The sequence below is a fragment of the Ictidomys tridecemlineatus genome, chromosome 4 (assembly GCF_052094955.1).
Source record: "Ictidomys tridecemlineatus isolate mIctTri1 chromosome 4, mIctTri1.hap1, whole genome shotgun sequence".
Lineage (NCBI taxonomy): Eukaryota > Metazoa > Chordata > Mammalia > Rodentia > Sciuridae > Ictidomys > Ictidomys tridecemlineatus.
Window position 1 is genome coordinate 6558088 of NC_135480.1, and position 60948 is coordinate 6619035.

Here is a 60948-nt window from a genome sequence, read left to right on the forward strand (position 1 = left end):
AGGAGATTTCTTTCTGCATCTGGATACCATTTATTGCTATGTCAGCATTCCACTGCAGAAACTACTATTACGGTTTTTAGCACTAAGGGATTCTTTAAGGGATTTAGTGTTAATAAAATAATTGAAAGAGCCAAAGAAATAAGCTCTCACTTGGGCTTTTAGAAATGACATTTGAGACTGGGGTTGTAGCTCAGTGGTAAAGCGCTTGCCTAGTATGTGTGAGGCACTGGGTTCAATTCTCAGCACCACATATAAATAAATAAAAGGTTCATTGACAAATTTAAAAAATATTTAAAAAAAAAAAAGAAGAATGACATTCAAAACAACCCTGCAGAACTGGCCAGCCCAGGATACTGCTAAATCCACTAAATTCGGGAGAATCCTGTGTCCCAGCTGCTGGCTCTGAAATAACACCACTTTGGCCAAGCTGGGGAGGCTGCCATTGAGACGGTGGGATCTAGGAAGGCACTGGCTTGGCTGGCATCAGTGGGATGAGTCTTCCACATCAGAACAGTTGGCTCTGGATACCATGCCTGATACGGGGCCTAGACAGACAGATGCCTCCTGAGCTCATGCCCACCTCGTGACCCGGGACTCAGTCAGGTCTCACACAAGTGGAGCTAACTTGCACCCAGAACCCTCACTGTGAGCAGGTCTGGGAATGGAGTGTGTCTGAAGTCTCTGAAGAACGAGAAATCACACCAGAAAGAGGTCGGGAAAAATGACGTGGGGACCAACTTGCCAGGTCTGTCCGACTCCACCCCTCGGTCACTCCTCAGTCTTATTCTCCAACATCAGCAACGTCAACCAGCATGTGGCCCCAATATCAGAGAACTCTCTAAGCACAAACTCTTTCCCTAAAAAAGGGAACACAGTTGTTTCTATATTCCATTGGTCATCACGCCCATTCCTGGGGTTGTTCATCCTCCTTGGGTTCAATCCCAATTCCATTTAAAAAAAATATATATTTTTTAGTTGTAGATGGACACAATACTTTTATTTTATTTGTTTATTTTTTTTATGTGGTGCCGGGGATCGAACCCAGTGCCTCACACATGCTAAGCAAGTGCTCAACCACTAAGCCACAACCCCAGCCCCCCAATTCCATTTTGATACCCTGTAATTTATGGATTAAAATATGGACCACAACCCTTTTCGTGTTCTCCTTGCCCTCAGCAAACACCACGGCTGAGTCTTTCCCTGATTGGGTGACTGAGGTTTTCAATACTAACAAGGTCTGAACAACAGAATCACTAACAAGTGATTCTGCCAGAACTTTTGGTTGTGGCTCTGCAGTCCTGTCCCTTCCAAATCCCTGACTGCCGGACCTCATCATCATTATCACCACCACCACCATCATCACCATCTCCTCACAGTAGATAAATCGACAGAGAGCTCATTGTGTTCCAGGCACTAACCTAAGTGCTTTACCTGTGCAGTGGTCAGCACAACAACTCTATGAGGTGCATACCATTATTGATCCATTTAAAAGAAATAAAAAGGGTACAGAAAGTTTAATAACTTGCTTAAGGTCACATGGGCAGTAAGTAACAAAAACAGGATTTTATTATTACCTTAAATCTTAAGGTAATAATACCTCTCATAATAGTTAACTTGTCATCCACGGCCCTCAGATAGAGCTGTGGTTAAGGGCTGGACGTGGTGACACACCTGTAATCCCAGCAACTTGAGAGGCTGAGGCAAGAGGATTACAAATTTGAGGCAAGACTCAGGAAATTAGTGAGGTCCGCAGCAACTTAGCAAGATGCAGACCCTGTATCAAATAAAAAACGGAAAGGGCCAGGCATGGTAGCACATGCCGGTAGCACAGCCTCCAGTGGCTCTGGAGGCTGAGGCAGGAGGACCACGAGTTCAAAGCTCACCTCAGCAACTCAGCAGGACCCTGTCTCTTAAAAAAAATATATAAAAAAGGGGGTTGTCCACATGGCTCAGTAGTTGAGTGTCCCTGTATTCCATCAATAAATAATAATAATAATAATAATAGAAAATAAAAAGTGACAGGAATGTGGCTCAGTGGTAGAGGGCCCTGTGCTCAATCTTCAGTTCGGGGGGTGCGGGGAGTGCTATAGTAAAGACCATCTCTCTTTCCAAACCAAACGGACTGGACATGTCCCTCAAAATTACCCTCTTGGAGCTGTCCCTTCCCACTGTGGTTTAGTGACACCGTGGCCTGGCAGTAAGGCCACAGTGGTTCCTTTCCAGCTAGTGCAGCATGTCATGCAGAACCCTCTGTTGGCCAGGCTCAGAATGCTCCATCTGCCGCCTGGGTGGGGCTGAGGGATCTGTGGCCATGCAGGGAATGTTCAGGGACACTGAAAGTGTGAACTCCCCGCTCATTAGACTGAGAGGTGCTCAGGCTGCCTTCTGAGTGTGATCTCACAGACACAACTTGCACTTGATGACGGAGAACGGCTTTGTATGCCCGAGCTTGGCTTGGTGGATCCGTCGGACCCCGGTTCTTCTGGGCATCCCAATTTGGGTGGTCACTGATGTCATATCATCAGGTTTTTGGTCTGGTCCTGGGGTCAAGAGCAAGCCAGAAATGGTTTCTTAACAGAACATGAATTGTTTTCTGAAGAGGTCATGGTGACCACAGACCAGGTGGATTAAACATCTGAAATGTATTTCTCTCAGTTCTGGAGGCAGAAGCCCAAGGTCAAGGTGTTGGCAAGGTGGGTTCTGAGGGCCTCCTTCTCCCTAAGTCTTTATACCATTTTTCCACTGTGTTTCTGTGTCCAAATTTTTTCTTCTTATAAGGATATTATTCACAAAATATTCGGGACCAGCCTAATAGCCTCATTTTTATTACTTCTTTAAAGTTGTATCTTAAAATATGGATACATTCTGGTGTTAGGACTTCAACACATGAATTTCAGTTGGGGGGAGCACAATTCATCCCATAATACAGACTAAAAAAAATTACATGATCATATCAATTGAAAAAGTATTTGGCAAAATTCAATGCTCATTCACAATAAAGATTGAGGAAAATAGGAACAGAGGGAAATTCCCTCAATTCAATAAAGAACATCCCCCCCCCCAACAATCCTATAGTGAACATTACACTTAATGGGAAAAAGCTGAATGGCTTCTAAGATTGGAAACAAGACAGGATTTTAGGTCCTGTTTTAGTTAGTTTCTTTTTTCTTTTTTTTTTTTTTTGCTGCTGCAATTAAAAGAACAATTAGAGAAAGAAAAGTTTATTTGGGGGCTCACAGTTTCAGAGGTCTCAGTCCATAGAAGGTCAACTCTATTCCTTGGGGCTCAAGATCAGGCAGAACATCATGGCGGAAGAGTGTGGTGGAGGAAAACAACTCAGGACATGATCAGGAAGCAGAGAGAGATTCCACTTGCCAGGGATAAAATATATACCCCAAAGGCACGCCCCCAGTGACCCACCTCCTCCAGCCACACGTACCTGCTGCCTGCAGTCGCCGCTCAGTTAATCCTTATCAGGAGATTAATGCACTGATCAGGTTAAAGCTCCCATAACCCAACCATTTCATCTCTAAACCTTCTTGCATTGTCTCACACATGAGCTTTTTGGGGGACACTCCACATCTAAGCCATACCAGGTCTACCATTTATTCAACTCAGTGCTGCGAGTTCTGGTCACTGCAATAAAGGAAGAAAAGGAAATAAAAGACATGTCGATTGGAAAGGAAGGAATACAACTGTCCCTATTTGCATGTTTATTTACATAGAAAAATCCCAAGAAATCTATAAAACAGAACTCCTATAAGTAGAAAGAAACAAATTTCAGGAGCTAAGCTCAATATGAAAATTCAATTATATTTTCATATTCTGTCAGTGAGCACATAGACACAGACTTTAAAATATAATCTCATTTGTAATTGTTCAAAACAAAAAGAAAATGGATATGAATCTTGCCATAACCAGCACAGCAACAACAAAGTTTCTCAAAGAAAAACACAGAGACAGAAAAGCAGAGACATTAAGAAGAAAGCTGGGGCCAGGTGGGACACTGTGCTCGGATGGAGGAACAGTGACCCAGAACTAGCTCAGCATGTATATTATATAGGGTCTGATTATCAGGAAGTTAAACGACAGAAGCTCTGTGTTTTCTTTAAGGTTTCAAGAGGCTTCTTTGGGCACTAAGAAGTTACAGAGTTAGAAACATCTTGTGGCTCTCCTGCTGTTAGTGTTGGGAACATCCTGCAGCTGTCCTGCTGTACCCAGAAAACCCATTGTACTGGAACGTCAGATGACTATTGATGTCAGAGGGGAGTGTCAAAGCTGTGCACGCATCCCACCCTTGGCAAGGAATGTTTTCCCAGGTTTGGCTTTTGCCTCCAATGACCAAGACTCATTCGCTCTTGATAAAATCTAACAAAACATGTAAAGGAATTATAGTCTGAAGACTACAAAAATCTTGTGAAAGAAATTACAGATTTAAATAAATGAAGAGAGGGCTGAGAGCAGAGCTCACTGGTAGAGCATTTGTTTAGCTTGTGTGAGGCCCTGGTGAGGGGTCAGCACTCAAAAAAATAAAAACAAGCAAAAGAGACGGAGAAGGAGGAAGGAGGAAGGGGGAAGGGGGAAGGGGAAAAAGAAAAACTTGCCAAATATATGATGAGCTGTATTCAAGGACTGGAAGATGACATAGCAACATAGCAAAGATATCTGTTCTCTCCAAATTGATACATAGATTAATACAATTCCTACTAAAGCCCTACAAGATGTTTTTTCAGCTATAGTTGAGATTATTAAATTTATATGAAAAGGAAAAAAAGCCAGAATAGCTGAAATCATTTTGAAAAAAAAAATTAGTGGAGGAGAGTCATTTTAAGAATTCAAGTCTTGGGGCTGGGGCTCAGCAGTAGAGCGCTTGCCTAGCATGTGCAAGGTGCTGGGTTAGATCCTCAGCACCACATAAAAATAAATGAAATAAAGGCATGTGTCCAACAACAACTGAAAAAATTGAAAAAAAAAAAAAAGAATTCAAGTCTTATTCCATAGCTATAATAGAGAAGACTGCAATATCAGCAGAGGGGGAGATACGTGAATCAACGGAATAGAATAGAAAACCTGGAAACAGACCCATACAAATGCACCCGATAATTTCAGACAAAGTTCAAAAGCTATTCAATGGAAGAAAGGCAGCCTTTTCCACCAGTGGTGCAGCAACCAAACACGCATAGACAAAAACTGAGCCACAGCCTAAGTTTCATGCCTTAGGCACAAATGAACTCAAAATGGATCACAGGCAATACGAAATACTGACAATGACACAGAGAAACTGGGTCACTGGTCCATGCTGGTAGGAACGTAAAATGGTGCAGCCACTCTGGAAAAGGGAGGTGGCGACTTCTTGACAAAGCTAAACTTGCAGCTGGCACGCAAAGCCCAGCAATCGCCCTCCTGGGAATTAATGAAAACAGTCCACACAAAGCCTGTGCACAGTGTTCCTAGCATATTTTTCAGAATAGCCTCAAGCTAAAAACAGCCCAGATGTCATTCAGTGGGTGATGAGAACCAATCTGTTAAATGGTAAATACCATGGGATAGTACTAGGTAGTGAAAATGAATGAACTTCTGGTGCATCGGCCATCTGGGTGAAAATGCTAGTCCCCAAAGGCTTCAGACTGTATGATTCCATTTATATCATATCCAGAAGATGACAAATTTACAGAAAGGGCAGCAGGTTTCCAGGGGTTAAGGATGCTGGGAAAGTGGATTGGCAAAGGGAAGTGGGTATGGTTACAAAAGGGCAGCCTGGGGTGTCTCAATATGATGGAAAGTTCTGTGCCTTAACCATGTGCAATGGTGATGTCTGTAGTCCCAAAGACTTGGGAGGCTGAGGCAGGAGAATCTCAAGCTCAAAGCCAGCCACAGCAATGATATCAACAACAGAGAGCATGCTGCAATTCTCTTACTCAGTCTTGTCACAGGCTCCAGACAGTTTCTCCACCTGGCCCCTCAGGATCCACGGAGGCCCAGGGCTGGGAAGCAGAGTGCTCACTCCATAGCCTTGGTTCGGGCCCTGCTGGAAACCCAGAAAGCTGAGCATAACGAAAGATCACAGAGGAAGTGACTTAAGGCAGATGATCTGACAGTTCTGGAGGTCAGAAGTCTGAGCGAGTGTCTCTTAAGGGGTTGTTAGGGCTGTGTGCCTTCTGAGTGATCCAGAGGGCCATCTGTGTCCCTCCTTTTTCTAGAGGACCTGCATCCCTTGGGTTGTGGCCCTTTATCTGTCTTCTAATCCACAGAGGAATGTCTCTCAGATTCTCTGACTCTGGTCCCTTATAAGAACCCTGGGGATTAGTTTGGATCTGCCCAAATAATCCAGCATCATCTCCCCATCTCCAGAACCCTAAATTAATCCTATCTTAAAAGTCCCTTTTGTCACATAAGAGAACATATTCACAGGCTCTGGGGATTACGATGTGGGTTCTTTTGGGGAGGAGGATGGGTTCTCCTGCCTGTCCTGGCAAACGGTGCAGAGGCTCACACTTATTTTGGCAGTTGTTGCCTTTAAAACTCAAAGAGCTTATTGGTGAGAGATTCAAGTTTCAGTAATTTGAGTACATGATGTTGACATGGTTGATTACTGGTGATTTTAACCTTTATTGCTTGATTAAGGCTGTGTCTCCTGAGCTTTTCCACTGCAGAGTGATGGCTTTTCTCCTTGTAATTAATCAGTGTCTTGTGAGAAGTCAAATGCTTTTAACTTCTCTGCACAGCTTAAAGAAAATGAAAAGCTCAGGGCTTTAAATTCCTGGTTCAGGACACAGAACAGTAACTCCTAACCAGTCCTACAAGAATTTTTTTCCTACCCCTGTGGCTACTGGGGCAGCTGAAAATTAGAAACATAATATAATTAGAATGATACAATTTCCAGGTATTTCATGTGGAATTTAGGGCATTGATTGAGAAAGCTTGAAAGAATCAAGAACTGCAGTAAAAACATTTAGAAAGAATCAGGTAACTCCAAGCATCCTGAATCTGCAAATTCCATACCAAGGAAGCAAGTAACAACTCCATCCCTACCTTTCCTTATTGACACCAGGCTTTCAAACTAGAGTTCTATCCCCAAGCCTCAAAGGTACAGGTGCATAGTCTGACCCAAGAGAAAAAACCTAGATTGGCTAATTACCCTAATTTGATCACTCCACAGTGTACACATGTGTCAGAACATCACATTGTTCTCCATAAATAAAAATGATTTTTTGTCAATTAAAGATAAAACTAAGAGGGGTTGGAGGTGGAGCTCAGTGGCAAAGCACTTGCCTAGTATATGAAGTCCCTAGGTTCCATCTCTAGCACTGCAAAAGCTAATTAAAAATTAATAAAATTTAAAAAATCATTATGATGTAACTTTAAATATATTGGATGATTTTCCATCTTTTATAATAGTTTTTTTCTTATTTAAGCTTGAATTATCCCATATTTGGCTGTAGGGGTTGTCGATTCCTAATAACAAAAACACTCAGGGTCACTCCAGGGGAACTGGGCTGTGCAAAATAACCACACAAGAGACAGAGATACCTTTTCATTTGGGGGGTCCTTTGATGGCTCCTCTGACCTTAAGGATCTGCAGAGAGAGTGCTGACCCCTTTTATTGGGGAGAAGCCATTCAAATGAAGCCGGGGTCAGGTTTCAGGGGGCTGAGTCTAACTTCAGGATGTCTGCTGTCAGCAGGTTGACTGACATCTAGGAAGGCCACACCCAAAGGCAGAACAAGAGAAGGGGACACACAAAGGGCGTTTCCATGGAACATTCTATCCCAAACAGGGCAAAGGGGTAATATCACAAAGGAACAGGTGAGCGTAGCTTGATCCACGGGGCTGCAGGAAGGCACGCCTAGGCATGAAGACACATTCTCTACTTCAAGGATTGAGGCACTTGTCTGGGGCCACTTTGAATGTGGCCAGATCACTGGAAGTGACCAACAGAGCCTCAACTGATCAGGGAAGGAAAATGCTGGTCACTCAGTGTGACGGCCCCCCACAGGGGTTCTGTGTTTGGGTCCCTGATGACTTCAGGGCTGTGGCATGCTTGGTGCCTGGGAAAGTTTCTGTGCAAAGGCATAGGATGCCCAGTTGCTATGGTAATGCCCTCCATGCTAGAGTCTTATCAACTTTCACCTTAATCTTAGGACATAACTCCTGAGAATAAAGGAATTTGCTTGCTTGATAACTACAATGTTTCACCAAACTCTGGTGCTCCTGGGTTTGCCCACCTAACAGACAATGGACTTTCTTGAGAACTGCACAAGACTCCCAACATTACATATTATAACTATAAAATGTAAGTACAAAATAAACAGCCTTACTAATACTCTAAACAATAATGTGGTTACGGTACTAATGACCTAATGTAACCTACTGGTATAAATAAACGTGGCCACTTGGACAAGGAACCACTCTGCCATTTTCCCTGCCTCTGCACCTTGTCTCTATGTCTCCTCTTCATTATTATTATTATTATTATTATTCCTTACACCTGGCGCCCAACATGGGGCATGAGAAGAGTTCTCTCCCCAAAAGCTTCCCAGTCCACAGAGAGTTTGGGACAACAAAATCTGCCTTAATAGAGACCCTTCTGGATGTTGGCAGGTGTTGGGGAACTTCTGCCTGGAACAGGCTTTTGATGCGTGTCTTTTTCATGGGCTGGTACCCTAATCAGTAGGCTTTGGGTAATTCTCTACCTGACGCTCAACGACGTCATCAGGCCGAGCTTTCTCTCCTGTGTAGTAAGGCTGGACATACCGTAAATAATGCTGATCTTACTGCCTTGCCAGCTTGAGATAAGCTCTTGTTGTCCTTTTTATCCAGAAAGTGGCCCACTAAATTTGAAAGGCTGGGAGAAAAATAGGTGAAACACTACATGAGAAGCCACAAACTTCTATTCCTGTGCTTCAAACTTGTTTTTTGTAGAGATACAATTGATAAAAACTTGTATTTATCAACCTGCCTGCTTTTCTCCTTCTGTGCCTGGCTAGGTGCCCCCTTTAAATCCCCTGTTGTCCCCCCTCCACAGCAGTGGCACAGCCCTGGCAACAACACTCTGCCCTGAGCTGTCCTGGAGCCTCCACGCATGTGACCCCTCTAACTAACTCACTGCCATCGCCTCCGTGGCCAGCTGTGGCAGCCGCCCCGCCCCCAGCTAGGTCCCAGTTAAGTGTTTGGGACAAGCTGTGAAGGAGGGGGAGTCTCATAACTTACCTACCTGTCCTATTAAAATAAATTCTGCTAACCAACCAAAATATGAACAGTTACCTTTTGCTGTATTTAAAGAGTTACAACCTTTAAATGAAAGGGGGAAATACAGGTTTGACTCTACTGTCATTAAAACATGCTTATCAGTTACTGTAAGTACCGAAATTAATTCTTTGTTTAAATGAACAGTCAATTACAGAATTATCAGACACAAATACTAATATCAGGTAATAAATACTTTTATGGTATGGCTTTAAGCATGGTCTCAAGAGGCCATCCTGGTCTAGGGCAAAGGAAACAAAAATAAACAAGTGTCCAAAGGCTCCCTGTGGCTACCATGCTCTGTCCTTTCCAATCCACAACAAATCATTAGGTATATTCAACCATACGTGGAAACTGTTACGAGATTTGCAAGATTTAAAACAAAAAGAAAAAAGAACTCTACACAAAAAAATGTAAACTATAGCACCATACTTTAAGAGAATTATCTTATTAAAAAAATGGTTACAACAGTTTTACTTATTTTAACTTCTGTTAGATCTCCAACTTTCCTAGCCTTATATTTAAAATATAGATTATAAGACCTACCAGTTTTACTAGGTTTATGAAAAATCAGTTAAGGCAAAAAAAAAAAAGTATCTCTTTTAGATGGAAACTGCTTGGCTGGCTGTCTTATCTTGTGTTCAGCTGGCTTTCTTGACCAGTTCCTCCCTAATGTTACAGAAAGAAAAAAGTAAAAACATTCTAAATGTACAAAGCTTTCTTTTTTTAAAAAAAAAAAAAGTTTTTTCTTAAAAATTTCACAGTCTTCCAACTTACTCTTATCTAAGTCAAAAGTACACTCTGACCTGATTTAAAAAAAAAAAAAAGTATTACGACAATGTAAGTTTTTAAGTATTCTATGTAAGTTGATAATTTTTCTGATCAGTCTGATTTTATCTAAGTATAAAGGTTTTTACATTCTGTCTTTATCCAAATGCCAATTTTCCCAGAGTTGACTCTCAAATACATTCAAAATTTCTTTTAATAAATCCTTAAAAAGATATAAATGTGGTTATGTTGGTGATGAGTCTGATAAATATCAAGGACAAAAATGCCAGCTAACCAGAAACTCTTAATTTCAGTGTCCATGATACCCATTAAGATTTCTATACCTGGCATTTCCAATTATACAGGCCTGTTTTATATCTATATATCATGTACCTGATATCAAAATTGACATTTAAGCAAATGAGCACTCATAAATAAAAATTTAAATTAAAAAAGATGCAAATAACCTAATTCATACAAAGTAATCAAAAATATAAATGTTTTTAAGGTTCTTCTAACTTATGGGTTTTTCTATGTGACCAAACAATAAAGTCTTAATTTCTAAAAAAATATCTAAAATATAAATATCCATTACTTCTAAATTTTTTCTTAAACAAAACAGGGATGATTAATAGTATTAATTATGCTTTTCTTATGTCTTTATATTACAATTAAAATAAGTAAATTAAAATTAACATAAAAATTAATCTTCATATAGTTTCTTAAATACATAAATTAAAAATTACAACTGATGCCAAACTGATCTCTCATTTTTTCCAGTTGTTAAAGAAACAGAACGGGGACTGGGGATGTGGCTCAAGTGGTATCGCCCTTACCTGGCATGCGTGTGGCCCGGGTTCCATCCTCAGCACCACATACAAACAAAGATGTTGTGTCCGCCGAGAACTGAAAAATAAAAAATAAATATTAAAAAAATTCTCTCTCTCTCCCCCTCTCTCTCTCACTCTCTCTTTAAAAAAAAAAAGAAACAGAAAGCTGCCTCCTTTTTTATTTAATTCCTTCTTTAAAAGAGACTTTACAAAAAATTTATAAGGATTATCAACAATAATGGTGGATCAACATTCAATATCTAATGTGCCATTGTCTTTGATAGTTTTTGTTAAAACACACTATGATTTTACAACAGTAGTTACTATTATAACCAAAAATTATATGTGTGTGTGTGTGTGTGTGTGTGTGTGTGTGTGTGTATATATAATATATATGTTAAAATACTTATACTGTCCTCATTTTTCAGGCTGTGATATTTTACCTCTTACTGTTATCCTTAATAGGATAACAGTAGTAATTTATCCTTAATTGGCATGGACATTCATACATTCATGTTTTATACCTTATAAAAAAATTTGTATCTCCAATATTTACAGTTCTTCCTTTACTATCAAGTCTTATTAACAATTTTTTTTAGCACTAATTGATTTTCACGTGCCTCATGATGAACAATTCTCTTTGTTATATCAGGTTATACATTTCCCTTCTTCCTTAATTTCTACCATTCCTTTTATAAATGGATTAAAGATATATACAAATAGAGGTAAATAAAGAGGAATAATATCTGTTCTTATTAACGATAAATGGACTAACTATCATGCCCTACCTCAAATCTCTCCACAACAAGCTGAGGTACCTGCTGTTGTCCTGGTGCTAAGACTTTTTTCTACTACTTTAAACATTATCACAGATTCTCAATATATCACTAAACTTGTTCCTCATATTTTTGTATCTGTGTAATGTCCTTGTTTAAATTCCAACTTATTATTATTTTTTAACCTTCAAACTCTTTTACTGTGCCATAGTCTCCCATCTTCTTTACTCATATATGCAGCCACACCAAGATTCCTGGACCTTTGATGGAAGGTAACACTCATCCTGATAAAGCTGTGAAATCCCTTTGTCCTTTATTTTCAGATGCTGTGAAATCCCATGGATTTTTTTCATCAAAATGCTCAATCACTAATAAAACTGTTTTCCACCTCTTCTCCACAGATTCATGCCATAGTCAACAACTGTTCTCACCTTTCAGGGCCCTCTGTGAAAATCGGTAAATCCACGAGGCCCACATTCTAATACACGTCCACAAATGGATGTTACCCATTTCCCTCCTTTTCGTCCCTACTCCTTTCTTTATGTTTTTATTGATACTCATTTTGGGTTCATTTGGGCTAGTGGCCAAAGTCTAATAAGGATCTACTTACATTTTTTCATTTATTACTTTGTTTTGCCACATGGATAAGCCTATTCATTTACAAAGAAGTAATGCCCCTACATATACATCTCATTCTTTTACACAATTTTATAATCAATAAAATATAATTTTAAATCATAAAATTTCTCATAATCCTACTGAACAGACTTTGGTTAAACAAACATATTATACTCTTAAATCCTGCCTTTTTAAAAAAATTTTTTAGGTGTAGATGGACACAACACAAGGCCTTTATTTTTATGTGGTGCTGGGGATGGAACCCGGGTCCCGCCCGTGCTAGGGGAGCGCTCTACTGCTGAGCCAAAGTCCCAGCCCATTAAATCTTGCCTTTTAAAATTAAAACAAAAAAGGGGAACTAGCCTCTCTCATATAAATAATGCTTTAAGTATTGTTTTATTTACAGTTTATGCCCTCAACATATAATACAAAGTTAATACTCACAATTGGTCATCTGCTTTGGATAGCCATTTTATTCCCAAACAGACCCAGGGTGACAGGACCCTGTGCCTCTGGTTCCCTGGGGAAAAGGATAGACGGCTCTGCTCACACCAGCAGGTCCAGTTTGGACTCCAGCATGGAGTGTGGGACCTGTCCGTTATGAATGGACGTCAGGGACTTCACAGCCTGACCCCCAAGTTTCATTTGATTATAGACGAGGAGAAACCCACCAAACAGGGCTGGGGATGTGGCTCAAGCGGTAGTGCGCTCGCCTGGCGTGCCTGCTGCCCGGGTTCAATCCTCAGCACCACATACAAACAAAGATGTTGTGTCCACCAATAACTGAAAAATAAATATTAAAATTCTCTCTCTCTTCTCTCTCCCTCTCTCTTAAAAAAAAAAAAACTACAAGATTTAAAAAAAAAAAAAAAAGAAACCCACCAAACAAAAGGACAATGCTTACTCTCCTCAAGAGGGAAGATAGGCTAAAAGAGGATCCCAAGATATCAGACTTCCAGTGACTGGAGGGGAGAGAAAATCAAAACAACACCAGCTCAATGGCTGTCGGCTCAAATGAGGTGAAGAGGAACTACGAAAAACTTAGTTACTGCTTTACTGTCACACTCACACAAAACTCTGTAAACACTTTGACCTTAATAATACGGTTGTTCTGTTGTTGTACCCCAGCAGTGGGAAATGCAGTACAGTCAGACTCCTTGACTTCTAAAACCCATTATAGTATCTGGGTTCACTTGACTAAAATTGTTATTATACCTACAAAAATGCCTCATAGTACCCATTGTTGTCTTAGCAGACTGACTGTGTTCTTACCATCCCCACAGGATTCAATAGGCCACCATCCTGCACAACGTATTCCTAAAGGTCTACTCCCCTTGGTGAAAACTGTGATGATTCAGTAAACCTCTCTCTAAGACAAAATTTAAAGCTTTGGCATTTTCCTTAGTGGGTATGCCTGGACTAGTTGTTGGGGCTCATAAAACAACTATAAAACTGTCCTGTGCTATGGTAAAAAATATTCATCATACCTCTATGACTATCAATATACTTAATAAAGAACAAAAACAACATCGTCAAGCCATACTTGAAAATTGGGCTGCAATTAATTATTTGTTATTATTATATCATAAAAGATTGTCAGGAGCTCAATAATATGTGTTGCTTTAACTTAAGTGATAATAGTAATTCTATTTCAAAGAAGTTAGATTACTTTAAAGATATCATTGAGGGCTGGGGATGTGGCTCAAGCGGTAGTGTGCTCGCCTGGCATGCGTGCAGCCCGGGTTCGATCCTCAGCACCACATACAAACAAAGATGTTGTGTCTGCGGAGAACTAAAAAATAAACATTAAAAATTCTCTCTCTCTCACTCTCTCTTTAAAAAAAAAAAAAAGATATCATTGATAAGGTCCTATAAGATGATGGAGGTTTAGACTTATTGGATTGGCTAACTTTGTGGTTACCCAACTTTACAGGTGTCAAACAATTATTTATAGGTGGATGCTTATTAATGTTGGAATTATTATGTTGTGCTTGCTGTTGCCAATGTTTAACCCTATTTTTTGCCTCCACCAACATTAAATATATGTAATTTATCCAAAAGGCCTTAAAAAAAAAAAAAACAAGAAAAGGGAGCTGTGTTTGGGATTAGGGTCCCTGATGACTTCAGGGCTGTGGCATGCTTGGTGCCTGGGAAAGTTTCTGTGCAAAGGCATAGGATGCCCGGTTGCTATGGTAATGCCCTCCATGCAACTCCTGGGAATAAAGAACTTGTTTGTTAGATAACTTCAAGGTTTTACCAAGCTCTAGTGCTCCTGGATCTGCCCGCCTACAGACAATGGACTTTCTTGAGAACTGCACAGAACTCCTAACATTACATATTATAACTATAAAAATCTAACTACATATAAACAATAATGTGGTTATGGTACTAATAACCTAATTTAACCTATTGATATAGATAAACATGGTCACTTAAACAAGGAGCTACTCTGCCACCTTCCCTGCCTCTACACCTTGTCTCTCTGTCTCCTCTTTATTACTATTATTCCTTATATTTGGCTGCTTCAGATTGGCACCTGAGGTCTCTGAACATGACCTTAGCAGCTTCTGATATCTTCCCGCCATCTGTGTCCCACGAGGGAACAGATTCCAGGGGCTTCTGAATCAAAGATCATATACCTTCTATAGTTTGTCCAATTACTTTCTTCCCAAATGTGACAAATTACTAAACTTTTTTTTTAAGTTGTTGATGGATCTTTATTTTTTATTTATTCATTTATACGCAGTGCTGAGAATCGAACCCAGTGCCTCACACATGCTAGGCAAGGGCTCTACCACTGAGTTACAACCCAAATTACTAAACTTTTAATGACATACCTCATTATCCTTTAATCTCTAACACATTATGCTAAGTGAAAGAAGTCAAACCCCAAAGACTCCATGCTGTTGGTCCCATTTATATGACATTCTGGAAAAGGCAAAACTTTAGAGAACAGACATGTTCTTGGAGAGGTCTTGGGGAGAGGGGCTGGCTACAATGTGACAGCAGGAGGCAAATTTTTAGGGTGAGGGGGCTCTTCTGAGTTGTGGTAGTGCTTCCAAGAGTCTATGTATTGGTTTAAAAAATGATAAAACTACATCCAAAATGCATTTGAGGGGCTGGATTGTGGCTCAGTGGTAGAGTGCTTGCCTAGCACGTGTGAGGCACTGTGTTTGATTCTCAGTACCATATATAAATAAATTAATTAAATAAAGGTCCATCAACAACTAAAAAAAATATTTTTTTAAAAAAAGTGCATTTGACTATATGTAAAAGTCCTAGCCACACTTAGATCTGTTTTGGGATTTGTAATCTCTTCAATTAATTTGTTGTCAATTACTACTTTGTATCAGTGGTTCATTACTTTTAAATTGCAAGAAGTATGGCCAGGAGCAGTGGTGCACACCTGTCATTTCAGCAGTTTGGAAGGCTGTGGCAGGAGGATCACAAGTTCAAAGCCGGCCTTAGCAATTTAGTGAGGCCCTAAGCAATTTAGAGAGACCCTGTCTCAAAATAAAAAATTTAAAAAGGGCTGAGGATGTGACTTAGTGATTAAGCACCCCTGGGTTCAATTCCTGGCACCAAAAGAAAAAAAAATTGTGAGACGTATTCTTCTGTATCCATACACCACAATTTGTTTATCCAGCCACCAGTTGATGGGCATTTAGGTTGTCTCCACTGTTGTGCTCTTACACATAAAGCCACTATGAATATTTGTGAGCAAATCCTTGTTTGGACATCTGTCCTCATTTCTCTTGAATCAATATCTAGAAGTGGAATGGCTGAATTGTGTGTTTAACTTTTTAAGAAACTGCCATATTGCTTTTCCAAAATCATTGTACCATTTTAAATTCTTATCTTTAGTGTATGAGAATTCCAACTGCTCTTTTATACCAACACTCAATATGATCAATTTTAAAAACTGTTCTGGAGATGGAACCCAGAGCATCGGGCATGTTCATGCCTAACAAGTTCTACCACCAAGCTGTGTCCCCAGCCCTGGAGCACATTTTATTTGTTAATTTATGATCTGTATATCTTCTTTGATAAGGTATCATTTCAAAGCATCTCCATTTTTATGTGGTGTTGTTTGACTTATTATTACAGAGTTATGAGTTCTTTATATACTCTGGATCCAAACTTTTTTTTTTTTGCTTTGCAAATATGCCCTCTCAGTCTGTGTCTTTTTTTATGTTCATAACTGAATATTTTGAAGAGCAAAGTTTTTAATTTTGAAGTGCAGTTTATCATTTTTTATGGGTCATGCTTTTTGTGGAATACCTAAGAAAATTATCCTCAATCTAAGATCCCAAATATTTTCTTTTAGGTTTTCTTTGAGAAGTTGTATAGTTTACATGGCACTTACAATTAAGTTTGCTGTTTCATATCCACTCTTTTGATTAATGTATGTTTATAGACTAGATTAGTTTAGTTTTAATTAAAAATGCAAGAATATTATTTTTTTCTGATTTTAAAAATAGAAAAAGTCTTCTTGATTTTCTTTGTTTATTGGCGTGCATGTGTGTAGCTGGGGATCAAACCTGGAGCCTGAAGCTGGGCAAGCACTGAGCTTTGCCCCACCACAACATGTTTTCAAGATTCCTTAGTCCACGTACCAAAAAATGCTGTATGCTGCTGACATGACAGTATGGTGATAATTGTGCCATTTTCCATAGCTGCTTACTCCAAAGATGATAACATAGTCTTTGGTGTCATGATGAAAACTTTGTGCATGCAAATTTAAGTTTGAAACCTAACTCCGAAGGCTCTGATGACAGAAGAAATCCCTGTGAGCCATCACTATGTCTCCCTATGTCCTGGGACTAATGTGAGAACGCTTTCAGTTTGTGCTAATATCTCTCAGAAAGAAAACTCCAAAAAGAAAACTGAGCCAGGAGCCTCCTCACTGCAACCGACCCCACCTCCCAGGGGTCATGTAAGCGTTCAGCAGTTGTTGCTGTTTCCTAACTTGAGCTGTCAATCACTAGGGCCCAGATTCTCTACTTTTCCCAGTGACCTCGGCCTGGAAACAGCAAGAGACACAGAGAGGCTTTATTTGACATGAAGTCCAGGAAAGAGCCACTAGCATCTCCAAGTGAGTCTCCAACCTTGGCCTCATCCAAAGGCTGCAGGGACGTTCCTGCTCTGCTTCAACTGGAAAATGATCTTGACACGATCCCATCTGCCACTGGGTCCCGCTAGTCATCCGCCACTTTCTTACTGTAACTCTGACGTCGCTCACAAATCCCTGCGGTCTGATCTCTGTGGGCAAAACAGATCAGACGAGTCATCGACTATTGAGTCTGCACTGAAAGAACAGTACTTACAATTAAAAATGCAACTTTATTTCCTCAGCCTCTTCGAAGCCTCCAGTAGAAGACCAACGAGCAACTCAACTGCTCCAGGAGCGGATTCCCCCCCTGAGCTGGGGCTCTGACTCTGGCTTCAGGCTCCCCTGCCTTGATTCCCCCCCTGGGCTGGGGATCTCACTCTTGCTTCAGGCTCCCCTGCCTTGATTCCCCCCCTGGGCTGGGGATCTCACTCTGGCTTCAGGCTCCCCTGCCTTGATTCCCCCCCTGGGCTGGGGATCTCACTCTGGCTTCAGGCTCCCCTGCCTTCGGAAGCCCGTTTCCTGAAAACCCTGCGCCGCGCCTGCCAACAGGGGGCGCCGAAGGGACGCCTCGGGAGGAAGGTTTTCCTCGGGCAGAGCCTGCAAAGCCCAGCTCCAGGCAGGAAGTTTTCCACACCAGGCTCCTGGGGGCACAGGTTCAGAAGCTTCTGGCCCTGAGAAAAAGTTTCTCCACTGCCAACTTCCTGAGCCCACGGGGGCCAGTCGTGCCCAGCAGCCAGCGGCTGCCCCTGGAATATCCAGAGTGGCTTTGCGGTGTCGCAGGAGATGAGGTGCTTAGCGCTGTCTCCTTGGCCTTGCCCGCTGCCACCAGCTCAGGGTCGCGTCTTGGGGGAGGCTTCTCCTTGTATGCTTTATCTTTGCCCTCAGCGTAGTGGCTGCTTCCTGTAGGTGCTAGTTCTTCGTCTTTAGAGTTCTCTTTAACTTTTCTTTTTTTTTGGTTGTAGATGGACACAATAACTTTATTTATTTCTCTATGTGGTGCTGAGGATGGAACCCAGGGCCTCACACATAGGAGGCAAGCGCTGGACCACGGAGCCACAGCCCCAGTCCTCTCTGTAGCTTTTACTAGTCGACTCCCCATTATTCCAATCCCCTGGTGATAGTGCTGTGTATTAAACTTTCTGAAAGGCCAAGGCTCGTCGTCGGAGACCAAAACGCACACACAGATAGCAGTGACAAAGGTGAAGCGCTTTATTGCCAACTGCTGCTAGCTTATGTAGACAGTGAAAGTCAGTTATCTTAGACCAGGAAGCTCCGGGGACCAATCATAGTCATCACAGGTCATCACCTGTGGTGGACGCCTGTCTGCCCTGCATAAGATTCATGGAGATCACCAACTGTTCAGGAGGGTGGAAGACGGGAGGACCAGTTAGTGAATTTTCAAAACTACTTGTTATCCGCCCACTGGCAATCTGCCGGCTGCCATATGGCATTAGAGGCTTCTTATCTGAAAGGCCCGGGGCGTTGTCAGGGAGACTCCCAACACTTTCCATGTTCAAACTACTGTGTGGATTCTATCTCCTGATTGGCCCCTGATGGACACAGTACTGTCACAGCATTGAACATTTTCATTCTCTACAACAAGTCTTGCTTCACTGTTCCTTTTCAATCTGTCCTTATTTGTTCTCTCTCATTTTTATTTGAAGAGGAAATTAGCACATAGTATTCCAACACTAAACAACCAGTAAGGGGGGGCTGGGGTTGTGGCTCAGCGGTAGAGCAATCGCCTCACACACGAGAGGCCCTGGGTTCGACCCTCAGCACCACATAAACAAATAAAATAGAGAGATTGTGTTCAAATACAACTAAAAAACAAATATTAAAAAAATAATAACCGGTAAGGTTTTAACAAGGTAACATTGAAATAATATTAAATTGCTGAAAAGGACAATGTCACAAGTCCATTTTGTGTTGCTATAACAGAATACCCAATGCTAGGTAATAAATAAAGAAAAGAGGCTTATTTATTTTGTCTTAGGAATTTGCTAAGTGGAATGTCCAAACAGCATGGTGCTGGTGGTGTCTGTTGAGGGCCTCCTGACTCTGTCACAACATGGTGGAGAAGCAGAAAGGCAATCCGCTGCAAGCAGAAAGCACCAAGCACCTGGGGTGGGGTGGCCTCACTTTCTAACAGTCTTCTCTTGAGAGAACAAATTCAATCACATGAGACTTAACCCTCTCCCATGAGAGGGGCATGAATCCCATCAAAAGGTCCTATGACCTAATCATCTCCTGCTAGGCCCCACCCTAAAGTTTCCACCACCCCAATACTGTTACCTTGGGGATTGAAACTTGGGGGGATAAATCCAAAACATAATGTTATCAGGAAAAAAACAAAACTAAATAAACCCTCTAGTTTCCTTGAATGAAATTGACTTAGAAGTCACTCATTTTGGAGGTTACAGAGCAGGGCAATATGTATTAATGTCCCAACTAGCTCTGCCATGGATCACACGGCATGTGACATATGGGTTATGACGACTAACAGTGACCTTGGTTACTTTTCAAGGACTCAACTTGCACAGACTCTTCACTTGGGCTGCAGATGCCCCAGTGGGTGACTGGCACCGGAGGAACAGGCCTGGCGTCTCCGTCTTCATATTGTGTCCCTCACTTTTGCTGCCTTAACCTTGGGTCACATTCGACTCAGCAGAACTGTAATACAGGTTTACTCCCTCTAGACGTGCTCAGCCTCTTTCCTCCCCCTTCAAGACTAAAGACGCCACCAGCCGCCATGACCAGAAACACAGGGAGCAGTAAGTGGTGACACCTGAGCCACGAGATTGCTGCCTGTTCCCAGAATTCAGATGGGACATCCTTCCCTTTGTTATCCTGGCCCTCCCCGCCCCATTCTTCCTACCTGTGTCTGCCCCCAGAGCACAGAGGCTGATCTGAGAGCAGAGCCCCCACTTCTCCATTCCATGGCCTCTGAATAAGCCTCCTCCCCACTTGGTTTATCGGACACTGGTTTATGGGTGGATTAGCTTCTGGACCTGGGTTTGGTAACAACAGAAGGGATGTTCTTGAGGTGCGAGCCTTTCTGGCTCACGGGATGCACCTGTCTTAATTTGTTCGGGCTGCAGTAACAAAATCCCGAAGACTGGGTAGCTTATGAATAACAGGAATTCATGCCTCACAGTCTGGAGGCAGGGAAGTCCACCATCGAGGTGAGAGCAGATTCGGTATCTGGCAATAATCCACTTTTTGGTCGACAGGTGGCATCTTCTTGGTGGAAGGAGCAAAGCGTTCTCTGAGGCCTCTTTTGTGAGGGCGCTGCCATGATTTGCAGGAGGAATCCCCACTGGGAGGTCTTTAAGAGAGGATTCAGTCATGTGGGCTCTGACTTCATGAATGGATTGATTCATTCATGGATTAACAGATTAGTGGATTAATGGTTATCATGGGAGCGACTTTGCCGTGAAACTGGTTTCTCCTGATTTGCCCTGTATTTCTATGTGATGTCTTCCACCATGTCATGACCCAGCAAGAGGGCCCTCTGATAATAAGCAGATATCCACATAATGCTCTTGGCTTCCCAAACTGTGAACTCGATAAGCCTGTTTTCTCTATAAGTTACTCAATCTGTGGCATTCAGTGATAGCAACAGAAAACAGACTTGTGACAGGTCTCACCCTACCCTTGAGGTCTCCACCCTGTGTTCTAATCACCTCCCAAATGCCATGCCCCCAACACATCCCAATAGTGATTACGTTTCAACAAATGGATTTGGAGAGGCACCAACACTCAGACTGTAGCAGCACCCAAAGCAGAGAGACAGCCTGGGATTGATTTCTATGATACTTTCTCAGCTTGAGTTTCCCACGTAATGGGCTGATTTAGGCTCCTGGCTGTGTGCCTGGAGATCAAGGAATCTTGTTTCTTCCAGCCACAGCCACCGCTGAGTCAAGCTTCCTACTTACCTCCTGGAACCAGGGGGACGTTTATTGGTCTTTCTTATAAAGTGATCACAGCCCTTCAAGGGCCCTAGTTTTGTGCCAGGGCCTCATTTCTAACTTATCCCCTGGCAAAGCCCAGATTGAAAACCAAGGCTTTCACCCTTGGGAAGCCTGGAAGCAAGTCTGTGACTGCCCCCTTGTGGAGATTCAAGGCACAGGTGACCTTTTAGGCAACAAGCAGAGGTAAGAAATTATAGTCCTCCTCCTTTATCCATGGGGTTTGTTCCAAAACCCCCCAGTGGACACCTGAGGCCTCAGATTGTGCCAAACCACAATATATACGTAATGTTTTTTCCTATGTGCCCTGCAGCATGGCCTCGTGACACCATGGCGGATCTGTCCCTCCATGTTTTATGCTCTAGTGCCTCCTCAGCATCCCCACTCCTGCACGTTGGTGGCCATTATTAAGTGAAATAATAAGCACTTGAACACAAGTGCTGCAATGCTGTGACAGTCCATCTGGTAACCAAGATTGCTACCAAGTGGCCAAACCTGTGAGTTCACCTCTACAGAGTGGACAAGCTGGACAGGGGATGACTCACGTCCAGGGAGGGATGGAGCAGAGCAGGGCAAGATTTCATCACATGATTCAGAACAGCACACAATTTAAAGTGTGAATTTTTACTTCTGGAATGTTCCATCTGATATTTTCAGACCATGGTTAATCTCAGGTAATGAAACTATGGAAAGCAATACCTTTGATAAGCGGGGACACTGTAGAATTCTTTTACTGCCATCTTTCTGTAATCTGAGGGCTCTCTCCTATGTTTGTGGGGGAATACTATATTTCACCACATAATTGTTGCACATTTTGTGAGTTTTTGAAATTCTTTTTAAAAACTGTGCTAGTATTACTTAAAAATTGTTTATTAGTAAACTGTCATTGGTGCAAGGTTAGGATGCACAGAATACTCATGAATATACATTAAAATAGAATAGTCCAGGGCTGGGGATATAGCTCAGTTGGTAGAGTGCTTGTCTTGCATGCCACAAGGCCCTGAGTTTGATCCCTAGTACCACACAAAAAAAATAAATTAATTAAATAAATAATGATAGAATTGTCCAAATCCACATGTATCATTTCTTCCTGACAGTTGAGGGAACATTTTTCCTGTCTGAAAAAAAAAAAAAAGTTAACACATTAGTTGTAACTTATTTGTTATAGTAGAAATATTACTATATTTCTTGAGAAAATTTACTACAGTGTTACAAATTTTAGACTTACAAAATGTAATCTTCCATATCCCAAGGTTCTGCACCACAGTTCTTGGTATCACGAGGTCCTCATGAGCGGCACATGTCAGATGTATTCACCATTAGTTCTGAGGTACTCTAAACAAGGCTGGTGAGTTGGCTTTTGGAAATATACTCCATCACAGAGCAAGAGAACAGAAACATGCACCTATATGTTCCTGGCAAATGAAATCATACCATGCAACAATTAACAATAAAAGATTATAAACCAATTTTTGGATCCAAAAAAAAAAAACAGGGCACAATGATTATGTGGTGGTGATGATTATGCTGTGATATATGGCACTTCTGCACAGAATGACACAAGTATGATGCGTGTCTGGAGGATCCCAAGGACATGAAATATGGGTTACATCTACCTTATCCAAAATGCTTGGGACCAGAAATGTCTTGGATTTGGGAATTTTCCCATTTTGGAATATTTGTATATACATAATGAGACATTGGGCTGAGACCTGATCCTAAGCAGGAAATTCATTTATGTTTCATATATGATTTATTCAGAGTCTAAAGGTACCTTAATAAAATATCTCACGTAATTTTATGCATGAAGCAATGTTTTATGATGTGGAATTTTCCGCTTGTGGCAATATGTCAGCGCTCAAAAAGTCTCGGATTTTAAAACATTTGGGATTTGAGATTTTGGGATTAGGGATGCTCCACCTGTAATGTAGGGTTCCTGATCCCTGTTCCTCTCTGCCTATACCCAACTGTAGCTCCAGAAAGGGAAATCTGAACTTATTTCTAATAGTAGCTCATGTGGCCAATTCCCACACGAAAGCACTACCCTGCTGATTCCCAGGAGGCTTCCCAGGATAGGTGGAGCACAGCGGGCTGTAGTGCTGTCTCCTTGGGCAGAGCCTGGTAGTAATATTACAAGGCCCAGGTCTTCAGAAGGGAAGAACGTAGTGAGTAAGAAGAATTTAAACCTCCTCCCCCACAGACCTGAACTGGCAGGGCTACTGACAGCTTGGAAAGCAGAAGGAATAGTGCTATAGTTTGGATGTGTCCCTGGAATTCAGGTTTTGGAAACAACTCCCTAAATCATCTATTAATGGTATGGTGGGGGCTTGGGGAATTAATCCATTATTCATAACACAAATAATGTTATGAGCTCTCTCTGATGCACCTTGCTATCTCACCATAGGATGCCTCTGTCATTCCGATGTGATAAGAAGCCCTGACCAGAGACCAAAACCAGGTTCTTGGACTTCCCAGCTTCCAGAACTGTGAGCTAAATAAATCTCTAATCTTTATAAATCACCTGGTCTTGAGTATTTTGTTATAGCACCAGAAAATGAATTAAGGTGATCAGAGTTCTGTTCTCTGGTTTAATGCAGGGGTCCTGCTGGGACACAGGATGTGTGGATTTTGATGGAGGCATGTGGGACCATCACTCCCAAGGTAAAAGCTGGTCCTGTTTTTACTCATCTTTCTACTTATGACCCTGGCATACTGTAGTGACTTATGGTGCCTTAAGAACACTGACTCAGAAAGCCATGTGTCCTGGGTTCAGTCTCAACTCTAATCTCTTTCCAGCCTGAGATCAAAGACAAGTAACTTAATTTCTCTATGCTTTGGGCTCCTCATAAAGTAACGACATTAACAGCACCTCCCTCCTAAGGAGGTGATAATTAAATGAGCAGGTGCCAGTCAAGAGCTCTGCAGAGTGACTAGCAGACGACAGTCAATGCTCATTTTGTGGTGCTGGGGATTGAACTCAAGGCCTTGTGCATGTGGGGCAAGCATTCTACCAATGAGCTGTATCCCGGCCCCCACTGAATGCTACTTTGAAGTCACTAACAGAACAACAACAACAACAACAAAAAACCAAGCTTCTACCCATCACCAGCCCCTGGGGCTGCCAACCTCCCGGCTCACAGCTGCTCCTCTGGAGCTCAGGCTTCTCTTTGCTTCTGGTACTTGCTTCTTGCAAGCTTGGGAAAGTTCCTGGCACTGCATTTGTGAGGGTGGATATTTTATTCCACATCTCTAGGGTTGTCATTGAAATATACAAAATGCATAATAAACCTACTCTTCCATTCAGACTCAAAGCCTTCCCCTTTACTCCTTCAGCCTTTTGCTGCTCGCCCCTGAACACATGTGAACTGAACTAGAAGGTTTACATTGGCATAGGCTAAGCTGCAGGAACAAATAGGCCCCAGAGTTGTGATTCTCCCTCCTAGAGCAGTTTAGACCAGGGGTCCAGGTTGGTGGGGCTGCCTGCCCAATGCTGTCATCGAAGCACCCTAGTAGCACCCATTTGCATGCCACTCCCATGATCATCTGTAGTAGTCTGGGGTTTTTTGTTGTTATTTTTATTTATTTATTTATTTGGTCATTGTTATGAAACTATCAGCAAGAACAATTTAAAGGAGGAAAAATTTATTTGGGGTTTACAGTTTCAGAGGTTCAGTCCATGGTCGGCTAACTCCAATGCTCTGGACCCACGGAAAGGCAGAACACCATGACAGAAGAGCAAGGCAGAGGAAAGTTTCACTGCAGCCAAGAAGTAGAGGGACAGGGAGGACGAAGCCCTCCAGTGTACATGCATCCTCAAAAACCCAGCTTCTCTAGCTCACCCCACCTGCCTCCAAGTTGTCACCAAATTAGTCCAATCAAACTAGGATGGACTGATTAGGTTACCATTCTCATACCCTGATTATTTCACCTCTGAATGTTAACAGCAGCTTTTGTGGGGACACCTTATATCCTAACCATAACAGGGTCATTCCTGCCCTCGGGATGGAGGGCATGCATAGGAATGTCTATGGGCCACTCCAGAGAATGGCACACATCATCCCAAGTCAAACTCCGCTGAAGAGAACTTGTCACATGGTCCAACCAACTTCAAGGGAGGGTTGAAATGAAGTGTAGATGGGTATCACATGTCCAGTGGCAAGTTCATTACTACAAAAGAAGAAGAGAAAGGCTTTGAGTGACCACCAGGTACTATTTGCCACATGAGGAAAAATACTGGGTCTTCACAGGGAGGTCTATGAGATTTGGGATTGGGAGGACTTTTCTGGAGAAGGAGCATTTCGGGAGGAGTCAGAGTTGCTCAAAGGGCTGCATTCTCAGACCCTTTGACTTTTCAATTTGAGACAGAGTCTTGCTAAATTGCCCAGGCTGGCCTCAAACTTGCCAACCTCCTGCCCCAGGCAAGATCTCTCAGGCCAGGCACAGACTCACCTCTCACTCTGCGCACAGTGGGCAGCCATCCAAAAGCACAAGCAGGAAATTTGATAAAATCCAGCTTTCATCATTAAAAGGTCACACAGGGGGCTGGGGTTATGGCTCAGTGGTAGAGCGCTCACCTAGCACGTGTGAGGCCCTGGGTTCGATCCTCAGCACCACATAAAAATAAATAAATAAAATAAAGACATTGTGTCCAGTTACAACTAAAAAAATAATTTAAAAAAATGAGTGTGTGAGGCACTGGGTTCAATCCTCAGCACCACATAAAGGTCCATCAATTAAAAAATATTTTTTTAAAAAAACTACCATTGGCAAAGTTAAGTGCCCATTCTCCAATGAGAGGAAACAGGTTCCTGAGGAGATGGCGGGTCAGGGCTCGGGTAGAGGAAATCCAAGAGGAGACTAGAGCACTTGGTAGTCCAGAAACACAGAAAACACTCAAATGAACAAACATGATACAGGGACAGGTGAGCCCACTAGAAAGAACTCCCAGCAGCCAATGATGGGACAATTTGAGCAACAAAGTAAATAACATAGCATAGGATTATAACTCAAGGTATGTAGATATTCACATGCACACACAAAAAAATTCCACGGCCATATAAATAAGTAATTGAATAAATAGACAAATAGGGAAGAGAAGACTAATCTCCCTTCCTTATAGAAGAATCGCAAATAGTACCTGTAGTTCTTTCCTCTCCAGGAGGTATAGGCTAGTCCCACCCTCCTGTGAGATGGATGTAGCCACTGGCTTCCAAAGAATAGAGCATGGAAAGTGTGTGGGGGTAACTTTATTGTGGATAAATCTAGCAATTGTGACCTTAATCAAGTGACAAAGTTAACATCAAAAAATATCTACATATAGGGCTGAGGTTGTAGCTCAGTGGTAGAGCACTTGCCTAGCACATGTGAGGCGCTGGGTTCAATCCTCAAAACCACATAAAAATAAATAAATAAAATAAAGGTATTGTGTCCATCTACAAGTAAAAATATTTTTTAAAATTTACACACAAATACTACCATTGGTGGACTGGGGCTGTAGCTCAGTGGCAGAGTGTTTGCCTAGCATGTGTGAGGCACTGGGTTCAATCCTCAGCACCACAGAAAGATAAATAGAGGTCCATCAATTAAAAAATATCTTTTAAAAAAACTACCATTGGCAAAATTAAATGACAAACTAGAAAAATTCACAATTCAAATGACACACAGAAGTTTAATTTGCATAAAATATAAATATCTCCTACTATTCGTTATTAAGAAGAAGAAAGAAAAAAGACCAACAACCTGGTAGAAAAATAAGCAAAGAACAAAAACTTCTCTGAGTAAAGCGGCTCTTAAATATACTAATGTTTTTGGTTTTTGTGGTGCTGGAGATCAAACTCAGGCCTCAATCATTCTGGGCAAGCTCTCTCCCACTGAGCTACCTCCTCAGCCCTTTTGATTTTTATTTGAGACAGGGTCTACTACTCAGGCTGGCCTCAAACTTGCCATCTTCCTGCCTCAGCCTCCTGAGTAGCTGAGATTACAGTTGTGCACCAGTACTAACAAATATGTTACTTTGAACTATACAAAATTGTCAATTTTGACTTATAAAAATGACAACTTTATATACTTTAACCTATTAAAAGTTGCTTAACCACAACAAAAGATAAATGCCAATTAAAACTACACTAAGATATCATATTTCAGTTACAGTTTGGTTAAGAACAAAAAGTTAGATAATATCCTGCTGCCTGGGATGGGGGTGTTCTATGTTCATGATTGGAAGACTCGGCATTGTTAGTACAACCCTTCTTCTCAACTTGTTCTACAGATCCAATGAAATGCTGATAAAAATTCCAGGATATTATTCTGGGATAGCATCAGACTAGTTCTTAAGTTTAGATAGAGAGGCAAAAGACCTGGAACAGTCAATACAATATTGAAGAACAAAGGCAGAGAACTGACATGACCCAGGTTCATAACCTAATATAGCTTCAGTAACCACAGGTGGTATTGATGAAAGAACAAATACATCAATGTAATACAATAGGGGGATAGCTCAGTGGTAGAGGGAGTGGTTGCCTAGCATGCAGGAGGCCCTGGGTTCAGTCCCCAGCATGAAAACCAGAAACAAAAAAATAGGAGGGATGGGGTGTGGCTCACTTGCCTACCATGCATGAGGCACTGGGTTTGATCCTCAGCACCACATAAAAATAAAGATATTGTGCCCACCTATATAACTAAAAAATTTAAAAAATTAAAGAAACAAAAGATAAACCTCATAGAATGTACACCACCAAGAGTGAACTCTAATATAAACTATAGACTTTGAGTGATAATTATGTGTCTGTGTAGGTTCATGGACTGTAATAATGTACCAGTCTTGCACACTGTTTAATTGTACAGGATGTCAGTAATGGGAGAGGTGGTACACGAGCCAGGCAGAGGTACATGGGAATTCTCTGTACTTTTCAATTTTGTGTTGAACCCAAAATTGCTCTAAAAAATAAAGCTTGTTTACTTAAAAAAAAAAAAAAAAGCAAATAAAAACTAACCCGCTAAAATAGGAGGCCAATCCCACTTTATAGTGTCATGTTTGTAGAGAACTTCCAGTTTCCATTTTTGTAGGAATTTAAGAGTTTCTATTTTGGACACAATTTTAAAAGACACAAAGACCAGATTTAAGGATCAGAATGAAATTGCAGCACTGGTTGGGGTGATGAATCCCTCTAGAATTAATACAGACAGCTAAACAAGTAGAGTTAAATGCAGTGACATATGCCTGTAGTCCCAGCGACTGCTGAGACTGAGGCAGGAGGATCACTTGAACCCAGGATTCAGAGCCAACACAGGCAACAGTGTTGGCTCATTAAAAAGCAAATGCATACATACGCATCAAGTGACCTGAAGAGAACATTTAAACTCCAAACGTGATTTTATCATCTTCTTCAGAAAGGTCTGTGATCCAACTATGACTCTTCTCTTCTTTCACAAGAACTAAACCATGTGCCAGAGCATTTTTAGCAAATGCTTCTTTCAAATTCTCTTACAGGTGCGTGGTTGCTGCAAAAGCAACAGAGCCAGTGGTGAATATATATTGGAGGAAATCTGAGGGAATTTCATTTTAACAGACTTGGGACAAAATATTATTAATTAGTAGCAATAAGTGAAATGTTGGGATGTCATTGTTTAATTGACAAAGGTTACTTTAAAAATACTCCATATTATTAAAGTTGTGGTTTAACATATTTGAAACCCAATGGTAAGACTCTACCTTAAGGAGACTCATAGGAGAGAAGGCCACATGAAGACAGGGCCATGGTTGGAGTGATGTGGCCGTCAGCCAAGGACTGCCCTCAGTCACCAGCAGCACAGGACAGAGACTCCAGAAGGAATCGGCCCTGTCTATGCCTCGGATTTTGGACTTCTGGCTGCCAGAACTTGGGTGCTGTTATTCTGATTGAAACTGGGTCAGAGAAGTGGAGTGTCTTGCCCAGGATCACATAGCTGGGATTTTCCATCCCATCATTGGGCCTGTTCAGAAAAAGCTTTCTGGCTGAGGTCTGCAGCACAACATCAGAAAATACAGCAGGGTGTCTAGCACAGCCAAGCCATCACTCCCTGGGCACTGGGTGCTGGGCGATGCCCTAATGTCATGGCCCCTGGTCCCCACCACACATCTGGTCAGAACAGGGCACACAGTGGACTTGCAGAGTGGCTCTTTATTAGTTACCCAATAACCAAGAAGAGTCTCCCTGTTGTGAATTAGAATTAAGAGACCCCAGGGATGGAACTCCACACACAAGAATGGAGTCCTAATTAGAATAAGATATAGCCTATGTTTGTATAATTTTATCAAATGAATTCTACTGTCATATATAACTAAAAAGAATAGAGAGAGACCCTTCCCCCACCCCCCACCCCCCCCCAGGAATGGGTCTTACCATTCCTCCTCTGTGCTTGAACTGAGCGTCTACTTGGACTGCTGCTAGTGCAGTGGTCTTGTGCCAGCTGCCTCTTAAGAAATCAGGAAAGGAAGGCCTGAGGCAAGAGGCCAAGCCTGCATGTGTGCACGCTCGCTCGAGCTGCAAGGGGAAGGAACCTCGGTTTCCTCCCAGTGGTGTCCCTGCTATGGTGAGATTGCAATAACTAGTGGAGGGGATCTTAAAGTAGGAGAGGAAACCATCTTTATTTACCAGCTGGAGGGGGCACAGGCTGGTGGGGCGAGAGCAAGCTGCAAGGCTCCTCAACCACCCCCCCAGGAGTTGGGGCACACCTTTTAAAGCATGCCAGTACATTAGTCATAAGTGGCTGTTGCTATGATTTAAAACTACACACAAACATCATGAGGTCTAAAGTTATAAGCAGGAGAAGTAGGTCAAAATGACCCTAGTTGAGTACAGTTTAAAGAATGGTTACTGGGCTGGGGATGTGGCTCAAGCGGTAGCGCGCTCGCCTGGCATGCGTGCGGCCCGGGTTCGAGCCTCAGCACCACATACCAACAAAGATGTTGTGTCCGCCGAGAACTACAAATAAATATTGGAAAAAAAAAAAAAAAAACCTCTCTCTCAAAGATTACAGGCTTGTGCCATGGTGCCCAGGAGTAGACAGATTCTTTAAAAAATTAAAGAAAGAAAGAATGGTTACTAAGGTCTAGACAAACATTCTCTGACAGGGTACACTGCCCAAGAAAAATGGGAACCAAAAAAAAAAAAAAGAGAGAGAGAGAGAGAGAGCAATTTTACATTGTATAAGAAGAATAGAAACATTTGCGTTTCTAAGCAGGATGTGCTAAGTAGGATTGGGACAGCAGAGGCAGAGTTTTCTCATGGGAGAAGCATTTCTTACATGACACGGAGTCTCAGGGTCAGAAGGAGTCTGTTTGCTTATGGCCCACATAGCCTGGCCCATAACATCCCCATTTGATATGAGCTCACTGAGTGGCTTTATGATTCCAGCCACCAATATCCAGAAACTATGTTTACTGCATTAAGTGATCCCTGAATAAAACAGAAACCGACCATTCCAGAGCCTCAGACTCAGGGCTCAGAGAGCCTGAGCCATATGCCTTCTATGGTCTGCATGGCGGGGAGGCGGGGAGGCAGGGAGGCAGGGAGGCGGGGAGGCAGGGCGGTGCTCCTCTGAGTGGCTTAGGAGGAAAGCAACTCAAAGCTTCCCGGGGTCACATCTAACTGGGGCTTCCACACACTTCTGGAAACCACTTTGCAGTAGGATTGACCCCCAGCTTCTGCACACAAGACTTAGCAGCATTCAGAATAAAGCAGAATATCTGAACAGGTAGGGACCAAGGACACCCTCCAGCCCATACTCTTCCCTTACTGACGGCAGCTGCCTTCCCCAGTCCTGACCTGCAATGTGGATGAGTTGGTGGAACTGTGCTAAGGGCGTGGGAGGCACAGAGTGAAGGACCGCCCTGGTGTCAGTAAGCTCCAGCCTCAGCCTCAGGCTCAGATCCTGGCTATGTCACAGCAGCACCCTAGGGGTGCCTTCAGTACGCACTTGTTTATGATTTGGCAATAGCTCCTTTCCCGTGGCATGTGGCAAATTCAGCTGTCCAGAACACAGCTAAAACCACTTAGTAAACCAGGCATGGTGTGTAGGCCTGTAATCCCAGCAGCTAGGGAGGCTGAGGCAGAAAGATCACAAGTTCAAAGCCAACCTCAGCAATTTAGCAAAGCCTTAAGCAACTCAGTGAAACTGGGTCTCTAAATAAAGTACAAAAAAGGTCTAGGGAATGTGGCTCAGTGGATAAGCACGCCTGGGTTCAGTGTCCAGTACCAAATAAATAAATAAATAAATAAAACCACTTAGTATTTTCTTAACCTTGAAAAATCAAAAGAGACAGACAATCTAGAGCATATATATTTCACACTTTGAAACTTCCTTGCTTTTAACCTCGTTATTTTTATTTTACCCCTAATTATAACAAGTTGGTAATTAATTGTCCCTACCTAGAATAGATTAGAAGGTAGCCACTGAGGGTAGGTGCTCTGAATCTGGTAAGAAACTAACAAATCTAGTAAAAAAGAAAGATTAAACTCAGTCCTAAGCCTTGAAAAAGACCCAAAATTTGGACCCTTCACCATAGGAAATCATTCAACTCAGTTTATAGTCCCCAGGAGCATAACTGAATTAAAGCACAATGTAATAAGCAATAGGAAAAAGAAAGAATGATCTACAATATGAAAAATACATAATAAAATATTTACTTATTTGAGAGTACCTGGAGTTTAAAAAAGAAATCTTAAATACTAGTCCCAGAAATCTATCTAACCAACTCTACATCTTCATATATGAATGCTTGGTTTTCTGACCCCTCTATTCTTTATGTACCAAAAGACATAACAGTCTCCAAGTTTTTACATACCATAGATATGCAAAACATGAGATTTCAAAACAGGAGACAGAGCCAGGCACATGGCCAGCTTTGTAGTCCCAACTGCTCAGGAGGCTGAGGCAGCAGAATCATTTGAGCCCATGAGTTGAAGACCAGCCTAGACAACATAGTGAGACCCTATCTCAAAACAATCAAACAAAAACAGGAAATAGAGGCTGGAGAAAGAGCTTAGTGCAGTAGCAGAGTGCTTGCTTAGCATGCAAGAGACCCTGGGTTCAATCTGCAACACTGCAAAAGAAAACAAAAAAATCCCAATGGTCACATCTGAGATATTTCATCACTATCCCAAATTCCTATCATCACTTAGGAAGGGTTTTGTCACTCAACTTATAAATTAATCTCAAGTTATTTACAAAATACCACAGTTTCTCATTTTCTCTACTTTGACAGCTTACAATTTACTTTGCCACAATATTCAGAGTTTGGCTAAAGTTACTTTTTTAGTACCAGGGGTTGAACTTAACTAAGCCACATCCCCAGCCCTATTTTGTATTTTTTACAGACAGGGTGTCACTGAGTTGCTCAGTGTCTCGCTTTTGCTGAAGGTGGCTTTGAACTTGCAATCCTCCTGCCTCAGCCTCCCGAGCCACTGGGATTACAGGCGTGTGCAAGAGCAAGCTGTGGCCTTTTTACTCTGCAGTCCACCTGGGTCATTGCACTGTCCTCTTCCTTTTGTCCTTCTGTCAATTTGACTTCTGATCTTCCAAATTCTATTACCCATAACTGCATTTATGAGAAACAGATGGAAGCATCAAATCTTCATTTTAGAATAGTAGTGCCCAAAGATTTGCATACTAAAATATTATTTTAGTATAAATTCCTTTTCTCTATTTTTTTTCCTTTGTGTCACACTTACGGAATTTGTTTTAAAAATTGTGTGGATAGGTTACATTACCTGCTAATCTCTTTTGGGACCATGAAAATGGTGTTACAAAATGTGTTCTCAGGGCTGGGGTGTAGCTCAGTGTAGCGCATTCGCCCGGCATGCTTGAGGTTCTAGCATCATATAAACAACAATAATAGCAACAATAAAAACACTTCTACAAAATGTCCTAAAAAGAGAATTTTGAGTCTTAGGAGCAATTTTGTCCTCAAAGGATACTTAGTAATGTATGGAGATATTGTTGATTGCCATAATTGGATGCAGATGACACTGGCATCTAGTCTGCATGGTCCGGGGTACTCTACATTTCACAGTACAATCCTCACAACAAAGAATTACCCGGCCCAAAAGTCTATAGTGCTGCTGTTGAGAGACCCTGTACATAGACAATTCTGTACAGGTGCAGGGTAGATATGTCAAGGGCACCATGTCATTCAGAGTAGCATTGCTTATAGTAGAAATGAAAACGAGCTACATGCCTGCAACACGCATCCAACAAGAGTCATGAAATGTGGACTACTATACATTTTTAAACTGTGAATGAATGAATAGTAACATCTATCATTATGAATGAATCTCAAAAAATAGTCAATTTTTTACAAAGCAAGTTGTACTTCCATGAAGTTTGAATTAACAAGCAAACAAAAAATCATCTGGTGTTACAGTTTGGATTCTGAACGTCCTTGAAAGGCTCACATGCTAAAGGCCTGGTCCCCAGCCCATGGAGCTTTTGGAAGGTGGTGGATCTTTAGGAGGTGGGACCTAGTGGAAGGAAGCTAGGTAACTGGGGGTGTCCCTGGAAGGGGATCTTGGGTCCCAGCTCACTCCTCTTCTCCCTTGCTTTCTGGCTGCCAGAGCACAGACGCGGTGGAAAACAGCATGGAGTTTCCTCAAGGAACTAAAGTGGAACCACCATGGGATGCAGACATAGCCCTCCTGGGCGACACCAGAAGGAGTTAAAGTCAGCACACTGTGGCAATGCCTGCATCTCCAGGTTTATCTCAGCACAGTGCACATTAGGCGCCTCTCTACAGTGTCTGTGCTAATTCACATTCTCACCCGCAGTGGAGGAGGGCTCCTTCCCCGCCACATCCTTGCTAGTGTTTATTGTTTTTTGTATTCTCAAAGATCTTGTTTTAACTTGCAATTTCCTAATGACATAGGATGATAAGCCTTTTTTTGCATGCTTACTGCCCTCTGTGGATATTCTTTGATGAAATGTCCCTTGGGTCTTTGGTCCATTTTTATTTATTTTTTTTAAAGAAATGGGGTCTGGCTATATTTCCCAGGCTGGCCTTGAACTCCTGGGGTCAAGTGATCCTCCTGCCTCATTCTCCCAAATAGGTATGTCCCATCACATCTGGCTCCCTTTTGCCCATTTTTAAATAGGGTTGTTCATTTTGTAAAAACTGGTACATAAAAATTGTACCTATTTCTGGGCTCCTGCATGATGTTAAATACATGAATACAGTTGTATGATGTAAAAGTTCCTCAACAGATGAATGGATAGAGAAAATGTGGTATATATACATAATGGAATATTATTCAGCATTAAGAAGAAAATCATGGGGCCGGGGTTGTAGCTCAGGGGTAGAGTGCTCAGCTAGCACATGTAAGACACTGGGTTCCATCATCAGCACCATATAAAAATAAATAAAATAAAGATATTGTGTCCAACTACAACTAAAAAAAAATATTTAAAAAAAGAAGAAAATCATTTATAGTAAAATAGATGAAACTGGAAATCATAATGTTAAGCAAATGAAGTCAGACTCAGACCACTATCACATGTCCCCCCCCCCCATGTGAAATCTATGGGGAAAAGACGACATGAAAGTAACAGAGACTATTAAAGAGTAAAGGGATCAAGGTAGGAGAAGGGGAGAGTAAAGGAAGGTAATGGAAATGGTATGATATCCCCATGTACTAATATTCTATGATGAAACCCATTAAAATTCACTAATAAAAAATGTACATAAGCCAGGTACAGTGGCGCATGCCTGTAATCCCAGTGGCTTGGGAGAATGAGACAGGAGGATCATGAGTTCAAGGCTAGCCTCAGCAAATTAGGAAGACCCTAAGTAACTCGGTGAGACCTTGTCTCTAAATAAAATGTAAAAAAAAGGTTGAGGATGTGGCTCAGTGGTAAAGCACCCCTGGTTTCAATCCCCAATATAAAAATGAAAATTGCTCTTACAATAAAACAAGATAATATTACGTACCTATTAAAATGGCTAAAACCTAAAACATAGACAACATTAAATGCCTGTGAGGATATGGGACAAGAACTGTCTCATTGCTAGGGGGGACACAAAGTGGTACAACCACTTTGGAAGAGTTTGACAGTTTCTTACAAAACTAAACCATCTTACTATATGATCTAGTCCCAGTGCCCTTGGGTATTTGCCCAATTGAGTTGGAAACTTCTGTTCACACACACACACACACACACACACACACACACACACCTATACACAAATGTGAACAGCAGTTTTATTTTTGATGACCAAGAAGTGGAAGCAACCAAGATGTCCTGAAATAGGAGAGTGGATAAACAAACTGTAGTAAACCACAGAATGGAATATTATTTAGTAATACAGAGAAACGAAATATTGAGCCAGAAAAGACAGAGAAGCCTTAAGTGAAAGAAGCCAGTCTGGAAAGGCTACATACTATATGATTCCGACTATATGACATTTTGAAAGGCCAAACTTAGAGACATAAAAAGAGCAGTGGTTGCCAGGTACTCAGTGGATGGCAGGAAGGGGTTTTAGGAAGGTTAAATTATTCTGTAGGACCCTCTCATGGTGGATCCAAGACACTATGCATTTCTCAAAACCCATAGAATGTGCAACCCAAAGAAAGAAGACTTTAGTGAATAATACTGTATGGATATGGGTTCATTAATTGTAACAAAAGTATTCCATTAACACAAGACATTAATTATAGAGGAAAGCAGGCTGGGGTGCATATATGGAAATCTGTAGTATCTGCTCATGTATTCTGTAAATCTAAAACTTCACTAAAAATAAAATATATTCTTTTTTTTAAAAAAAAAAAACATGTTGATCATTTTCTGAGCCTGGACTGTAAGTCCAGTTGACATATGGACACAATGTATTATTTATAAGGTTAAATATACACAGCATTTTCCAGTAACTCTGCTACTTACTATCTCTGTAGAGGGACAGCTGCTCTTTGTTTTGCTTGGAACTTTGCCAAGACTTGGTCAGTGTTGCAGAATATCACATCACCATCAGCAAGCTAATGATCTTTACTGGTTTCAGCACATGCCTGTGTGGCACGGGTTTTGACAGCTTCATGTGTCTCGAGTGTTAACATATTCACATACATATTATTTTATTCCTAAAGGCTTTTTAAAATATATCTTCTGTTGTACACTTGGGATATTATATTGACGTGAACATCTTTCATGGGTGGGTTTTGCTGTTCACAAATTCACTGCAGGATAGTTACAAAATATTGCTTTTGACAAGTGTGACTAAGCCTGTGAGCTGGAATCCCAGTTCCACGCTCAGCCTTCAGCCTGTTTTGGACAGGCTCTGTTCCCTCCTCACGCGCCAGCCAAAGGCACTGATCCAAAGGCATTATCGTATATCCCAGCATGCATCAGCCGTCTCCTATGCCCAGTCTTGGTACAGACTGTTCTCTCCTTTCACAGATGCATTGCTGCCCAAAACTCCATTCTTCCCGTCCTGCCTTGGAGACTCGGGCAGAGCTGTCCTCATCTGCAGTCACGCTTATTTTCTTTAAAGGATTCATTTTTCATAAATATACTGATTTTTTTCAAAGAAAACTTTATATCACTGTCATAAATAGGAAATCAGTACTGCAGCCCTAAAATAAGTAGAAGAATAAGTATAAGGAAAAAGAAAGTTATTAACTTGTATTTAGATAGAATTGGTAAGACAGGTCCTGTAGGATGGGAGGATTTAGAGGATGCTAAAAAACGTGAACTGAGACTTTCCCCTTTGATATATTCGGAAGCTTGGAAGAAAACTGAAGAGAGTAACTTTCTCTTAGTGTAATCCAATGCTGTCCCCGGTCTCCCTAAACTCCCCTGCAGAACACTGCAATCCAATCTATTTGTCACCAAGCATTTATCCCACGCCGCAGGGGGCGGGGGAAGATGGTAGTAATAAAGCCGTGAACCAGACAAACACCTTGGTTGCCCCACAGATCCACAGGTGGCTGGAGGAAAAATACAAGTAATCTGGAGATGGTTACAAAATGTCGTTACTCATGAAAACAATTTGTGCTTTAGAGCCTCTAGCTTCTCCAGCATGCCAGAGAAACCACACCCATTCATAAATTATGAGACAGACCAAGCAAACCAATTTCGAAACTGCAATGGTTTGGAATCTTTTCAAAGTTTTCCCACGAAAACAAGAGCGGGATGTGGCTGCATCTTCATTTTGATGAGATGTGATGTAGACCGCTGAGGGCTACGTATTTAAGCACGCAGCGCGCGGGGAGGGAGCGCACTTCCGGGGCACCCTTCTCTCCCAGCCTCTGCTCAACCACTCACGGCTCCCAACGCAGCTCAGCTCACCTCGGCCTGGAAGCCCGCCCCGGCGCCCCAACAGGGCCAGCACCTCGGCTGTTCGGCCCAAAGGCCGGGCGCTTCCCTAGGCACCTGCTGGAGAAGGCTAGTGTGTCTGCCTGTCTTCCCGATCCGCCTGGGGGTTCCGCCAGCATGGGCATCCAGCCCGCTCCTCGGCCTCCGGGGGGACCCAACTCCGCGCAGCCTGCCAGGACCACAAGCGACAAGCGATGGCTCCTGCTTTCCCGCGCTCTGGCCCTGCTCGAGTTATGCCCTGGGACGGGGCTCCGCAGAGGCGCCCTGGGTGCACCCCAACGTTAGGGGGCGCGAACGCGGCTTCGGCAGCACCTAGCAGCCGGCGAAGGGAAGAAAAGTCCGGGCCAGGGGGACCGCGGAGCTCTCCGCGGGGGAGTGGGAGGGACGCTCCCCTTCCCTCCCTCGACGCAGGGATCCAGGACCGACGCCCGCGGGCAAGGCAGCGGGCTGCGGAGAGGTGCGGCGGCGACACCCATCGGGTCAGCTGCCCCAAGCCACACTGGTGGTGTGGGCTGGCCGGTAGGGAGACCCTAAGGTAGGACTCGGCACAACGCCCCCAAAGAGCCCAAGGTTTGGGGTGCGGAGGAAGGTGGTGCGACCCTCTGTCCCCGCCCCGGAGGCGGAGCTAAGGCCCGAGCCTGTGGAGACTGAGACCCGCGGAAATCCTCCTGGAGCTCCCACCCCACCTCCAGCAGCCCGCACTCGGGTTCGGGGACAACGGCCCCCAGTCCCCGCGGCCTCCGGCCCCCGGCCCCGCGTAGGAGCGGGTGCAGCCTCCCCTCTGCGCTCCCATCCCGGTGCATTCCGTTGCCAAGGCCATGGCGCGAGGAGACGCTCCGCAGGACAGGTGAGATGGGAACCCGGTGCCATGTGTCCTGGGGCCCGGGTGGCGGTCGGCAGAACAATCCCGCTCCCCTAGACACGCCGGGGTTCGTAGATGTATTGGACTACAATTCCCATCAGCCGACTCCCTCGGCTGCTGCGCGGGGGTGATGGGGGTTGTAGTACGCTCTCCGGAGGACGGCCTGGGAGCGGGAGGGGCGGCCCGGCAGGAGGCCTTGGGGTGACCTTCTCACTGATCCCCACAGCTACCACCTGGTCGGGATCAGCTTCTTCATCCTGGGGCTGGGCACCCTCCTTCCCTGGAACTTCTTCATCACCGCCATCCCGGTGAGACAGCCCGGTGGCCACAACACCCTCCATCCCTCCAGCCGCCCCGGACTGAGGCTCACCAGGCGCTTTTTCCCCTTGCTGCCTTAAACTCCTCACTATGCCCATTCGCTCGCCGAAGCATGGCGCCTCAGAGAACGGAAATACTCTCTCATGGCTGAGAAGGCCAAACTTTGGGGAATGCCCACCAGCTCGGGGGGGTCTAGGACCAGCAAAAGAGCTGCACACCCACCTTCTCTGTCGTTATTTCTGGTCCGGTCACTCCAAAAGTGGGTAATCCAAGCCTCTGATTTTCTTTACAATAGAATTAAATACATTAGGCAAACATTTAATGTGCTCCTACGTGGACCAGCCACTAGGAGTAAAGAGAAACCATCCCAGAGGGAGAGTCTGTCCTCAGTGTTGGTTCTCTGAAAGGAAGGCAGAAGTGTGGACTTTGCATTCTTTTTAGGACTGGGTTATTATATTCAGTGCAGTAACTTTGCAGATGTGCTCTGTTCTGGACCCCAGAGGCCCAAAGATGAATCCGTCTCTGGTCTTAAGAATAAGATGGGTCAGAGCCATTAATAATGTAAGGTGACACGGGCCTTCCCAGGCTTGGATCAGAGTGCTGTGGTTCTCAGGGGAGGGAGAACACAGAGGATTTACAAGCTGAGTGTGGGGTAGGCAAAGTTGGGGGATGGAGGAGTGGTCAGGAGGAAAGAGGGCATTTCTTACAGAGACAAGGGCCTATTCAGAGAAAGATCCAGAACCTGGGGTGCTGGTGCTTAGTGGGATGGAGTGAGAGATGGGACACAAAAGGGAGGGTGGGATCTGATATTGCAGGGTTCCTAAATGTTGTTCCAAACTCTTGGGGTTTACCCTGTACATAATAGGAAGGTGTGGGTAGAAGGTAAATGGTGCTTAAGCAGAGAAGTGACAGGGTATATGTTCCAGGGAGAAAGCAGTGGGTCAGCACCTAAGCCAGAGCCTGACTTCTGTAGATACTCAGTAAATACCCACGGAATGAATGAATCTAGAGACTGCTGTGGGGGGACTAGGGACTAAAGATCAGGGTGATCCAGAGATGCGTGGAGGCTTGAGCTGGGGGTTCTTAGTGCTTGGGCCCTGTTCCATATGCCAGCCATTCAATTAAGTGCATAACCATAGAGTTTCTACTGTGTTCCAGGTGCTGGGGACAATGCAGGGATAAGGCAAGTAGTCCCCAAAGCATTAGCCAAGCAATCACACACCTGGGAGGAGGCAAAGGGACAGACTAGGGATGCCTAACCTTACTCCTCCTCCCCATCTGGCAGTACTTTCAGGGGCGGCTGGCAGAGGCCAACAGCACAGCTGGGACCCTGAGCACCAACCACACAGGCCCCACAGACACCTTCAACTTCAACAACTGGGTGACGCTGCTGTCCCAGCTGCCTCTGCTGCTCTTCACACTCCTCAACTCCTTCCTGTATCAGTGGTGAGACCCCGTCCCCTGCCAAGGCAGTACCTATCATCTGGGCCCAGGAAGACCTCCCATCCTTCCCCTGCTCCACCTGCCTGGCCCTCCCAGCCCCACTGTCCTGCCCCTGGCAGCACCTCTTGCCCACCACCCACTGCCTAGCCGGGGCCCACCTGATGCTCTCTATCCCTTTCCGAGTAGCATCCCTGAGGTGGTGCGCATTCTGGGCAGCCTGCTGGGCATCCTGCTGCTCTTCGCCCTGACAGCAGCGTTGGTGAAGGTGGACATGAGCCCTGGGCCCTTCTTCTCCATCACCATGGTCTCTGTCTGGTTCATCAACTGTGAGTACTTCTGTCCCCCACCCCTGCCTCCTCCCTGTAATAGAAAGGGCCCAAGAGATGCAAGAAGATAAGACAGCACCACTGATCTCTAATGGGGAAACTTAGGCCCAGAGGGAGAGGAAAACCCCTTTGTCCCAGGCCCCACAGTGACCTTGGAGCTGGCCTCCTGGCACCTAGCCCCACAGGCCAGTGGTTGTTTCAGAAGAGGAATGAATGTGATGTTGCAGTAGAATGTCCAGAGTCCCAAGGACAGCTCACCCAGTACAGCCAAGTCCAGAGTCCCCCTGCGCTCTGCCAAGGCCTCCTCCCAGAAGCCCCTAAGACTGCCTTATTGAGCGGCAGCCATGTCCCTGTCTCTCTTCAGCCTTCTGTGCAGTTCTGCAGGGAAGCCTCTTCGGGCAGCTGGGCACCATGCCATCCACCTACAGCACCCTCTTCCTCAGCGGCCAGGGCCTGGCTGGGATCTTCGCTGCCCTTGCCATGCTTATGTCCATGGCCAGTGAGTGGACTTGGATTGCTGGAGGTGTGGGGTGGCCTCTGAGGTTTGGGATCACAGAGGGTGTGCAGAAGGTCCTGGATTTTTGGTGGAGACAGAGGTGATGGAGTAATGGAGAAGTGGGCGTTGGGCCTGGGAGCCAGACCCTTGGGCTCTGCAGTGAGGGAGAATGACCAGGAAGGGGATCCTGGGGTCAACCCTGATATGTGCTAGCAGATTGAGGTTAAGGGACGGGGCGTAGGTTTGAGATAGACGCAAGCTTTAATCCATCTCAGCCTTTACTAGCTGGGCACATTGGATGGGGCATTTAACCTCTCTGCCATAATTTCCCCACATAAGTGATTATTACAGTTCCTGCTGAGATTGTACCGAGCCTGCAGTAAGAGAAAGCCCCATAGTAGATGCTCAACAAAATGGCATGTAGAGGGCCAGGGTTGTGGCTCAGTGGTAGAGCGCTTGCCTAGCATGTGTGAGGCACTGGGTTTGATTCTCAGCACCGCATATAAATAAATAAAAACAATGGTCCATCAACAACTAATAAAATATTAAATGGCATGTAAAGAAAAGAGAAGGATGAAGGGCCAGACTGGGGCATCATATGAGAGTCAGTGAAGGAAAAGGGAAGAGGCTGGGCATCTGAGAAGTGCACTCTGGGAAGGAGGACAGGAGTTAGAGGCTACATGGGAGCTGCAGAACCAGCCCCTTCTCCTCTGCAGGTGGTGTGGATGCCCAGACCTCTGCCCTGGGATACTTCATCACGCCCTGTGTGGGCATCCTCATGTCCATCGTGTGTTACCTGAGCCTACCACACCTGGTGAGTCTGCCATTGGGTTCCAGGGCCCATCTCAGGGCATCTCAGAGCCCTGAGTGAGGCTCTGGGAGAGCACAGGGGAGGCAGAAGAGACCCATGTCCACTCACTGTGGTGTCCTGGCCTCCAAGCCAGGGGTGTGGGGAGGGATCCAAACACCTCACCTGGCCGTCCTGATGCTCTCCATCCTTCTGCAGGAGTTTGCCCACTACTACCTGGCCAAGAAGCCCTCACGGTCCCCAACTCACGAGCTAGAGACCAAAGCTGAGCTCCTCCAGGCTGGTAAGCCCCAGGACTGCACTGAGGAGGTGGGATCCCCAGAGGAAGCATGAGCCAGCTCTGCTGGAAGCATTCCACTCTGCCCCTAACTAAACCTGGCTCCTAGGAGCCTTGTGTACTCTCTCTCGCTTTTTTTTTTTGTACCAGAAATTGACCCCACCAGTACTTAACTACTGAACACATCCCCAGCCCTGTTTTTACTTTGAGACAGGGTCTTGCTACATTGCTGAGACTGGTCTCAAACTTTGAAACCTGCTGCCTCACCCTCCCAGCCGCTGGGATTGTAGGTGTGCACCACCATGACCTGCTCCAGAGTCTTGGGTGAGCACAGGAAGATCTCAAAGGGAAGTCTGAAATTAAAGTCTTGCCTTGCTGCTCTTTGGGCCTCAGTTGTCTGCTCTTTAAAATGAAGAGGCTGAGTTCAAGGCCAGCCTCAGCAACTTAGCAAGGCCCTAAGCAACTTAGTGAGACCCTGACTCAAGAGAAAGGTTGGGGACATAACTCAGTGCTAAAGTGCTCCTGGGTTCACTCCCCAGTACCAAAAACAAAAACAAAAATGGGAAAGCAGCGAAGCTTCTTGCAGGCGAGCTCTGAATCCTGCTTCACAACACCTAAGCCGAGTGGCCTTAGAAAAGTCACCAGACCACTTCACTCCTCCAGCCTGTTTGTTCATTTGCAAAGCAATAGCAGGCAATGGGACAACTCATCTGAGACACTTAACTTGTTGCCTGGCACACACATGGGCTTAATAAATAGGTGGCATACTGCCACCGTTGCTGCCCTTTGCTGGTACCCTGGGCTGGAGAAGGGTCACTTGTTTTAACTGCTGGGAATCCTCCTCCTTCAGGGCTGACTGTTGGGAGACCTAGATCACATGACCCCACACTTCCTTCTTGCCCCAGATGAGAAGAATGGGATTCCCAACAGCCCCCAGGTGGCAACTCTGACTCCAGATCTTGACCCTGAGAAGGAGCCCGAGCTGGAACCAGAGCTAGATGAGCCCCAGAAGCTAGAAAAACCTTCAGTCTTCATTGTCTTCCAGAAGGTACAGCTGGGAGATGACCCCAGCCACCACTCCTGGGGAAGAAGGGTGGGACCCCCTCTCCAGTCCTCAGCAGACGCTCTTAGGCTAGAATGGGGTCTTCATATCCACTTGTCATAGGGTCATGGCAGGTCATGGACACAACTGGGCCAGGCCCCTGGTGTCCTACACCCGGGCAGGGCTGGGGTGAGAAGGTTGGGGCCCGTGTTGGGCCGGGGCTGCCCTGCCCGCTCACACCCCTGCCTCCGGCTCCCAGATCTGGCTGATGGCGCTGTGCCTTGTGTTGGTCTTCACAGTCACCCTGTCGGTCTTCCCTGCCATCACAGCCATGGTGACCAGCTCCACCAGTCCTGGGAAATGGAGTGAGTGTTGGGGTACAGAAAATGATAGGGGGAGACAGGAGAGGAGAGTCAGGGACCAGGGTGAGCCACCCTTTGTCTCCCCCAGGTCAGTTCTTCAACCCTATCTGCTGCTTCCTGCTCTTCAACGTCATGGACTGGCTGGGGCGGAGCCTGACCTCATACTTTCTGTGGGTGAGCACAGCTGGGCTGGACAAGCTGCCAATTTATAGGAAGCAGTTGGGGGTGGCCAGAGGACATGAAATTGCAAAAAGTGACTTCCTAGTAGTCCTGTTGGTCTGCAGTGAAAGAGCCTGCCAAGCAGCAGTAAGCGCTTGGCCTCTGGCACATGCAAGCCTGGGCTGAGCTTCTCGAAAATGGAAGCTATCCAGAGTTGACCTCTGTGTCCACAGTGTCCAGCCCAGGACCCAGCCCTCCGTGTTCAGAGAATGTCATGTGGAGTTTCCTATACCTGGTGAGGGGTTGAACAAGATTCCTTGTTTCCAAATTGCTTCTAGCAAGGTGCTAAGTGAAATCTCCCTTAGAGACATTAGAAATGCAGCAGAACATTGCTGTCCGATCCAGGCAGGATGGGCCCGGATCTCCAGCTTCCCATCCTACTAAGAAACCCCATCTGGGAGAGGTCATATGTTGAGTATTAAGTTATATTTGTATAGGAAAAATATGTTGTGGGGTTCTGTTGCACAGCAGGGTGGCTATAGATGATGATAATGTACTATATACTTTGTAAAAGCTAGGAGACAGGATTTTGAATGTTTTTTACCACCAAGAAATGATAAATGCGGGGCTGGGGATGTGGCTCAAGCGGTAGCGCGCTCGCCTGGCATGCATGTGGCCCAGGTTCAATCCTCAGCACCACATACCAACAAAGATGTTGTGTCTGCCGAAAACTAAAAAATAAATAAAATTAAAAAAAAAAAAGAAATGATAAATGCTTGAAGAGACAGATATGCTCACCGATTTGAATGCTAGAAGTGTACCTAATTGAAACATCACATGGTACCCCATAAGTATGTGCAACTTTTATGTGCCAATCAAAAAACTAAAAGGAAAAGAGGGCTAGGGCTATAGCTCAGTGGTAGAGCACTTGCCTAGCACGCGTAAGGCACTGGGTTTGATCTTCAGCAGCACATAAAAATAAAATAGAAAAAAAGGATTGTGTCCATCTACAACTAAAAATTTTTTTAAAATAAAATAAATTTAAAGGAAAAGAAAGCCATCTGCCCCTAAGGAGGCTATGGAACCCCTAGGGATGCCCTGGGGAACTGAGTTTGGAAGCCAGGGATGCTTTCTAAGGCCTCTTCAATTCTTCCCTGGAGAAAGCCCAAACTAGAGCTAGGGCGAGGCCAAGGCTAGCCCCAGGCCTGTCCTGGTTGTTGGGCGGCCATGGCCCAGTTCTTGTTCCTTGGAGGCCCCAGTCCTGGGTCAGGGCAGAGGAGTTTGGGGGATGGTTGATGGGTCTCTCGTGGGTGTCCTGGGGAAGCACTCACCCGAGCCTGTGCCACAGCCAGATGAGGACAGCCGGCTGCTGCCCCTGCTGGTGTGCCTGCGCTTCCTGTTCGTGCCACTCTTCATGCTGTGCCACGTGCCTGAGCGGGCCCGGCTGCCCATCCTCTTCCCTCAGGACGCCTACTTCATCACCTTCATGCTGCTCTTCGCCGTTTCCAATGGCTACCTGGTGTCCCTCACCATGTGCCTGGCGCCCAGGTCTGGGGGCAGGTGCTGGGGTGGGGAGGCGGCTTGGCTTTTTGAGGAGGGACAGCTGCCAGGGAGGGAGCTGGCCGCCTGGCTCGCCCTGCTGGCTGTGCCCACGCCTCACTGGCGCCACCCTGTGGGTCAGGCCTTCACTGCTGAGCTGGCCTCTGGCTGGAAGGTACCTGCCTACGTAGCCTGGGCACTGGTTCTGGGGCCTCTGGGATGGCCTCAGTTTCCCCTGATATAAATAAATGGGTTGGACTGTCCTTCCTTAGAGCCCATTTAGTGCAGAGATTCTCATTTAAAAGGGCGCTAAGGTTTTTTTTCAAAAGCAAAGCTCATGGGCTGTTTCCTCTACGGGCAGGGGAGTTGGGAATCTCAGGAGAGTCAGGTGACATGGAGAACAAGCTGGAGGGCATTTTGTCAAGAAGGAAGGCCATGAGATCTAGAATCCTATAATGTTGGACCCCAAAGGCCCTGAAAGGTGTCTGTTCAGTGGCCCTATTTTACATACAGGGAAACTAAACTCAGGAATGGGGTCACACACAGACTGGAATTCAGGGGTCTTGTGTAGGGGCGGGCGGGGAACCACAGGCCTACTCCGGGGTTTGGGCCTGGCATTTTCTAAGAGCTTCTATTCCCCTGTGTTCCAGGCAGGTGTTGCCGCATGAGAGGGAGGTGGCTGGCGCCCTCATGACCTTCTTCCTGGCCCTGGGACTCTCCTGCGGAGCCTCCCTCTCCTTCCTCTTCAAGGCACTGCTCTGAAAGGCCTGTCAGGGCTCCTGGCAGCCCCCTTCTCAGCACCTCTCCGGGAGCCGAGACCCAGCCCAGAAGGGACAAGCTGAGCTCAGGCCTCTGCTGGGCAGGCTCTTGGCTGCAGGCGCAGGAGGCGGCAGAAGCCACTCTCCATCCCTGGCTGCTGGCTACTTGGGGTTCTGCAAGAAAGAATCCACCACAGATCATTCTAGGCCCCACAGAGAACGGACTTCATCTAGACTCACAGAAGACCACATTGAGAAGTGGCAATCAAGGAAAAGAGGCTGAAGACCAAGGTCCTCCCCCACCATCAAGACTGCATCTGTTAATCAAGAACTCCACCTGCTGACCCCGAGCGGAACGGCCAGCAGGCCTGGCTGCAGGTGCAGCTGATGCAGCCTGGACCTCCAATCAATCAAAGTGGGAGGTGGGGCCACCCAGGGCAGGGGCTCTTCCTTGTCCTGGGCCCCAGCCTCCCGATAGTCCTCTCTCCCACGCAGGGCAAAAGGTGCCAGGGAAGTTGAAGGGAGCATGAAGGAAGAGGTGCTGAGGATCTGAGGGTACTCAAAGGACCCGGCTCTGAGCCTCAGTGGTTTTTTTTTTTTTGGTTTGTTTTGTTTTTTCTTTTTGGTACTGGGGATTGAACTCAGGGCACTCAACCACTGAGCCACATCCCCAGCCCTATTTTGTATTTTATTTATTTAGAGACAGGGTCTCACTGAGTTGCTTAGCATCTTGCTTTTTGCTGAGGCTGGCTTTGAACTCACAATCCTCCTGCCTCAGCCTCCCGAGCCACTAGAATTACAGGTGTGTGCCACCGTACCTGGTCCTCAGTGTTATTGTTTTGTACTGGGGATTAAACTCAGAGACATCATTGAACTACGTCCCCAGCCCTTTTTATTTTTTATTTTGAGACGGGGTCTTGTTAAGTTGCTGAGGGTCCTCCTGCCTCGGGCTCCCAAGTTGCTGGGATTATAGGTTTGCGCCGCCATGCCCAGTTAATAGAGTATTTTTCTTGGCCAACATTTAATATCCCCACTTCCCAGAACCCAACCGGGCCTGGCTTCAAGAAGAGCAGTCAGCCTGCTTGCATACAGTGGACTTTCCATTTGTGAAGAGCTCTTCCACACCCACTCCTTCACTAAGCCTCATTAAAGCCCTTGGGAGGAACTGGGCAGGGACTGTGTCTCCCTTACTGTACAGGTGAGGAAACCAAGTCCCATGGGGAAGTGACCTGCCCATGGTAGAGCTGGGACACAGCCCCCATCTCCCTCCTCCATGAAGGTGCTGTCCCTCCTGCCCACCACGTGCTTCTTTTCCTCAAGGGACTTGGGACAGGATCCCTAAGCACATACGCTGGCTTTTGCCCTGTTTCTCCCTCTGCCCTGGCTCCTGGGTCTGATTACAACCTGTTCGTTTGTATGATGCATTCATGGAGTCTTTATTTTCGAAGTGCAGCTGGCTGTGTGTGCAGTTGGCCGCAGTGAGCTCAGTGGGGTGGGGATGATGGTGCCTACTTGACAGGTGAAATGACAAGCCCTGAGGGGGACAGGGGTCGGTGTTGGTGTGCATCTCTGTTTTGGTTCCTCTGAGCCACATGACAGACAAGGGTGTTGGCCCTATAAGGAGCAGGAGCCCTGTATTTTCCTCCTGAGAGGAGCACCTGCTGGACGGACAGCTGTCCCCTGCCATTAGCCCTGGCTCTCATCTGCGTCCTCTGCCAGGCCAGGGCTTCTCCTTAGAAATGTATCCTGAGAGAGGCAGTCAGCCCCGAAAGGGCTTTGACAGCACGGCCAGTTCTCAGAATGAAGTGCTGGCTTCATCTTCACACGTCTGCACCAACTGCCCAGCCCAGAAAAGAACAAGCATTTCCTGCCCACCTGCCGTGTATCAGGCGCTGAGCCAGCACGGGGCACCTGCCCAGAAACCACAGGGCAGACCCCAAGTGAGGGTTCATTCCTCTGACCACTGTTCACAGACACCTGCCCTGGGTCTGGAGACCCTGGAATCCGGGGGATGCAGTCCCCACTGCCAAGGCCGTGGGAAGCAGAGTGTAATGTGTATTAAGGCCTGTGAGAGCGTGGGATGCAGGAGTCCAGGAGAGGGAGCCATGGGTCTCACCGGAGAGGTCAGGGCAAGCATTCTGGAGGCCGTGTTTTCCAGCTGGGCCCTGAGGGGTGAGTTACTGAGGTGGAGAAGGGGCACCTCCATCAGGGGTGCTGGGTGGGAGGCGTGAGCATGGAGTAGACTGTGGGGACTTCTGATGACGGTTCCTAGGGGGTGAGGGAGGGTTAGGAGAGAGGATGAAGGGCCTTCTGTACAAAGTCAAAGCATCTGAGCTTCCTATTGCAATCAAGGAAAAGCAACCCTGGAGCCCTCTGCTGGAAGGACCCCCCTGTGGCTGCCTGTGGTCAGTGAACCACAGAGAAGGGACAAGGAGAGAGGCCTTGGCTGAGGCTATTCCTGCAGCCCAGGGAGGCAGAGATGAGGCCTGAGCAGCAACTTGCAGAGAGGAGGATGGACACAGGAGAGCAGCTGCCCCTACAGAGGCCATTTAGTCCCATGGTTAAGTGCACATAGGCTGGTCAGGTGTCCTGGGTTCAAATTCAGTCCTTTATTTAGAAGCAGTGGACATTTGATACTCAAGTGTGGAATCCTGGAGTGAGGTCATAGCTAGAGCTCAGACTCATGATCCCGGGGAAAACAGGAGCCGGAGTCCCCAGAGTCTTTGGTAAAGAGTACTAGGCTTAGCTGTCCCCTCTGAGGTAAGCAGGGAAGAAGGCAGCCCCCTCTGGCATGCCAGGCAGACTCATGAAAACCACAGAGGTCCCCCGACACCTGGACCAAGACCAAGGTAGGGCTGAGCAGTGGAGGATGGGCCCCAGAAAGCGCACAGTCCCACCACAGGCATCCTTCACAACCTGGAATTCCATCTTCCCGTCCTGTCCTCTTTCCCTTAGACCCAGCCCAAGTTTTCCTTCCAAGTTTTGGGCTGATGGGCTACACCTGTTTGTCCCTCTCCTGATGTCCAGTCCCCAGGTATTGCCACCTCCCAGGTCCTGACATGGCTTTGCCAATAGTCTGAGACTCCCTTAGAGCAGCCAGTTTCCATCAGCAAATCCTTGGAGGGGTCTCTGAGGAGGGGATAGAGCCACTCAGTGAAGGGACTCGGACATTAAAGTCCAGTCCTCACCCTCAAGTCACTCTGTTATGAGCCCTGGTTAGAATTCTTCTACACAAGAAGCATTTCACACCACAGCTCTGGTCGTGCTACACATTGCCAACAGGCCTCCCGGCCTCAGTCTCTGTCCCAGGTCTGAATGAGAATGGCCTCTCTCAGCTGATTGGACCAGGGGTGAGTTCCAAGCCAGAGAAGCCACCCATTGGCTGACCGGCAGCCTGTAAGGTAGCCTGGTCCAGCTTTCCTGGTGAAAGGAACCAATCTCCTCCTCTCTCTTGGGAGAATGAAGCACAAGGCGAAGGGGAGAGGTATGGGTCTTGAGGCCATTGATACATTAGAAGGAACCGGTGATGGGGGCCATCTTTGGCATGACAGAACAGGGCCCTGCTTTGCAGTCATTGGAGTTGCCATGATACCAAGATGGAGCCAATTGGCATCCTGTTCTGCTCTTTCTTTCTCCTCAGGGTTTCTCTCTCTCTCTCTCTCTCTCTCTCTCTCTCTCTCTCTCTCTCTCTCTCTCTCTCATATTTCTTCTTAAGTTTTAGGTGGAAATAATATCTTATTTGGGAGAAGGGAAGCAAAACTCAAGCTTTTCTTTATTCAAGATTCAGCTGCAGAGTCAATTGGTGGAACGTTGGTGTGGCTCATTTTCAGGGCAGAAAGTGGCGTCAGGCAGAAGCAAGGGTCTGGTTTATATGGGCTTCATTTAGGGTGGGACAGGAGGGCAATTCCTGGGGTCCATTGTATTGGGGTCTCCCTGATCCATTAGGGCGGGACAGGAATGTGAATAGGGAATTTCCTGGGGGTTATTGTACTGGGGTCAGCTGACCCTTTAGGGTGAGGGGTCAGGTGCCAGTCAGGTGGAGTTCCTTTTGTGTTCCTGTACTTTAGCTGAGGCCTGGGACTTTATTTTATTTTTTGAGTACTGGGGATTGAACTCAGGGGCACTCAACCACTGAGCCACATCCCCAGCCCTTTTTTGTACTTTATTTAGAGACAGGGTCTCACTGAGTAGCTTAGCGCCTTGCTTTTTGCTCAGGTTGGCTTTGAACTCATGATCCCTTCCTCAGCCTCCTGAGCTGCTGGGATTACAGGCTCAAAGGCGTGTGCCACTACGCCTGGGTCTGGGATTTTAAATGACAAAAGTTTAGGGAAGATGTTCTTGGACTTATTTTCCATATCCTTCAACTACTATCCCCATTTTAAGAAGAGGAAACTGGTTCCACAAGGCTAAATATGAATAGGCTGTAAGTGCCCATCCCTCCAAAGAAATGCTAAAAAAGTGAGTAAGAGCTATTGGGCCACACCTGAAATCCCAGTGTTAGACCAGGACACTGACTCCAATTAAAATCAAGTTAAAGCAAGCTTATTATTTCAACCGGCCGGGCTGCCTCTCCCCACAAAAACCGCAGGAAAAAGACAGCCCCACAGCTTTCCTGCAGCCCAGCTTCATAGCCCAGAAAGTTATACAAAGGGGGTTACAGATGACAAAACTCTGACGAGCATAACAAAAATGGTAGTTTACATTTTTGCTGGCCCAGCCTCTATCTCAGAACAAAGCCTGTCCAAGAAAGGGACATGCCTTTGTCCTTGAAAAAACCCACAGAGCACTCTTAGGCACATTCCCACCCTGCTAAGTTGTTTATCTACAAATAACAGGAGAGATCTGCTGCCCCAGGTGTCCCTGACTCAGTCAGGCTAGGTGGGGACCCATAGCAGCCCCCTAGCAGCCACCAATCAGCATGAGACAGGGAAATACCTGGGATGCCAGATGACCCTCCCAGTAGTTTATGGTGGTTGATAACATTGGGAAACCATGTAGTTCACCATGTACACCACTCTTGGCTTAAACCAATCGGTTCAAACGAATACCACTTTTGTAGTGACCAATCACCCCTACCCAACTTGTTCCAGCCAATGAATGTGCTAATCATGTTTTACAGTTGTTATTTGATTTTCCCGCGGTGTGTGATGATTTGCTATGATGTATGTGAAGTCCCTGCCCTCTCCAAAGAATGTATAAAAATGCTGCAAACCCTGGGCTTGGGGCCTCTCATCGTCATCAGTTGCTGTGTGTGTGCGCGGAGGACTGAGCTAGCTCAAAATAAACACCTCTTTGCTGCTTACATCGATCTTGAGTCTCTGGTGGACTTTGGGGGTCCTGAATTCAAGCATAACAAAGCAACTTTTTATACAAGAATTCATTAATAAAAGTAACAGATTATTTCTCAAAAGAAACCATGATACTCAGAAGGCAGTGGGATGATATAGTAAAATGCCAAAAAAAAAAAGCAACCAAGAATTTTTTTTAAGAGAGAGAGAATTTTTTAATATTTATTTTTTAGTTCTCGGCGGACACAACATCTTTATTTGTATGTGGTGCTGAGGATCGAACCCAGGCTGCATGCATGCCAGGTGAGCGCGCTACTGCTTGAGCCACATCCCCAGACCCAACCAAGAATTTTATATCCATAAAAACTATCTCAAAAGTGAAGAAGAGGCTCTGGGCTCCACTTGGCCACTTTGTTCACTGCCATCTTGATGTCTGCCACTGCCACTACCATGCTCTTGGTCAGCACCCCACTTGCCACCACCGAAGACCAGCAGCAGCTGCAGCTCTCGCTGCTGAAGGGGCTCAGCCTGGCAGACAAGGAGGACATGTTCCCGGCCCTCAGTGGGACCAGTGTCCTGGCCAGCAAGACTGCGAGGAGGATCTTCCAAGGAGTCCGTGGAGCCTAACTAAAGTTCCTGCCCCCAGCGTAGGGGATGGACCACTACTGAGAGAGAACACCCGCCACTTTGTCATCTGTCACAATGGGCAAAGTGCAACATCTGCAGCTGAGGGGAAAGATAAAGAATTTCCACACACTTTTGCCCCTTCAATGTTTTATTCACTCGAATCACTTAATACAATTTCACTCTATAGGTTCTTAGTCTAAGGAATCCTTAATGCTGGGCACTGCAATAGACATCATCAACTCAAAGCAAACCATTCTAAGTTAACTCTAAGCACTGTGAACACACTTGATCACGACAGACCCATTACAGACATTCCCTCTGCATGCTGAGCTTCAGAGCTAGATTTAAAGTCTTAAGACCTAAGGGATCTCAAGTCCAGCAGATGCATATTCAGACCACAGCGACCAGGTCAGGAACCAATAGAGGCTTCCCCTGGAGTGGAGTTGACCACTGGCTGAGGAGCCAGTTGTAAGGAGACGTAAAGACGTCCTTTTCTCACCAGAGTCAAGAGGCTGCTATAGAGTTTGAGAGCAATGAGGACGGTGCAGAGGATCAGGCAGGTGAGAAGAGCTGGGGTGTCAGTCCAGGGCCTCATCAGGCGCTCCAGCATGTGGGCATCAGTGTTGGCTGGCTGATGTCTGTTCATTTGCTCCAACATTTATATTAAATTTTGGGAGCTTCTGTTCACCATTTGGGTCCCTATCAGCTGTTACCAGGTTTCTTTTTTTTTTTTCCTTTTAAAATATTTTTTAGTTGTCAATGGATCTTTGTTATTTATTTATTTATATGTGGTGCTGAGAATTGAACTAGTGCCTCACACATGCTAGGCAAGTGCTCTACCACTGAGCCACAACCCTAACCCCTCTACCAGGTTTCTTAGTAACATCTTTCATTCTTAGAGTTAGGACATGTGGTTTGCTGATTTCTGACTCTTATCAGGATTATGACAAATGACATGTGACTTCACTTTTATCACATGTGACTTGCTTTTATCAGGCTATGCCTGATTGACATATTGGAGGGCTCTGCAGCTTGCCTGGTGAGACTGCAGGTTTTATTTATTTATTTTTAATATTTACTTATTTTTTTTTTAGTTTTCGGCGGACACAACATCTTTGTTTGTATGTGGTGCTAAGGATCGAACCCGGGCCGCTCACATGCGCGCTACCTCTTGAGCCACATCCCCAGCCCCTGCAGGTTTATTTTTAAATGGAGTTTTAAAATGAAGTTGCTGAGGCTAAGGCCTAAGGCCATCCTTACATCATCTTTCCTATTGAATACCATGTTATTTGGCAGATATGCAAGAAAGTGAGGCTTCCTTTCGGACAGCCAAGGAGGTGGATCTTTCCAAGGACATCCAGCATTGGGAAGCCCTGAAGCCTGAGGAAATATATATATATATATAATATATATATATTTAAATAATATATATATTTAAATTATATATATATATATATATATATAATATATATATATAATTTTATTGTGTGTATATATACATGGGTATATATATCATATATATATGATACATTATATATATGTGTATATTGCTGAGGGCCATTGCCAAGTAGGAATGATGCATCGAAATTTCCTTGCCAGCGTATCCCATGTTAAATGGAAATTTGCTGTGACATTGCATGTGTCTTTGAGAAAGGTGACATTGCTCAAGGACCAGGGTGGATCCAGGTTTAAGGTGTATCCTGCAGATTTTAGGAAGTATCCCGGTTTAAGATAATTTGGGTTTAAGGCGTTCCCGTTTAAGACAATCTGGGTTTTAGGGAAGTTCCAGGTTGAAGGTTATTCCTGCTGGATATAGGGCATTCCTGCTGCCTGAGTTCTCTGGAATTAAGAAAGTATTTGGGATGTGAATTGGGCGGCAGAACTGGGATTTCCCCAGAACGTGATTGTACAGGGCCGGTGTGAGTTCGGGAATAAAGAATTGCTGTTTGAATCTACAAGGTGTGTGGTGGCTCATGATCTTGTCCCCAGCCAAGACTGCGGCAGTATAAATATATATATATATATATATATATATATATATATATATATTTATTTATTTATTTATTTTTGGTACTGGGATTGAACTCAGGGGCACTTGACCACTGAACCACATCCCCACCCCTATTTTGTACTTTATTTAGAGACAGCGTCTCACTGAATTACTTAGCGCCTCACTTTTTGCTGAGGCTGGCTTTGAACTCTCAATCCTCCTGTCTCAGCCTCCCAAGCCACTGGGATTACATGTGTGTGTGTTATGCTTGAATTCGGGACCCCCAAAAGACCACCAGAGACCAAGATGGATGTAAGCAGCAAAGAGGTGTTTATTGTGAGCTAGCTCGTTCCTCTGTGCACACAGCAACTAGTGACGCTGAGAGGCCCCGAGCCCAGGGTTTGCAGCAGTTTTATACACTCTTTGGGGAAGGCAGGGACCCCCACATACATCATAGCATCTTTTAGCAAATCATCACCCACCACGGGAAAATCATAAAACAACTCTAAAACATGATTAGCACATTCACTGGCGGGAACAAGTTGGGTAGGTAGGGGTAATTGGTTAGTACAAGAGAGGGATTAATTTGAACTGATTGGTTTAGGCCATGAGGGAAGTACATGCTGAACTACATGGGTTCCCAACATGTTAACAACCACCATAAACTACTGAGAGGGTCATCTGGCATCCCAGGTATTTTCCCTGTTTCATGCTGATTGGTGGTTGCTAGGGGGTTGCTATGTGTCCTCACCTAGCCTGAGTCAGGGATACCAGGTGCAGCAGATCTCCCCAGTTAATGTAGATAAACAACTCAGCATGGTGGGTATGTGCCTAGGAGTGCTCTATGGGTCTTTCCAAGGACAAGGGTCACGCCCCCTTCCTTGGACAGGCTTTGCTCTGAGGTAGAGGCTGGTTTTTCACGTGCCACCACAAACAGCCCTGAGGAACGATATTTTATATTGCTTGTCCTGGCTTTCTTTGCAGCAAGTGATGGCATAGCAAATGAAAATTTGGTGGAATAATTTAGCCAAGAAGTTCAAATTACAGAAGTGGGCTGTTTCTATGGCTTCCAGGTTGCCACAGAAAACATGCATTCTAAAATGTAGAGTCTCCTTATTGACACTTACATTAAAGATTCTAAAGAAAGGGAATTTCTCTCCAATGCTATTGAAAGGATGCCTTGTGTGAAGAGGAAAGCAGATTGGGCCTTGAGTTGGATTGGGGACAAAGAGGCTACCTACAAGAACATGTTTTAGCCTTTGCCACTGCGGAAGGAATCTTCTTTTCTGGTTCTTTTGTGTCAATATTCTGGCCTCACATTTTCCAATTAACTTATTATCAGAATCAAGGGTTTACACTGTGACTTTGCCTGCTGAATTTTAAACACCTGTTACACAAACCATCAGAGCAGAGAGCAAAAGCAATAATCATCAATGCTGTGAGGATAGAACAGGAGTTCTTCACGGGGGCCTTGGCTGTGAAGCTCAAGGGATGAACTGCACTTTGATGAAGCAGTACATTAAATCCGTGGTAGACAGGCTCATGCTGGAGCTGAGCTTTCACAAGGTTTTCAGAGTAGAGAATCTATTGACTTTATGGAGAATAATTCACTGGAAGGGAAGACTAACTTGTTTGAGAGTAGGCAAGCATCAGAGGATGGGAGTGATGTCCAATCTAATAGAGGATTCTTTTACCTTGAATGTTGACTTCTAAATGAACAGAAGATGTGTTCTTATTTGGCTGACTTTTTTTTCTCCCTTATCATCCTCCACAAAAGAAATAAAAAATCAGCTACAATGAATCAACCAGTTATGCCATTGTCCACAAATGGCACCTAAAAAGCTGTGTAGCTACTGTCAGATCAGGCGTGGTGGGCAGCGACCAAAGGAGGCAGATTTAAAAGGGCCGCTGAACAGGCTTTATTGAGATATCACTCCCGGGTGGAACTTGATCAGACCCACAGAGGGGACAGGAGAAGAAACCGTGTGGAAGCTCGACCGGACTGGACTTTTATGGGGCTTACAGCGGGAAGGGAAGGGCTTGGGACAAGAAAATGTGTTTTTAGGGTCCCTTGCCCCCTTGGAGTTGGTCAGGGGACTTGGCTGAACTCCAGGATGGGCCAGGGGGTCCTGCTGATTGACAGGCGTTAGTCAGGAGATCTGGCTGATTGACAGGCGTTTCCACTGGCATCTGATTGATGTTCTTTTCCCACGCGGGCTGCTTTGTTCTAAGTAGCCACCAAGTCGCAGCCAGGGACCAAACATTCCAGCCTTTTTGTTGATATAGGGCGTCGAATTTCATCTGGCTATTTCCTGCTCAGGGGAGTGGCTCCGGTGTAGGTTCAGTGGGGAGGGGACCGTAGTGGTGTAGGAGCATCTGGTTGTAGGTCACTCTGGCAATTTCACTCACGCACTTTCGAGCGAACCTGAGGAGGCAGGGAGCAATCATTAATAGAAGCCCCATTACTAATACAGGAGTGAGAACGGGAGTCAGCCACGCAACGAGGGTTGAGTTCAGCCAGCCTGGCCAGGGGTCATTTGATGGTTGCTATTTAAGCCTTTCACCCCAATGTCAGACGGTGTCAACATTCTCTTCGACCAATCCAGTTTCGTTGATATGGTAGCAGCATTCTTCTTTCAGGAACAGACAGGTTCCCCCTTTATCTGCGTCAAAAGATCTAGAGCTCCACGTTCTGCAACGAGACTTGGGCAAGAGATATTATTTGCCTTTGTAGGGAAGCGAGAGAGGCGGCTGATGCCTCTACTGCTTCCCGAGTTGTTGTTCAAGCTTCTGAGTAGCTGTCACTGCAAAACCAAGTCCTCCTGCCCCGAGTCCAGAGGCAGCGAGGGAGAAGGCCAGGGAGAGGCCAACTACTACTGGTAGAAAGACGGCCTTTCTTGTCCTGGAAAGGGAGGTAGTAACAAGCCATGTTAACTCAGCCTCACTGTACAGGGTTAATTGAGGAACCAAGGTGGAAGGAACACACAAAGCAAACGGCATGTTGAGGCTTAGATTTTTTGTCAGGGTACCATTGCACCAGAAAAAGAACCCAGGCAGAGCAAAGGTTGAGGAAGAAATTCGAACAATCTGGTCACAGGTGCTGAACCTGAGGAAGTGTAGCAGCAAGAGAAGTTCCCTGATGAGTTACAAAAAAAGAGGTACTTCCTCAAAGGCTGGAGAGGGGGGCCTTGGGGTCTAGTTGAGGTATTGAGCAGAAAATCAATGGGAATCACAATTAACGGAGTACAATCCAAACCTGCTCAGAGGAAACAGTCCGAAATGTTATTCACTTTGGACAAATGGAGAAGCTGAAGGCCCTGACGTATTAGGGCCACCCATGATAAAAGGTCAGCTTCAGGATGGGCACCTGCATCCAGCTGGCGTTGGAGTTCCCTCTCTTGCTCCTGGGTGGTTATGTGAATTTGAGGGAGCACTTGTATATAAGTTCTCCATATTCTTATAGAGGCTGAGGGGTGTTTGGCAAAACCCCATGAATAAAATTTACCATCAACACCAGAAGCCCATTTTGGGCCCCATGGGTCCCAAATAGTCAATTTGGTGTATGCTCGATTCTCATAGCAAGGCTCATCTAGAAAGCGTTTTTTGCATGAATTATAAGGGCATCCGCCATAGGTGTCAGGCCAGCGCTTACAAGACTCCTCAGTTTGGTCTGCTATGAAGCATACCATTGCTGAACATAAGTGGGATGGCGGCCTGGTTGAATCCAGTAACATTAAGGGTGATGGCCCAATTACAGCCAGTGAAAGGGCAATCGCCTAGACCCATAAACTGAGAGCAGGTGGTGCCATCCTGTTGCCATGTCGCTTGGATGTAGAAGTGCCATCTGTGGGTTGGGATGGAAGCTTGAGAGAAATTAATGATTAGTACCAAAAGGAGAGGGTTGGCGAGAAACCTTGAGTTTGGTGGGCCCCAGCATGGAAGTATGACTGTATGGAGTCAGTGGGGGATGGGGAGCCTCCAAGTGATGTTGAGGCCTTTGGAGACTAGTTGAACAACCTGAGAAGTGAAGGCCGGACTGTTGTCTGGCTGGATGGAGGAAGGAAGTCCAAATCTGGAAATGATCTGCTCAATGAAGATGGAGGGGACGGTGTCAGCAGTTTCCCTGGGGGTAGGGAAGGCTTCTAACCAACTCTAAGAGAGTGCTATCCCCAAATCACAAACAGTTAAATCCTGTGTCAAGGCCTGACCAAAGAGGTAGGGACTGTCCCTGAAGCCTGTCCATGTCAGCTGTTGAGACCTAAAGGAGGTAGGGTCTTCCCATATGAAGGCAAAGAGGTAGTAAGAGTCAGGATGCAGAGGCACTGTAAAGAAGGCAGCTTTAAGATTCAGGACAATAAAGTGAGTGGTCAAAAAAGGATATGAGTAAGAAAAGTGTAAGGGTTGGGAACCACCAGGTGGATGGGAATAACGGCCTTGTTAATTAGGTGCAGGTCCTTGCCGCAGTCTGGCTGGGCACAATTCAGGAGCTGTAAGGTGCAAGACATCCTAGTGTCAGGATGTAAAGTCTCTTCTGATTCTGTGAATGATCCACCCTGCAGCATACTGCACCTACAGCAATACCATTGAAATAGGCAAGTTTTGCTAGCTTGCCAACCTCCAGCACATCCTTATAGAACTTGTCATTGTAGCATGTTCTTGGCCTGGCATCTAAAGCCTGTTTTATTGCAGCTGCCACGATTTGCCCTTGTTCATTAATGTCTCTGGCATCTAAAACCTGTTTTACTGCAGCTGCCATGACTTGCTCTTGTTCATTAAGGTCTCTACATAATTTAATATATGTGTTTAAATCTTCATGTTTCCATGGTCTAATGACTTCCCTGCACCAACGATTCGCTTGCTCATAAGCCAGTTGTTTTAGTAATGGCATTGCTTGTTCTGTATTCCCAAAAACTCTGGTAGCTGTTTGAATAAGCCTATCTATAAATTCAGCGTAAGATTCATTAGCTCCTTGTATTACCTTAGATAATTGACCTTGTAAACCTCCATGTCCTTCTAAAGTCTTCCATGCCCTGACTGCCTCTGCAGCAATTTGTGTGTATATGCCAGGATCATATGCAATTTGTTGCTGCTGATCCTCATAAGGTCCCTTTCCTAACAACATATCTAGATTTCTCTGAGGATAACCAGCTGCTGCATTTCGCCTAGCTGTCTCCTTGCTTACAGTGAAGGGTGCTTGAGGACCATAGGTTGTTACAGCCTCTTTTAGCTGCTTCACTGTTTTGAAATTTAAAGCATGGTGAATTCCCTGCCCTCCTGCCTCAAATACAGGGCATGTTAATACTTGAGATCCTGTCTCAGGATCCCAACTATCAACTGCGGGTCCATCCAACAGCACCACCTCTACAGGAGACTGCTACTAACACCTTTCTATCACCAGAGGGCGTAACGTCTCCACACTATTAAAAGATTTAACCTAAATTCTAAGTGTTTGTAAAGGGTTAACTGTCCTACATCAAACTTGTGTTAAATAATTCCATCCACTTATACAAGAAGAAGATTTGGAAGAAGTAGAAGTTGGGCACTAGTTTGTATGCCTATGATTCAGTAAAGACTAAAGTAATACCCCATGTTGAGTTGATTATTTTGATATATGATAAAAAAATCTTTGAGGTAAAATAGTAATTCTGTTAACTGGAAGATCACAGAATATATCCATCATATTTTGCAGGACAGATAGTTTTCACAGTGGGGCAAGTAGGTTAAATTTATACTGTATGGAATTTGCATTTAGGTTCTAAAGAAAAGAATCTATAGAGAAATCTATGCAATGTATAATTTGCCCAGATTAGTTTTCATTTAAGGAAAGGAGTTCTGAAATATCTTCAAAGTTTACTCATCAATTGAAAATCTTTCAAAAAGAGATTATTAGGAAACTGATGTGTGGTGGTGGAAAAGAAAAGCTCCCTCAGTTTTTGGAGGGAAAACTTTAAAATTACTTTAATGGCTAAATTTACTTGGTGCTGATAATGCCAAGTTTGCGGGTTTGTTCCCCATACGGGCCACCAAATGCCGCAGTCTGGCTGGGCACAATTCAGGAGCCACTTGTTAAAAGAAACGAACTTTATTTTTAGGACCACACACACCAAACAAAACAGCTCCTCAGGAAAAACCTTCAGAGCCCAACTGCCACCACCGGCTTCCCACAAGCCTCTCTACCTCCCCTACTCCTCCTGCTCTTGAGGCTGATTGGCTGGGTCGCATGGGCAGAGCCAAAAAAGTCCCCCAGTGAGCAGCTCCGTGGTCTGAAAGGGCGGGGAAACAGCCCAATGAGCATCACTGCAGAGGAGCCAATCAGTTGGCAGCTAGAAGTTGCTGGGGCTGCTGTGAGCCAATCATCAGCTGGCAGCTGGAAGTTTGCTGGCAGCTGGAAGTTTGCTGGGGCCCCTTCGGCTGTGGCTCTCAACAGGTCCTGGACTAAGCGATAGGCTCCAGAGGGTTTGCATACCAGAAATATGGGAGTGTTGCAGGGGGAGTAAGTATTAGGAGTCCCTGGGTAACCAGTCTATCATGGGTTTAAGTCCCTCCCTATGGGTTTTGGAGATGAGAAATTGGGAACGCAAAGGAAGTTTAGTTTCTGGCTGGGGATGTGGCTCAAGCGGTGGCGCGCTTGCCTGGCATGCATGCGGCCTGGGTTCGATCCTCAGCACCACATACCAACAAAGATGTTGTGTCCGCCAAAAACTAAAAAATAATTATTAAAAATTCTCTCTCTCTCTCTCTCTCTCTCTCTCTCTCTCTCTCTCTCTCTCTCCTCTCTCTTAAAAAAAAAGGAAGTTTATTTTGGGGTTTCAGCTGGATACGGACTGACTTGTGATGGGAGGCTATGACTGGCTTGGAGATGTCCCAGATCTGGGAATCAACTAGGTCAGGGGGCAATGGCACAGTAGGTATGGTCAGGTTATTACAGAGGGTAAGAATTAGAGGAAGGAGATGGCTGGTAGTATTCTTGGGGTGTAGTTGGAGGGTGGCTCCC

At 45.1% G+C, this 60948-nt stretch overlaps 1 protein-coding gene, 1 long non-coding RNA gene and 1 pseudogene across 7 annotated transcripts; 2 read left to right on the top strand and 1 right to left on the bottom strand.

Moving 5' to 3' along the window:
• Nucleotides 1-22175: 22175 nt before the first annotated feature.
• Nucleotides 22176-37440, bottom strand: LOC110598928 (uncharacterized). 2 transcript variants are annotated; one of them, XR_002484821.3, is made up of 4 exons: nucleotides 36232-37440; nucleotides 28651-28821; nucleotides 22550-25488; nucleotides 22176-22439 (listed from the first exon to the last, which is right to left on the bottom strand). It is a non-coding gene; the product is annotated as an uncharacterized LOC110598928 (long non-coding RNA). The 2 variants fall into 2 exon arrangements; XR_002484822.3 differs by having other exon boundaries at nucleotides 29703-37440.
• Nucleotides 37441-37594: 154 nt separating this feature from the next.
• Slc29a2 (solute carrier family 29 member 2) lies at nucleotides 37595-47466 on the top strand. Of its 5 annotated transcripts, none has more exons than XR_013437410.1 (14): nucleotides 38439-38506; nucleotides 38748-39098; nucleotides 39998-40022; nucleotides 40125-40285; nucleotides 40469-40608; nucleotides 40973-41107; nucleotides 41821-41918; nucleotides 42111-42195; nucleotides 43095-43237; nucleotides 43491-43596; nucleotides 43682-43767; nucleotides 45101-45300; nucleotides 45942-46471; nucleotides 47091-47466. XR_013437410.1 is itself a non-coding variant. In XM_040284070.2 (14 exons), exons 2-14 carry the CDS (start codon nucleotides 38983-38985, stop codon nucleotides 45983-45985), a joined length of 1401 nt encoding a protein of 466 aa, XP_040140004.1. In that variant the 5' UTR covers nucleotides 38439-38506; nucleotides 38748-38982; the 3' UTR covers nucleotides 45986-47466. The 5 variants fall into 5 exon arrangements, 4 of the variants coding, with proteins under 4 accessions (XP_005333443.1, XP_040140004.1, XP_040140003.1 ...); XM_040284070.2 differs by adding an exon at nucleotides 43986-44047 and having other exon boundaries at nucleotides 45942-47466; XM_040284069.2 differs by having other exon boundaries at nucleotides 45942-47466.
• A 4321-nt stretch (nucleotides 47467-51787) lies between these two features.
• LOC101977204 (ribonucleoside-diphosphate reductase subunit M2-like) lies at nucleotides 51788-55758 on the top strand (annotated as a pseudogene).
• Nucleotides 55759-60948: the final 5190 nt, after the last annotated feature.

Excerpts from the sequence above, each read along its gene's own strand:
- Slc29a2 (XM_040284069.2), top strand. The coding sequence starts at position 38,983 with ATGGCTGAGAAGGCCAAACTTTGGGGAATGCCCACCAGCTCGGGGGGG. Across the intron at positions 43,238-43,490 it reads TCTTCATTGTCTTCCAGAAG|ATCTGGCTGATGGCGCTGTG; the intron begins GTACAGCTGGGA and ends TCCGGCTCCCAG. Across the intron at positions 43,597-43,681 it reads CACCAGTCCTGGGAAATGGA|GTCAGTTCTTCAACCCTATC; the intron begins GTGAGTGTTGGG and ends TGTCTCCCCCAG.